We start from the raw sequence: 72,089 nt of genomic DNA on the forward strand, positions 1-72,089 counted from the left end.
GATGCATTTCATATGCAGCCAACGTATTTACCATTATAGATTCAGTCTTCGTTCTGGCTCACGTAATTTTTTTCTCAGAGTGTTTCCTGGTGATCGCAGCAGTTCAGTCGATTAAACTGAAGGAATAGCTATGTTTCGTTGTAGGAATAGTTAGCAAAATTCCTTTCTGCAAGACGCTTTCCTTCATCATTTGCAATGGCGTTAATCTCGCGTTTTGTCTTAAAAGACGTCATACTTTGTGACAAAGTCTATTGTTTGAGTATGACCACATTTTTCCTCCATCAAGTTAGTCTACATGTTACTCAAAAACTTGCTACATCCAAATATACTGGATAGTTAATGAAAAATTGTACGGATGTATTTCGTCAGGACAACCGGATACTTAAAGTAAATAAGAGACAATCCCATAAAATACGGGAGGTCTTGCCACCCCACCATGCGACATACGTTAACTGATAAAGCAAACAGTCCGTGTTTATTATTAAGCACTCAGGGAGACTTCAGGTATCCTAGATTTAGTTATAGACGTCATCGTTTATTATGAAGTAAGCATTGCAAGATAATTTGTGCTGGTTATTCAGAAGCAGGTATGGCTATTTTCTGTTAGCACAAAATATTCCTAGCTCTTTGGAGGATGTCCATAGTCCATGTCTGAGACTCTTTGTCAATATGCTGACATGCCTAGTGCAGTTGTGTTTTGTGTACTAGTGTGTTAGGTCCAACTCCTCCTCCCTAAAAATGCGGAAATTAAGCAGGGTCACAGTCGGAATTTTTTTTTCAGTCATCACTCCGCTGAAGGGTTTGATGCGGTCCATCATAGATTCCTCAATTATTTGGCTTACGTACTCCAATCGCTGTCTTACTCTACAGTTTTTACTCTCCATAGCTTCCTCCAGTACCATGGAAGTTATTCCCTGATGTCTTAACATATGTTCTATCATCCTGTCCCTCCTTCTTGTCAGTGTCTTCACATTTTCCTTCCCTCTCCAATTCTGCGCAGAACCCCCATTCCATACATTTTCAGTCCACCTAATTTTCAATATTCATCTGTAGCACCACGTCTCAAATGCATCGATTTCTTCTCTTTCGGTTTTCCAAGAGTCCATGCTTCACTGCCATTCATTACTATGCTCCAAACACACATTTTCAGAAATTTCATCCACCAATTGAGGCCTATGTTTTATACCAGTAATTTTCTATTGGCCAGGAGTGTCCTTTTTGCCACTACTAGTCTGATTTTTAGGTCCTCCTTATTTCGTCCTACATGGGTTATTTTGCTGCCTAGGTAGTGCAATTCCTATTCATCTATATCGTGAGCATCAATCCTGATGTTAAGTTTCTCGCTGTTTCCATTTCCGATACTTCCCATTGCATTCGTATTTCTTTGATTTACTCTCTATCCACTGTTTATTCTGTTCAACACATCATGCAATTCTTCTTCAGAACTGCCTCTTTGGTGCCTTTAATTTTGCTGAAGCCAAACTGATCGTCATCTAATACACCCTCAATTTTCTTTTCCATTCTTCTGTATATTATTCTTGTCAGCAACTTGGATCCGTGACCTCTTAAGCTAATTGTGCGATAATTCTCGCACTTTTCAGCTCTTGCAGTCTTCGGAACTGTGTGAATGATATTTTTCCGAAAGTCAGGTGGTGTGTCGCCAGACTCATACATTCTACACACCAACGCGAATAGTCGTTTTGCCGGCCGGAGTGGCCGCGCGGTTCTAGTTGCTACAGTCTGGAGCCGAGCGACCGCTACGGTCGCAGGTTCGAATCCTGCCTCGGGCATGGATGTGTGTGATGTCCTTAGGTTAGTTAGGTTTAATTAGTTCTAAGTTCTAGGCGACCAGTGACCTCAGAATTTAAGTCGCATAGTGCTCAGAACCATTTGAATAGTCATTTTGCTGCCACGTCGCCCCCCCCCCCCCCCACCCACCCAATGACTGTAGAAATTCTAATGGAATGTCATCTGACCCTTCTGCCCCATGTTAAGTTTTCCAAAGCTCTTATATTCTGATTCTAATACTGGATCGCATATCTCTTCTAAATCGTCTCCTGTTTCTTCTTCTATCTTATCAAAAAATGTTCCCCACATAACTGCCTTCAGTGTACCCTTTCCACTAATTCACTCTCTCCTCTGCAGTTAGCAATGGAATTCCCGTCACAGTCTTAACCTTACCCACCTTGCTTTTAAATTTACTGAAGATTGTTTTGACTTTCGTATGTGCCGAGTCAGTCTTTCCTACAATCATTTCTTTTTAAATTTCTTCATCATTTTGATGCAACCATTTGTTCCTAGCTTCCATGCACTATATATTTATTTCATTCCTCAGTGACTTCTATTTTACTGAATAAATTATAAGTCAAATACTTTGATTTAACCCAGACAACAAATACTGTCCGCAGTTGAGAAGAATGCGCGGGGCAAGAATGTAGCTGTCAGTCTAGCGATGATATGTGCATGGGATATAACGCGATGTTATAAAAACATATTCATGAATGAACCTGTATTGACCGACGTAAGAGTGAATATAATGACGGGGAAAAATCACAGCACAATGAAGAAGCTCTATGATGCAAACGAAAGGTAATCTGCTGTTTCTACATATGAACGATGATGTCCACTCAGACTTCGTGCTGGTCGCGTAGGAGTGGGCTAATAGCTGTACTATGAGGACGCCAGTCAGGTTTGCTTTAAATACGTGCTGTAACCGTCTTGAGCGTTAATCAGCTTTAAGAATGGAAGAGGTGAGTTGATGTTTGCCAAGAACGTTCTGAAGGCGGCAAAAAGACCTTAGTGAGTTTGAGCGAGGTAGTGTGAAAGGACTACGAGAAGCTGAATGCTCGTTCTATGATATTGCAGAAGACTCTTGGCAAGAATGTAGTCAGTGCACATGATTGCTGGCAAAGGTGGTCACGGGAAGTACGAACGCAAGAAGACTCTGATCCTGACGCTCACGTGGCACTACCGAGAGGGAAGACAGTCGCGTTCGGCGTATGGCTCTGGCACATTGTTCTGCATCTGGAGCAGCAATTTCAGCAGCATTTGGCACCACAGTGACACAACGAATTGTTACAAATGCACTACTTCAATGACATTGCCGAGCCACATTGCCTATAGCGTTTATTGCACTGGACCACAAGCCACCGCCATTTGCGATTAATGATGTCCTGCGATAGCGCATTGGAGGGCGTGGTGTTGTGTTTTCTGATGAAAGCTGGTTCTGCCTCGGTATCAGCGATGACCGTGTGCTGGTTAGAAGTCGACCAGTTCATGGCCTGCTACCAAACTGTCTACGTGCTACGCACACTGGACATTCACCTTGAGTTATGATCCGCAGAGCGATTTCATATGGGAGTACAAGCACTTTCGTAGTTATTTTACGCCCCAAGACTACAAACTTGTTCGTCGGTCTGCTGAATCGACCTGTTGTGCTCCCAGTCATGAACAGCATTGCAGGAGGTCTTTCCAACAGTATAACCCTAGCCAGTATAAGGCTGTTGTAAAACAACGAGCTGTACGGAGTGTCGACATTTTGCCTTGGCCTGCTGGGTCACCAACGCATCATCTACAAACAGCATTAACCATCCCTGTGTTGAGCCATCAAGTACAAGAAGCTGGATCTTCATACCAGAAGCTGACATCCGGCACATGTACAACACATTGCATGCGCGTTTGCATACTCGCATCCAACTTTCTGGCGGTTGCACCAGTTATTAATGTATCACCATTTTACATTTGCGATGGCTTACCTCGCGCTTACATTAACCTGTGATCATGAAATGTTAACCACTTAAATATGTTACACAAACAAATGTATTCCCGTGGTTTCATTGCTCGATGTTAATTTTTTTTGGTGTTCCGAATTTTTTCCGCCTAAGTATATTAAATCTCCTCACGTCTTCACTGCAATTATACTTCGGAAAAATGTCTGTGAAATTATCGATTTGCGTATACGGTACAAGTAACTGCTACATCAATGATTTATTAATAGTAATACTGTTTATGCAACTACTCGATAGGGTTTTTTCCTTCCGACACGCGTTTCCTTCCATTCAGTTAAAACATAGCTAAAGACAGGATTTTCTCGACATTTTCTTTTAATGTAAATGTGATGTCGTTTCATTAGAATTTTCCCATTGGCACTGATGCTGTACATACTAATGAAAGAAACTGTGAGACTATTATCGGCGAACAACGAAACATAACAGGGCTGACATTAAAGTCAACTAGTACGGCAATATTTTTCAGACGACCAATAGCACAGTCCATGGGCAGCAGCGGGGCAGAAGAGAGTCAGTGGAAGGACTGCTTTCCTGCTCCCCTCCTCACCCCTCTCAAGCACTATCTAAGATGCCTAACTTGTAACTGTCACAAATTGGCGCCCAACACGTGGCATTAGGCAAGTGCTGTTACAAAGCATGTTTTGGCTATTGATATGACTCTAAAACAAAAGGTTCACAATTTTTGCAACAACTACCTGCGAAATCATGCGATAACACTGAGGTTTCCGAGGCTGCAGTATCCATTATTAGTAGGTATTGCTATCTTCGAAGCACTGTAATGTGTCTGTGTAAATAAATGAAAAGCTGTTCCTTTTAATCGCATACGTGTTTGCTTCCTTTTGTCTATATATCTTCCTACGTGGCCTCCAACGCATCTTTTCTTTGTGTTTACAACACACGTATCCATTTTCCGAGGTACCTTGCTATATTACAATTTTTCGTTATTTTCTGGTTGTTAGATAAGAGACAACGTCTTGGAGCAAAAGCTTCGTAAGATAAAATTACTGTTTGGTTCCACTCAATGTACATTCACTTACAGTAGAGTGTTTAAGTGAACTCGAAAACGCCGAAAATCAGATCTGTTGGAGATCGTAGGGTGACATATACGTACTAATAAAATCTCAAAATCTCGTAAGTAGAACCTAACAGCACTTTATCCTTGCTAAACTTGCTGTTCAAACAATAAGACAATAACGAAAAACTGTAACATTCCTAGAAACATTCAACTCATATTTTATATGTAACCAATAAACATTTATTACAGGCCACTGAAGATATTTTGTAAAAAAAAGAAAAATAAATAAATAAATAAAAACCAAGCGAAACGCATATGGCATAAAAGCAAACTGAACTTTATGATCTTAAACGTCGCTGCATATCAGCAACTGCGCATGCAAGTGCTTCGATGGACTGGAAATAACAGCCAACCCAATTGTAAAACACAAGTTTACGAAACATTGTCTATGATTTCGACAGTTTTTAAATGTTTTCTTCAGAAAATATTGTGGTATTGTACATAGAATCACATATTATCTTTATCCGATGTGGGAATCGTTGACTGTGTATGCTACATGTGCTTGTCATCCACATAATCACCATCTAAAAAACATTATTTAAACGGTTATTAAGTGAATGGGAAGCACGGTTAAGACAAAGTTCTACTGTAGAGAGCTACTATTTTTAAATTATGTGTTTTAAATCGTTATTAAGTGCATGAAAAGCACATGTACTAGACAGTCAACGACTCACACATCGGATAGAGGTGATATGTGGTTCCACGTACAATACATACTGAAGAAGAAGACAGTTAGTTGTAAGGCTGTCGAAACCATGATCAAGGTTTAATAAACTTGTATGCTGGAAGTGGTTAGCTGTTACCTATCGATTGAAACAGTCTTTTATTTACTTGTAAATACAATCCATATCTCAAGGATGATACTAACAGTAACGTAGAACCAAGGATCGACGGGAAACCTAAAAATGACGATTATCGGAATTATCTAGTGTATAGCCCGCACGAACCGATAAAGACATTAGGCTGATTGCGTCCATAATTAACGGCGACAAAGGCATCTCCAGCAGCCATAGGGAGGGGCGCGCCGAAGTTTGTTCCCCTTCTCCCGCCCACCCTTTCCTCCAAATCACCGATAATACAAGGTTCATTAAATCCGGACAGAAGAATCTAGCCCCACAGAAGAAAGTCGCCCGCCGAGCGCGAGGTGTGGTATTTTTATCGCAGCATGTTTCAACGAGACCTCATCGGGCCAAAAGTATACAGGCACCCCTACCTAACGTAGAACTTATATCTGGATCCCACGTGATTCCGACCCGTTAGTATAAATGGTGACGAGGGAGACTGTGTTGGTAGTAAAGAGACAGTAACAGCATAATTGGTCGATCAGGAGATTTCTGAGACTTCGTGGACTAGACACAGGACCTCAGCTGAGTGACAAATCCGTGAAAGACATTTCATCCCTTCTAAAACAGTCCAAGTTGACGGTTGGAGATGTGACTGAGGTGTGGTAACAACCACAGCTATACGAAGACAGACAGGCTTTATGTAACGAAGGACAGGGACCACCGAGCGGGTGGTTGCAAAAATAGTAAGCTATCAGCGGAAGCAATCGCTCTGGTGTTCCAAGTGCTTCTAGCAGCCAGGTTAGCACATTGACCGTGCGTAACGAATTAAAGCCACACATTTCCGTTGTCAATGCTAAGCGGCGCTTGCTGTGGTGAAGAAACGACGCCAACACACACTGGATGCGTGGAAATCAATGATTTGGAGTGGAGAATGAGGCTGTATCTTGTGGCAATCCGATGGGAGGAACTGAGATAGGCGAATACCTGGAGAATCGTACCTGCTGTCTTGTGGAGTGCCGTCAGTGAAGTACAGAGGAGGTAATGTTACGGTATGAGGTTGTGTTTCGTGGTTAGTGTGTGGTACCCTAAACGCGTTTAAGAATACACTAATCGCGGAAGGGTCTGAACACATTTTACAGCACTCTGCACTGAATGCAGTAGAATATCAGTTCAAGAAGATGATTCTTTGCATCAGCATTACAGTGCCCCAACCCTCCGCCCTCATAAAGCAGCAGGTGTGACGCAATGGTTTGTGAAAAATAGCATTCCTGAATTGGAGTGCTCTTCCCCGAGCCCGGACCTGAACCTAGCACAACACCTTTGGAAAGTGTTAGAACGTCGACTTTGCTACAGTCTTCAGCATCCAACATCACTACCATCTCTGGTTCCGGATATCGAGAAAGGATGGGTTGTCATTCCTCCACAGACATTCAGGCACCTCGTTGGACATGACCACAGCAGAGTGGCGAACGGCGAAAACATGACATATTTATGTTTATTACGAGGTGTCTCTATACTATAAGACAGTGTGCTTTACTTATTAGGTGGGATAAATTTGTCATGGTACTTTCTCCCAAGGAACAGATTACTGTGAGCAAATGCTGTCCGCTCTAGGTGCTTTTTTTAGTTATGTTTTTTCCAAACTGTTCCAGATTCATCTCTCATTAGCATTTCTCCCATCTCATCCTCACTTACTATCTATCTCATTCCAGTAGTATTGTCCTCAATTACATTTCCTTTTTGTAGCTCTTGTTTGCATTCGTCTCACTTTTCAAGTTTCAATCTTTACGTCATGGTGACTTGCAGTTTGAGCTCTTAATATTCAGAAAAGTGCTTCTCTTTTCTCCAAAAGTTTCTGCATCTACCTTTCTTATATTCTTACATAGTTATACAGATATTCAGCGTTTTCGTTCATGAATGTTAAGCAGTTGTTTGCAATGATTATATTATATTGTGTGGGAAGTTACACAAGGCTGCACATCATTTCATTCCTTTCTCGTAGTTCGTGATCTACAATTATTTTATCCTTCCACTTCATCATCATGGTAAAGTTTTGATTTGTCTTACCGACGTGAATAGTTTGTTTTTTGTCAGCGCACTTCGTTTCATTAATTTGCGGAAGTAATAGGTATACAAGCAAGTGCTACTGTGATGGGAGCTTGGTTTCTATCCTGCCCAAGATGAAGCTTTCACTGCGCTGTTATTAATAGAGTATTCACATCTCTACTTATGTTTTCGTTATTATACGTACTTCTTAAATGACAATTTTGATTTTTTGTTGATTATTCTGTACTTACCTGAACACAATTTCTGTTCCTTTTGTCACCACAATTCACTAGTTAGTGCTTTGTTTAGCTTTAACCTATTCACTTCTCTTTTGAAACTTATAACCTACCTACCTGATCAAAGAGTCTGAGGTTCTATACTCCGATCCGTACACTGCAGGTTTCGCATTTCCTAATAACGACTTCCTCCACAGTAGTCCACGCTGGACGCTCAGAGCGGTGGCTTGTTTTATTTCCTGATTATTTTTGCACGTATGACGGCATCATGATTAAGCAGTATTGTCGAGTTAGATGTCCTTGAAAAACATAACGGCTGTGGTTTTCATTCGCTTTCAGCCGTTTACAGTTTAGTGAAAGGTCTTTTTTGTCAATTTTACAATGTCATATCATCCTATCATCCAACCATTATTACTGCCTTGCTGAAAAGGTTGATGCCTGTTTTCAAGTACCCTATATGTTTATGTGGCCTCTCCACAGATGCCCCTTTAATGTGGTTATGCCGACGTGTATAGCTGAGCATGTAAGACAACCTTCCTTGGTGAGATCCACGATTACAGAGGAATTTGAAGATTACTCACTCAGTACTAGTTCTAATTTTAAGCAGCCTTCTACTGTGTGGTTTGCGTGTTCAAGCGTCTAATATGGAAGTTTACGTTGCTCACCATACAGGCGACGCACTCTCGAGGACCAGGAAAACATCTGAACATTCGTGTCACCATTCTTTATACACGTTCAGTATCCCCTGTTAGCTCTATCTGATATTGACTCCACACATTTGGGTAATATTCTAGGGCGCATCCCTAGTACATTCCTCTGTCTGCTTTGTAGACCGATTTCGTTTTCGTAGCAGCATTTCAATGAAACGAAGTCTCTAATCTGATTACCTACAATTGAACCTAAGTCAACACTCCATTAGATATCCCCACGAATTGTTACATTTAAATACTCGTTTTTGTAAGAGCTGCTTGATATCAGCTGCGATTCATTGATATTGTTGTTTCTGGATTAAATGTTTCTGAATTTTATGAATTGCGTGGCTTTAAGTTTCAGAACACATAAGGCAAGTTACGAGCCATTGTGTCACTTTAAAACATTTTCGTGGTCTCCTGAAAACAGATATCTAAGCCTCCTCGAGACAAATGTGATGGCGTTGTCCCCATCTGTCGATACACGTCTCCATCCAGCCAACTCCCTATGTCCTTCTCCCGCTACTGAAGATATCACCCATTTCATTGTCACCGTCCTTCTAATTCTCTATCGGTTCGGGCGTTCCCACGTCGCCATAAAGTTAATCTGGCTGCGGGTTCCGTGTTCCATTTAGATGCCTTTGGTATTATTTTCAAATGATATCTTCCGTCTTCACAGCCCTCACAAACAACACATAATAAGCATTTCAGCACATCTATGTCCATCCTCATCCTCCATCCTCTTTCCACATTGATTTCATCACACTGAGGTGTTCTGACCCATTACATTGCTTTAAGGTGCCCAATGTTGTTTAACATTAACGATAGATTCGTCACCTTCACTTTTGATAAATATTAGGGGATGGCCCAAGTATTTATTTAATCAATTAATTTGATAAATCTTTAATTGAAAAACTTATCATAACGCTAATACAGATTGAGGGGGAAAGCAACCAAACTGAATGAAAGCACTTGCACCATTGTCTGACACGATCAGTAACCACATATGTTTACGATTTAGAGATCAGCTCATTCAATATTTCTTTTATGCTTGTGGAACTCTTCAGGAACAGTAGGATTGGATGTTTTATTGTTTTGTATATCGGGTGTATTTGCATTTTTACTAGCCAATTCTGTTATGAGCATTGTGCAAACATGTATGCCATGTGTTGTGTAGATGGAAGCTAGGTGAGCGAACGGACAGAAGCAAGTGTGTACCTTGTAACGCGGGGCAAGGGCTGCTTTGCCAAGGGAGACATAGCAAATATGGCCATGGATAGCTGGGATAATGAATCGGTCCCAGCTGACCCAGAAAGAGCACTGTTAGGTGAACAGCCTTGCACAGAAGACGACGTGGTCTCTGCCCTAGCCGCATGGCCTGCACGCGTTGACACAGAACAAATAACTGTTGTCTCAAAGCTCAAACAATCGGATGTACTCACCCTATTTTTGCAATGTATGGATATGAAACAAAAGGAGACTGAAGTAACAGAAATCATTTAGTAAACAGATTGCTGATCAGTTTCAGATATTAGGAAATCAGAAAAAAATCATTTAATAAATGATTTGACGATAAAGAGAAACGTTTTCATGATCAGGATAACAAGTTAGATAAGAAATTTGATGATCAAAGGAAGGTTCTCAATAAGAGATTTGGTGACCGAAATAAGAGATTAGTTGAGATCAATAATAGAGTCTATTCTGTAATTCGGGAGATCTCCTGAACATGAAAACAACGCAGACTGGCATAAATGAAACTAGGCCAAGCGTAAGTGGTGTGAGTCGGCCAGTTGAAGATCGGTTTTCTGTCAGTGATACAGTTTGTTGGTTCGTGGCAGTGTTATACCGGGCATTGATTTTGCCGGAGAAGCAATGGCAGATTGGATTTTAATAGATTCAGTTTTCGTTCCATGTATCCAAAAATGAGATGATTTTCGTGGGTGTGCAGCAAGTCAGAAAGTATAACACAAAAAACGTAAAACATTTGTCTATAATAGTCATTACAACGATCATTTTTCAGGAGATTATCAAAACATGTGAGTACATTCCAGTAAACTGTAAATATTAATAACTTTTTTCATAATGCGGGGCCACAGTCATAAAATATTTTTTAAAGTCAGTACCGCCATTAGACAGTGGTTTATTTCCAGTGTCACATTTACACCTACACAATCATGATTTCGGCTTCAAAGTGCCATTATCAAGTGTTTTAAGTGTTATACAGTGCCTAAGATGGCATACTGTCTTATTTAAAATACACAATTAGTAACATTGTCTAAGGGTCAATATTTCTGGTAAAGTCCACTGCATTGTTTTATCACTGAGTATACCATCTTGACTGAATAGCAGTTGGCTAAGTGTAAGTGTTACTTTGTTTTAGGAAACCACCCTTTTGGCTGATTGTTTCATTGGCAGCATTCATTCGAGCATTGCATCCATAACTCCAGAATCACCATGTAAGAGAACCACTCTTGAGTGTCGATGACATACTTATTGCCGAGAAATTCTGGGTGGAACGTAATCATGTGTAGGAACAGATTCTCCAAACGTTTGATTAGCCGCAGCAAATGTAATCATGGGAAGAATATAAATAAAATTTTTTGTGTATGTTTTGACCCCATGTGGAATTCGAAATGATCCCGAGAAGTTATAGGCAGTTAGTGAGTATCCAGTATCCAAAAAAAAAGACGTTTGTGGATATATCTTTGGCTTGTAAATTTTTACAAACGATTGAATTAGATGTTAGTTTAACTACACCTGTGTTATGCACATTGACAGAAAAGCAGACATTGAGGAACTGGTACGAGGATGTGCAAGGGGAATTTGAAGCACTGACAGATGCACTTTTGCTCGTGCCACTACTCACATATCCACATCTTAGTTCAGAGTTTTGTGTGCCTGGGGCAGTTCATGAGATGTTTGTGTGTTGCACTTTTTCAAGAGTCTGAAGAGGTTGAAGAGGTTGTAGCCAAGCCAATAGCATTTGCGAATCGTGTTCTCAATGAGGCCGACAACAGTAAGCTCTCACCAAACTGGAATTGTTGGCGATTACATGGCGTTTCTCTATATTTCATTACTATCTTTTTGGATGTAAGAAAAAAATTACAACTAGCACAAGGCATTACTATTCCTCACGTACGCGTAAATGGCCCATTATCGCTTAACGACATGGGCACTGTACCTTCAAGCGTTCAAATTTAAAATTATTTCGACACTGGGTCCACAACATGTTGTAACAGATGCACTTTTCTGTCGTCGGTTTAGGCTGATATGAGGTAATGATGCAGATATAAATGAGAATATATACGATTTGATGGACATGAAAGCAGATGCGTTTGAAAATTTTATTGGGGCAGATCTTACGTACATGGGATATAATTAAAGCCAAGTTGAGAAACGAAGAGAAAGTCAGAATATGGATTTTCTGTTTAGTAAGAGGTGATATCCTATTTCATCGATGGCACACAGATAAGCCTAATTGTGTAGTGTGTGTTCCCGAGGAAGAGGTTAATAAATTAATTTGGTACTACCATCTGGGCTATGGAAGTTTTCGATATAGAAAGTGTCTTCAAACTAGCCAAGTCTGTGTATTTCATAAGTATGGAGCAACGAGTGAGGCGGATACTTCGTGCATGGAAAGTTTACCAGAAGGCTATATCCTTCACCACCACCTGTAAAGCACCTTTGTATCCATGTGTACGAGGTCGTTTTAAAGAATTCACGGCGACTGAATTGTTTGGACCCCTACCCATAACGATAAATGGATATCAAAATGTGTGACTTTCATTACACTGAGGAAAGCAACAGCGAGGAGAGTGACAGCCGCTGTTGTGAAACGGTTCCTCAAGGATGCAGGTCATGTTGAAAAAGTTATTGCTGATAATGGATTGCAATACAGACTGAAGTTGTGACAAACCATATCGAGATGAAACTTAGTTAAAACAGTGTTTACTTCGAAATTTCACCTTGCCTCAAACCCTACAGGACATGTAATTAAGGAACTGTGTACGTTATGTCGTATTTACTGCAATTGGAATCATCATAGTTGGATTTGTTCGTGCATGATGTGAATAATGAGATGCCATATGGGGTAACGATATGAGTCCAATAGCAGAGCAGAAGAATCGAGCACTACTTGATAGAATGAGGGACTAGTAGGAACTCCACCAAGCGGTACACAGCGACATTCAGAGACAGTCAATATGGCAATAAAAAAAATTAAGAAAGAAAATTTAATTTGGCAGAGAAGACAGAAGGGAAGATTACTGGTGTTAAAGGAAGAAGACAAAATGTTGGTCAAACGGCATAGGTTATCTAAGAAACAAAGATTTTTGGCCAGTAAATTCTTTAATATCTATGTAGGACCTTTCCATGTATGAAGTGTGCTACACGAAAATGCAATAGAAGTAGAAACGCTTAGAGGTAATAAATCAGGCAGACTGCAGCACACCTTGAACGTGGAACCATTCAGAGAGCTAGCTTTTTTTTCTCTTCTCGGCGTTTTGAAAGTATTCGTATGATATGTGATACTCCAGTGAAGTTGTATTGGTTTCGGTGTGAAGATATGTATTGGCTGGATGTTTTGATTGTGTAGTGATGTACTTGAGAATATTTGGCATGGGGTTCAGGGAGTAATCTATTGAAGGGGATGATGATTTAGTCACGCCAATGGAGCATAGGAATCTTTTCTGTGTGTTTTTGGCCCATATATTTATACCCAAGAAAGAGCGGTGCCAATGCAACTCGTTCTGTTGTGCCGACGGAGCGCTGGAACCTGGTCAGGGCACCCTCAGAAGAGCAGATGCAGAATAGAGGCCTGGACGTGAGTTGGGTCGAATGAACCCTGAGGATAGAGGATGCTGTAGACGCTAGTTTCAGAGAAGTTAGAGTACATCACAGCTGCTGTAGTAAGAAGGAATGAATGGTGGCCAAAGGAAGAAGATATGATGACTGAACAGTTGTGACCAAAACATCGAACAGCAGGAAGTGTAAGCACGTGGAATCAACTTAAGTGTACTGGTTAATAAGAAAGCACTGCAGCTATGATTTACCTTTGTGGGATAGTAATTTTCCTACGTTTCTGTAATTTTGAAAGAGTGAGTTATGATTAATGATGTGTTTTCATTAGCAGGAGGAAATCCTTATTCAGATGGCGTATATAAGACGTGGTTGATGCATAGATGTTACAAAGATGAGACTGTGATGTGAGAACCCCAATGTTCACACTTAGCCATAGCAAGTGAATGTAGAAAGAAAGTGAGGATTCCAAACGATGGAGGTCAAGTTATGTAATGTATCGTTACCGAGGGTTTGTCAGTAGATTTTCAATGGAATGAGTGTACGTGGACAAATACGAGTCGCTTTGTATTATTGATGTGTTGTCCGGTGTTCATGGGGAATTCTAAGTGGATATATGCATATGAGGAAGTTGGGTGTGTTTGTCCACGCTCCTGGATTATTCCTTTATGATCGATAATAGCTTTCATGGCCCCAGTGCTAATGATTTGGTAAGCTCTAAATGTGCGATTTATTCCTGAGCTGAACAACATATTTGTGTTTGTTACTACGATGCAAAAATTAAAATAATTTCTAACGTTTTGAATTATTGATGTGTTGTCCGATGTTCATGTGGAATTCTAAGTGGATAAATCCATATACGGAAGTCGGGTGCGTTTGTCCACACTCCTGGATTATTTCTTTATGTTCGGTAATAGCTTTCACGGCCCCAGTACCAATCATTTGGTAAGCTCTAAATGTGCCATTTGTCCGTGTGCTGAGCAACATTTTTGTGTTTGTTTTTATGATGCAAAAATAAAAATTATTTCTAACGTTTAAATAGAGCTAACCAAGGGTTACTTAACTCAACCGAGAAAGAAGATTTTGTCGATAACATGAGTATATTACTAATGGGATGGTGGTAGTAACTTCTAAGATTGTAAACATGTTGCTAACATCCGTTAGCCATCATATGTCTACTGTCAACAACAAAAAACCCAAGAGAGAGAGAGTGAGTGATCACAAAACGTTTCCCTTTCCACTTCATTATAGTGTGAACTATATTCCACAACAGGGACTTTAATGATACTGGATTTGTAAATTAATGCTATTAAGTAAGTAAAGTGCGTACTCTGCCACACTTGTTATGGTAGGACATAAGTACTTTGCAAGTAAAAAATGGGCTTTCTTTTCTGAAAGTTCTGATTTCGGAGGCTAGGCGTTCCAGTGTTGTATAGTTAGGTTTTTCTGGCACATCTGCTGTATGTAATTAAGGTGGCCTCTGCTTTGTAAAGTATCTATGAGGGAGGCGTTTTGGAGACTAAGCGAAATGATTAAAAGATTAATGTGGGTGATAAGTACATACGTTAGAGTTTTTTAATTAGAATCACTAAACTATTATTTGCACATTTTGTGTATTTTGAGGATCTTGTCGCTCACGATTGTATTTTGTCATAGTAATGTAAAATGGTAATATTTGTAAGAGTTAAGTGAAAATCAAACAAGTAACTGCCAAGCACAGAGAATAGTGGAGTTTCAAGTCAGAAGAGAATATAACTGTGGGGCAGGAGTTACTGATTCGATGCTTATCCCCATGTATGTTAATGTTGCAAGTGACAGAAGGCATTTGTTGGTTGGCAGGGAGACTCACCGGATGCGGTCGCAGGCAGACTCATAATGGAGCGGTGAGTGGCGTGTCTACCTGCTTGAATGGCTCCATCCGCGCTCGCATACCTACTAGGAAACTCGCCTGTGGATTTCCCGCTACCCTTGTCCTTTTGAGCAGTGTGGAATATGTAGGGAAGGACGAGTAATATGCAGTATGTACAAGAGCGAATACGTAGCAATAAGACTGGAAGACCAAGAACGATACATTATGATTAATAAAGGCTGAGGACAAGTAAGTAGCCTTTCGCTCCTGCTGTTCAAGTTCTAAATCGAAGAAACACAAACAAACACCGTCCGAACAGGCCGTAAAGGCTCAACGGGACCAACCGACCGCCATGTCATCTTCAGCCCTTAGGCGTCACCGGATGTGGATACAGAGGAGCCTGTGGTCAGCACACCGCTCTCCAGCTTATCCTCAATGAGAGAGCTCCTTAATTGGTCTCACAATGGGTGAGCGCACTCCGCTTGCCAACAGCACTCGACAGCCCAGACAGTGACCCATCGAAGTGTTAGCTAAGCTGCACAGCACTTGACATAGAGGATCAGCTGGGAAATGGTGTTACCACTGCAGCAAGGCCGTTGGCCCTACTTCGAAGGCGCAATGACGGAAGTGAAAGAAAGATTTAAAAATGGAATTAAATTCAAGGCGAAAGTATATCAATGAAAAAATCGCCGATGGCACTGTTATCCTCAGTGTGAGTGAAGAAAGTTACCAGATCTCCTCAGTGAAAATGAAGAACTATTACAAGATCAGCTGGATGGAATGAACAGTCTAATGAGTGGAGTATATAATACCAAGAATGACAAAAACAATGAGAAGTAGCCAAAATGAGAACAGCGTTAAAATTAAATTCAGGATTGTTGGCTGCACATTTCTTCCTTCCTTACTGCTGCCCCTTTGACAGGTAGGTGATTCTTACCACGACAGAGATGATTTCCGGACCGTAGGTGATATGTGTACCATGTTTGGTTGAAATCGGTCCAGAGGTTTAGGACGGGATGTGGGACATACATACATACTTACATATATACATATGTAATAATGTACATCAGTTTTCATCATATGTATGGATTACCTTGAAAGAAAGGTTCCAGTTTCATGTAGTGGTCGGGGGTGAATGACATCTACGGCGGGTGGTGGAGCCAAACTAGAGCACATGATGGCGTTAGCCGCTCGCCTGCTCGATGTGGTTGCAGCAGGGCAAGGGCCTGAAGCAAATAGAATCTACATCTACATGACTACTCTGCAATTCACATTTAAGTGCTTGGCAGAGGGTTCATCGAACCACAATCATACTATCTGTCTGCCATTCCACTCCCGAACAGCGCGCGGGAAAAACGAACACCTAAACCTTTCTGTTCGAGCTCTGATTTCTCTTATTTTATTTTCATGATCTTTCCTACCTATGTAGGTTGGGCGCAACAAAATATTTTCGCATTCGGAAGAGAAAGTTGGCGACTGAAATTTCGTAAATAGATCTCGCCGCGACGAAAAACGTCTTTCCTTTAATGACTTCCATCCCAACTCGCGTATCATATCTGCCAGACTCTCTCCCCTATTACGTGATAATGCAAAACGAGCTGCCCTTTTTTGCACCCTTTCGATGTCCTCCGTCAGTCCCACCTGGTAAGGATCCCACACCGCGCAGCAATATTCTAACAGAGGACGAACGAGTGTAGTGTAAGCTGTCTCTTTAGTGGACTTGTTGCATCTTCTAAGTGTCCTGCCAATGAAACGCAACCTTTGGCTCGCCTTCCAAAATGGTTCAAATGGCTCTGAGCACTATGGGACTTAACATCTGAGGTCATAAGTCCCCTAGAACTTAGAACTACTTAAACCTAACTAACCTGAGGACATCACACACATCCATGCCCGAGGCAGGATTCGAACCTGCGACCGTAGCGATCGCGCGGTTCCAGACTGAAGCGCCTAGAACCGCTCGGCCACACTGGCCGGCGGCTCGCTCTCCCCCATAATATAATCTATGTGGTCTTTCCAACTGAAGTTGTTCGTAATTTTAACACCCAGGTACTTAGTTGAATTGACAGCCTTGAGAATTGTACTATTTATCGAGTAATCGAATTCTAACGGATTTCTTTTGGAACTCATGTGGACCACCTCACACTTTTCGTTATTTAGCGTCAACTGCCACCTGCCACACCATACAGCAATCTTTTCTAAATCGCTTTGCAACTGATACTGGTCTTCGGATGACCTTACTAGACGGTAAATTACAGCATCATCTGCGAACAACCTAAGAGAACAGCTCAGATTGTCACCCAGGTCATCTACATAGATCATGAACAGCAGAGGTCCCATGACGCTTCCCTGGGGAAAACCTGCTATCACTTCAGTTTTGCTAGATGATTTGCCGTCTATTACTACGAACTGTGTTCTGATAAATCAAGAGCAAAACGTCGGCAAAAGTGTACTTAAAAATTTACAACAATAAAGGTGTGTCTTGGAGTCATATTCGTGTGTCAGAGTCGTGTGTCAGCTCTGATGGGCATCATGGTTGCTAATCTCAGCGAGCAGCCTGGAGGGCATGGGCAAGCCGTAGGGACAGTATCGTTCCTCAGCACTCAGCAAGGTGGTGGAGAGAAATGTCCAAGCAAGTGCTCAGGCCCTGGGGGCGTGGAGTAGTAGTGGCCTCCGGGAGAATACGTGCTCCGACTGCCATCGCAGTGCAGGGTACACCAGTGCAGACATAGTCGAACTGTGGACCCAGTAGTGGTGAGAGCGTCAGTGCTGGCTGCCTAGGAGTGTGCCTACCCAGGGCCATTAGCAGCAGCAGGGTGATGACGGTCAGCACCTTGGTGGCGCATACGTGAGCTGCAGACCTCGATGTAAGCTGCCTGCAGTGTTGGGAAGTCAGCTGGCAGGTAGCCCTGCACTTGATGGCAAAAATCAACAGCATTCAGACTTAGGCACAGTTATTCACCCAACAGCTAGTGAAAATAGTATCTAGCGATGACAGCCCGGTGAACAATTTCAAGGTGATGACCACTAGACATCCACTCATAGCTGGTCGTATGCAGTTACTAATACCACTTGTCTCAAATGGGAAGTATGTATGCAAGCTCAGTCCACCACTTTCAGAAATGTGTAAATCACAACACAACCAATGCGGGAAAAGTGATTTTTAGGAAATCATGACTTCACCACTTCAGTGTCCGTCCCCAGTAGCTGAGTGGCCAGCACGACTGAATGTCAGTCCTAAGGGCCCGGGTTCGATTCCCTGCTGGGTCGGAGATTTTCCCCGCTCAGGAACTGGGTGTTGTGTTGTACTAATCATCATTTCATCCCCATAGACGCTCAAGTCTACGAAGTGGCGTCAAATCGAACGACTTGTACCGGGCAAACGGTCTAGCCTACGGGAGGCCCTAGTCACACGACATTTACAGTTTTTTATTTACCACTTCAGTGTCAAATCTTTACTCTGTGGCAGCGGTATCACAGCTGTGGTTGTGCTATGTTGTGTAGCAACATACCCTTTCAGGGGAACTAGGTGCTGACTTTTGCGTTGGCAGCACGTTTGACTTCTTCTTCAAGATCACGCTCCTGCCCTTGAGGTCTCTTGCGAAAACCTGCCACGCTGTTTTTCTCCTAAGACGGTCATACAAGGCCTCCAACAGGATTTTTCAAGCTGTGACGCACCTCGCCCCCCCCCCCCCCCCCCCACCCTTTCAGAAAATCCGGTCCATCGGACCGCAAACTGCCTATGTTTCTGCACAAGATATCTGCACGTACCTTACAGTTAACATAACTGGCGGGAAAAAAATGACGGTACTAACAAGGAGTGGTCTGGTATAAAGGAAAGGTGCTAGGGAAGTTTATAAATCTGAATGATGATGTCTTATCAAATTTTGCACCAGCCGCGTAAGCGCGGGGATGAGGATGCAAATCAGCTTTGCTTTAAATAAGCTTTGTAGTTAGCCAATTTTGATACTGGACATGGTGAGTTGATGTTAGTTAAAATGCCATTAATGTGACAGAGATGCCATTATCAACACCTTACTGAGTTAGAACCAGGTGGCGTAATAAGGCGACAAAAAGGTGGTGGTAATGAGAAAGTACAGTCAGAAGATGACCGGACTCCAGAGGGCCACGTGGCACTGCCGTGTTCGGCGCATTGTATTGCATCTGTAGCGGCAATTTCAGCTGCAGCTGGCACCAAAGTGGCACATCAAACTCTTTCGAATCAGTTACTTCAAGGACAGACCCGAACCATACGCCCTGTAGCATTCATTCTATTGATATCTGCGACTTCAGTGGTGTCTAGCGAGAGCCCACGAGGCCTGCTTTTTTTGTGATGAAATCTGTTTCCGCCTCTGTGCCAGTGATGGTCGTGTGTTGGTTATCAGAACGCCAGTTGTGGGCCTGCCACGAACCTGTCTACATGCTAGACACATTAGACCTACACCTGGACTTATGGTCTGCGGTGCGATTTCTTATGATAGCAGGGGCACTCTGTGGCTATACCAGTCACCATGACTGCAAATTTGTACACCAATCTGGTGACTTGACCTGTTGTGCTGCCATTCATGAACACTAAACCAAGGATGTCTTCTAAGTGGGTAACGCTTACCAACATAACGCTGTTGTAACCCTACAGTCTCTACAGTGCGTCGAATGTTACCTTAGTATGCTTGATCACCAGATCTGTATCCAATACGGGGCATACGGGACATCATTCGACGACCAACATATTCATAAGCAGCATTAACCATCCCTGCATTGACTGGCCAAGTCCAATAGGCATGGAACTCCATCCCACAAATTTACATCCAGGACCTCTTCGACACAATACATTCGCGTATGCATGCTTAAATACAACATCCGGGGGGCTACACCGTTTATTAAGGGACCAGCAATTTACATTTTCAGTGGCACCTGTTGCGCTAACATTAACCTGTGATCTTGTAAATGTTAATCGCTCAGCTATTTACCTAGACAATTGTAAACACAAAATTTCATTACTCCATATAAACTACTTCTTTGGCGATTTTTCCCGTCTGTGTAAATATGCGTAACTTTTCCATTTTCATTATACTAATTCGACCTTATCTATGATGTTCATGGTCAAATTATTTAACTAACTCTCGCTTTCTTTTGATCTTGTTGACAAGTATGTCGTTCAAAGGGAACTAAGGCATGTGGACACTATTTTGGCTGATATAGATTCAGGATGTACAAAGAAGTGTGAAAAGTACAATGGTGCCCGAAATCGAAACACTCATTACCATGACCTTCGGTGGCGGCTGCTAATGTTGCTGTACATGTTGGTTGATCAGCTCTGCAGTAATGTGTCTTTTCTAAATTGTGGTTAAGTCATCCAGTGAGGGAAGCTTCTCGAATTCCAAGTTATCGTTGAGGTAGGCTTGTTGCGGCGCTAGAAGCACATTCAGTTGTTTTTCTGGCCATTACAACAAGGATTCGTGACTTTTACAATGGTAACTCCAGTTACGGTATCTGGGAGATGAAGAGTTGGTCTTGAGACGTCGCAAACTATGCAGCCGATTAGCAAACAATCGCTCAGTGTTTACAGTTTTGTCGTACTCCCATGTCGACCTTGCTAGCAACATATCACAACAACTATGGAATATATGAACATTGGTGGAGAGGGAGGATCTCATAACAGGAAATTCAAGGGTATATTGTTTATTTATAAAAAATTCAGTTTGTGTGGTTGGATTTCTCTTGCTCATCTTTCTCTGCTGTTTGGAAGCATGTAAGTCTTGTAAGAACTAATAACATGGAGCCAACATGTTGCATAACCTAATGTTTGGCACAGTATTCTGGGTGTCTTAATCTAATATTCAGCCCTTTGTCGGCACTTATCCTATTGTTCTGTTAAGTGGTCTTCCACGTCACCCCCCATTTCCTTAAACTACTGTGCTACCTTTGATACCAAGATAAGTAATTAAGTAATTACTTATGTCCTCCCACCATTTTCTGGTACACTTTTCGTATTTCACATACTTTTGAACGCCATTTCTCGCGCATTCTTATTTGTCACCCATCCCCTTAACCTACTGTCAGCGTTTTACATAAAAATTATTAAATTAACTTAGTGTTCTGCACTTAATTTACTGTTCTGCACCATGACACCCACTCACACACACCATCCCCTTAACTATTGTACCGCTAACACCACGTTGATATAAAAAGACTATGCAAATTAATAAATCGATATACTTCACATGTATAGGGTAGCGTTTTTTTTTTTTTTAATTTGCAGCATCCTACTGGTCAGTGAAATCGATGGAATATGGTTTAAACACATCCTGCTACCTGACGCCTGACGCCAACGCTGGAGTCGGGGAGCACCAGGTGCTGAGCCATGCACAGCTGTGTGTTTGGGCCCTGCAAGCATGAGGCGGTGGCTTCCCTTCCATACTTGACACCTGAGAAATTCCTGTCGATGTACGTATTCACCTAAACACTGTTGCTGGGGTGATGTAGCAGAGTTGCGGGTTGAGCGCTTTAGATAACTGTTTGACAGCCTTCTCTCCATTGCAGTCCTAACAGGACATGTGAGAAGTGTCGGCCACGAGATTATGTTTACCTGCCCAGCGAGGCTGATGCATCGACACGAGATGTGTGTGTAGCTTGGCTGGAATTTTCGGTGTCCTACAGCTACTGGTCTGGAGAGATCCTAATACCTCAATGTCAGATAAGGGACTGCATCACGCCAGAGATGGACAGTCTGCTTCAACTTGTTTTTGAACACATGAACAAAGAATACATGATCTTACACTCAGAACCTTCCGTAAATAAGCCCCACAAAAGTTGTCTACAAATCATCAAATACATACAAGACTCACAAGAATATTGGGAACGAGGAACATATTTACCAGAGTAACTACAATTAAATGTTACGATGGCTGCTGCAGTCTGACACCGATCGATGTGGAGGTAATGTCAGTGAAATGGCCCTTGATGGCTGTGGTTCAGGAATGAATCTCAGTACCAATAGTGCACATAATATTCCACATAAAAATCTCTCTCATACCCTCGTGGTTATCAATAAGTTGAATCTATACGTCCCTCACGATAGTACATACACTCATTTTCTCTGGTCATGCCCCAATATAAGCCACAGTAACATTCCACTGTAATATACAGACATTTTACACAAACAGTGCAGTGATCTTTTATACCTGTACAGCAACCAAAAAATTATGGTATGCCTACATTCACACCGGCTATATGTGTCGATCCTCCTCAGTCCTAGGAAATTATCTGACAAAGTCTTTGAATCAGCGCTTCTGGAAAGTGCTGTATCCTGCCAAGATTCAGTCAAACAACTGTTACGAAGGACATGCGTCCGGCACTATGTGATAATGAATACCGCACCAGCGGACGTAATGCTTGGAAAGACAGCTACAGCACGGGTTGGTGGACTGTAATCAACATCCCTATCGATAGAACAACAAGGAAAACGCGAGGGTACGCTTCGGGGTGCTGATGAGGGGACATATTGTTACAGCCGTATTGCCCGCCCTGTTTGACACTGTAGCAGGTCCAGCTGAACACTTGAATTACTATATTGTACAGCTCTTTACGAAATGAATCTATCACCTTTTACGTTCGTATATACTCCTGAGTGCGTTGAAATCACAATTCACCATGTCCAATCTATCCCTCTATTATGACTGGACGTCAGTAAATTTTTTTGGTCTTTACGTGAATAGTAGTTTGATTATTTCCCACAAACGTATGTCCAAACATAAGCCACAGCCCCTTTACGTACAAGCAGTAGCATAATATTTCACACTATCAGTTATAAGTGCATAAAAAATTATGATACGTCCACACCTGCACCAGCTGTGTGTCGTTTTCGAACTGCAAAAAGATCTCCCACCATCGCATACTTGTCGATAAATAAAGGATGTAATTAAAATTTCAAAAAAGTCCTAGTCTTTTCGGTTTATCGATTTCACCACTTCCACGAAACCGTTTGGTATTTTCGATACTTGAAAATCTAGGCCAACACCAGTGACATCTTTTATATCCATATATTCAGATCGCCAGGTCGGGGTTTGTGTCAGTGAATTCCACGCATATCTTGAATGGCGAAGATCACACAATTTTCCCTGACTAAGAAATTATTGTGCGGGCAAAATATACTCGAGCACTTTCGTTCGGAATGAATTTTCACGGGCAGAGTAGGTGGGTGGAGAAACCGCAAAACTGTTGTAGTCTAAGCAAATATTTAAGTTCATGTTGCTAAGCACCGTACGTACCTGTTTAACACTTTGGATCAGGAGTAGGATCCCCGCGAGACAGATCTGTTGTTTCAGTTGGCAAAATTGAGCTTCTTACGAAAAAAAAAAACAGCATGTCAGAGTGTCATACGAAGATTTTGCTTGTTACATGTGCGAGAAACGGATACTCAGTGATACAGACCTGTTTAGATACTATAACGTGTGTGTGTGCGGGAGATGAATTTTCAGAAATGAATATGAAGTTATGTAGAATCCTCCTATAGGCCTGAAAGCAGAGAATGCTTTATTACAAGCGTGAAATAGACTTTGCTTGTTTCATTCAGTGCACTAGCTTTATGTAACCGAATAATCACTATAAATCCATCGTAATTCACTTATTCAACTTCAAGCGTATGCTGGATGTCTGTTAATAAGGTAATGCCGTTGTTCTGAGGAGCGTTGGTGAGTGTAGTGTGCAAAGTACGGTCATACTTCAGTTATCGCTATTAAAGGGGGACAGTGAGTGCGCGACTCTGCTTGTTCAACAACAGAGCTGTAGCCACACATTAGAAAAGAATATTCCATAGCTCTTACTTCTTCAATATGTTACGACAATTAATCTTGAGAAATACGGATTCAAGGGCAAAGTGAATGTTACTGCTTAAAGTGTGTTTGAGCTGTTGAAACCGAGAAATGAATGTAATGTCCTCTTGGACATTTATATGAAACTGATGTAGAGTCATCGCCACGTGAACGCTTTTGATTATTACGTGCTCTCTACACAACTTGTACCACTAATACGTGATACATATTTTATTTGCCTCCTGACATATTTTCAAAGTATGAGCCACGCTTTAAGTACCATGACTCGATTATGCAGTGCCACACTGATGAGCCACCAGCAATTAAAATGAATTGTATCGGGTGTGCAGCTGAAAACTTCAATATTGGTAATAATAATAATGTCCGTTCTGTAGCCATAAAAGATGCTTTTACTTTTTTAGTGATAAATTTCGTTACTTCATGGTTTCTATGATAATGAGCATAGATAGATAATATTTAAAGATATGGCGTACACAGAAGGTGCAGGTATGAAGAGAAGTTCTAAGCACCGAGGTCTTTCAAGTATGTGAAGTCTGTTGAGACACGGAAGAGCGCAAAGTGGTTAACACATTTCTACCATGGAATTCACTGAGATGATCCTGGCATATCCTATAAAGAAATAGTCACGGCGCTTAAATTATTCGATCACACGTATACCATCATCCACGTGAACGGGAAGGAGAAGATCTCATGGATCCGTCGAATCCTTAAGTTTGTTGTTTTTCAAGACCTGGAATTCTACGGGTGTCCTCTCCATCGACTCAAGAAGAAGAAGAAGAAGATGTTTGAAAATAGTGTTGCTGTGTCTGCTTATGATAATGTAAAATTACTTTGAGGAATGAATGAATTTTTACCTCACACCCTCTGTGTTGTTTTTTCTTTCAACCCTGTTACCGTTTTGACAGTGTAGAGTTTTTTAACAAAATGCTTTCCATCTTGAACTTCGCCTCCTTAATAGCACTCATCTTCAGCAGAACTAAAGTCAGTTGAGACATGAACAGCATTTATATAAATATACATATATAATGCACTAGGGGACAAGGTTTTCTGTAAATAACAATGACAAAAAAGTCATATCGTGACAAGTATTTTTCTTGGTTGATTCAGTACACACAAATACAGTATAGTTCTTGAGGTACAATATAATTCTTGAGGTACAATGTAGTTTGTGAGGTCCAGTATAGTATTATTGAGATATAAATTGCCTCTGTTATTCCCTCTTGGAATTAGCTATCCACGTGATCAGAAAGAAAACAACACATAACAAAGTTAAGGCTGCGATGACTCTTGGCACAGAGGCGCTCAAAATGATCGTTATTTGCCGTTGCCTTTCCCTATACTGAGCGATATGTTGCACAAGCTGTTCTGCTGATATGCGCCCCTCTTGCTCTAAAATGAACTGGTTTACGGATCTCGACATACCTGGATCCAGAGTTTGATTTAGCAAGGTCACATTTTGCCTTGGCAAAAACTCTAAAGTTGCTTCTGGCCAGTACAGCTGTGGCTGCGCAACATTCAATTGCGTGACTCCTGAAATTGACTCTGGCAGGTGGAAGGTTGGACCTATTCTGTTACACGCAGTTCCATTGATTAAAATTCCGCTCCCGTCGAGCTCTATACGTTTCGTTTCTGCTCCTAACAACTTGCTACTACTACCAAATTCTCGTAGGTGGAGAAGATCCAATGCATCCCGACCCGTTGTTAGCTTAATTTTGGCTCCACGATGGTCCTTGGACAGTCTGATCCTTTCCCCCTGGCTAAAAATAACTGCACCGTGCACGTGTCCCATATTTGTAGCTTCACAGATTTTCCCCCAACATTCACTATATTTTATTCAGACTCAACACCGATTGTGTGACTACTTTTACCCTTAAATTACATTATGTGAACTGTTGCAATAAACACGACTTTCCTGACCCAGCACTGTCGATAGTTAAAAATTGAAACAGGAAATTGAACAACTCTGACGTAGATCAACACAAATTTATTACGGCTTTGCCACCAAGTATACTCCAACGCTTTTATTTCTCCAGAATTGCGTTCGATTTCTCCTCCAACAACACTCCACATACGTCAGAGGCTATATTTCCCTTTTCCGTGACCTGAGGACAGGGACCATATGGGAAAATAAAATGTCTAATTACCAAATGATACATGACACGAAAACCAGAAAAACTACAAATGCTCTACTACTTTCTGAGTCGTAAAGCATACGGTACTTCATGCTGTACTGTATCTTCCTGGTTTTCTCTGTGCTTAGCATCTCTCTTCACTCTCTCTTTATTCCTCTTTCCTTCTTATGGCACGCCTGGAATCACATCCGGGCAACTCTTAAATGGCCGTAACCGCCCAATGTGTACTCTCGTAGTTCTACACTCCTGGAAATGGAAAAACGAACACATTGACACCGGTGTGTCAGACCCACCATACTTGCTCCGGACACTGCGAGAGGGCTGTACAAGCAATGATCACACGCACGGCACAGCGGACACACCAGGAACAGCGGTGTTGGCCGTCGAATGGCGCTAGCTGCGCAGCATTTGTGCACCGCCGCCGTCAGTGTCAGCCAGTTTGCAGTGGCATACGGAGCTCCATCGCAGTCTTTAACACTGGTAGCATGCCGCGACAGCGTGGACGTGAACCGTATGTGCAGTTGACGGACTTTGAGCGAGGGCGTATAGTGGGCATGCGGGAGGCCGGGTGGACGTACCGCCGAATTGCTCAACACGTGGGGCGTGAGGTCTCCACAGTACATCGATGTTGTCGCCAGTGGTCGGCGGAAGGTGCACGTGCCCGTCGACCTGGGACCGGACCGCAGCGACGCACGGATGCACGCCAAGACCGTAGGATCCTACGCAGTGCCGTAGGGGACCGCACCGCCACTTCCCAGCAAATTAGGGACACTGTGGCTCCTGGGGTATCGGCGAGGACCATTCGCAACCGTCTCCATGAAGCTGGGCTACGGTCCCGCACACCGTTAGGCCGTCTTCCGCTCACGCCCCAACATCGTGCAGCCCGCCTCCAGTGGCGTCGCGACAGGCGTGAATGGAGAGACGAATGGAGACGTGTCGTCTTCAGCGATGAGAGTCGCTTCTGCCTTGGTGCCAATGATGGTCGTATGCGTGTTTGGCGCCGTGCAGGTAAGCGCCACAATCAGGACTGCATACGGCCGAGGCACACAGGGCCAACACCCGGCATCATGGTGTGGGGAGCGATCTCCTACACTGGCCGTACACCACTGGTGATCGTCGAGGGGACACTGAATAGTGCACGGTACATCCAAACCGTCATCGAACCCATCGTTCTACCATTCCTAGACCGGCAAGGGAACTTGCTGTTCCAACAGGACAATGCACGTCCGCATGTATCCCGTGCCACCCAACGTGCTCTAGAAGGTGTAAGTCAACTACCCTGGCCAGCAAGATCTCCGGATCTGTCCCCCATTGAGCATGTTTGGGACTGGATGAAGCGTCGTCTCACACGGTCTGCACGTCCAGTACGAACGCTGGTCCAACTGAGGCGCCAGGTGGAAATGGCATGGCAAGCCGTTCCACAGGACTACATCCAGCATCTCTACGATCGTCTCCATGGGAGAATAGCAGCCTGCATTGCTTCGAAAGGTGGATATACACTGTACTAGTGCCGACATTGTACATGCTCTGTTGCCTGTGTCTATGTGCCTGTGGTTCTGTCAGTGTGATCATGTGATGTATCTGACCCCAGGAATGTGTCAATAAAGTTTCCCCTTCCTGGGACAATGAATTCACGGTGTTCTCATTTCAATTTCCAGGAGTGTAGTTGGAGGCTGATGCTCAACATTAACGGGGGATATGGTTTCAACAACTTGGTATGGCCCTTGATACCTAGTGAGGTAGATCTTAGTTTTCCATTTTTGTGTATAGAGGCTGGACATTATTACCCATTGTCCCACTCTATACTGCGGTAAGCCGGCCAGAGTGGCCGAGCGGTTCTAGGCGCTACAGTCTGGAACCGCGAGACCGCTACGGTTGCAGTTTCGAATCCTGCCTCGGGCATGGATGTGTTTGATGTCCTTAGGTTAGTTAGGTTTAAGTAGTTCTAAGTTCTAGGGGACTGATGACCACAGATGTTAAGTCGCATAGTGCTCAGAGCCATTTGAACCATTTTTATACAGCGGTAAACTTTCTTTCCGCTTTGCTGCGTCTTCCTACATTTGCAAAGCCTTTGTATTCGCATTTGGAACCCGTTTCCAAACATCCCGGATTGTCCTTGCGAATTGAGGTACAGATTCACCGGTCCTTCCTTTCTGTAGCTTCACTAAATCAAATTGTTACGGCATTTTACGCCTGTACACTACCTCATATGGAGGCAAACCGGTATTTGTACGGACTTCTGGATTGCATGCTCATACAATATGCTTCAAATACTCGTCCCACTGATGGTAATGAGAATCCACATAAAAATTCAGCATCTTTCCGATTATTCTGTGTACTCGTTCTGTCCTTCTGTTGGCCTGTGGAAGCAACGCACTCGTCCTCAACTTTTTTACGTTCAACATTTTACAGATTTCCTTCATTAAATCCGACATGAAGTTGGTGTCTCGGTCAGTAATTGTCTCCGGTACACCAAACTTCAAAATCCAGTTGTTTGCTAATGCTTGCGCGACCATTTCTGCCTGTTGATTTGGCATTTCCACCATCTCCACATACCACGAGAAATGATGTGTCAGAACGAATCTGTTCCCCGATGGTGTTCGCCTGAAAGGTCGTAAGACATCGATCCCCAACAAAGAGAATGGACACGTGTGCTTCCTTTGAAACCTCATCCCTCAGCTTCGCTGGCGCTACTACCCTTGGCCCTAACTTCGTTTCCCTGCACAGAATCCCGTCATACAGGGCACTGATGACCTCGATGTTGAGCGCCCATAAGCCCCAACACACCACCACACACACCCGTCATACATATTAAATTGTTGCTGTGTCTGATGCAATTTTCAATCGTTGTCAGCGTCCTGTAATTCTTGCCATACCGCTAGGTCATAACCTGTGACTTCTACTATTGCCACCTTCCTACTTAGTGCATCCGCATTACCGTACTTCTTGCCAGGCTTGTGCATCACGTTGTAGTCGAATTCACTAAGCCTCACAGCCCATCTACCGAGTCTAGTGGACGGATCTTTCAACCCTAACAACCACCTCAATACAGCATGATCTGTAACTAACCAAAATCTTCTCCCATATAAATAACATTTAAAACATGTGATGCCATAGATTACGCTAAGCATCTCCCTCTCAGTTGTTGAGTAATTCCTCTCTGCTGCATTCAGTTGCCTAGACGCATAAGCTACATGATGTTCTTTCCCATCACTTTCCTAAGAACACAAAATAATGCTTGATTCGATGCATCGCATGCTAGTACAAACTCCTTTTATAAATCTGGAAACACAAGAACCGGACTTGATGTTAACACTTCCCTTAGTTAGTCAAACGCTTTCTGACGCTCTTCTGTCCACTCAAATTTCACACCCTTCCGTAACAATCCCGTCAACGGCTGTGCTAAATCTGCAAAACCCTTCACGAACATTCGATAGAAATAGCAAATTCCGATGAATGACTGCACTTCCTTAACTGTTTTCGGTTCCCAAAAATCCCTTACAGCCTGTACCAACCTCGGATGCGACGGACGGCGCTCACTGATGCACTGGTGTCGCGTTGTCGGAATTGCTTGTCTGTGTTACGACGTCTGCTGGCTTGAGGTGCACTTGACAATACGATTCTCACTGCGTTTGTTCCTTGGAGAGCTCTAGCACGGACTTCTCTCTCTCTGTTGATGCCTGAGAGACATGCGGGCGGCCGGAGTGGTGGAGCGGTTCTAGGCGCTTCATTCTGGAACCACGCGAGCGCTGCGGTTGCAGGTTCGAATTCTGCCTCGGGCATGTATGTGTGTGATGTCCTTAGGTTAGTTAGGTTTAAGTAGTTCTACGTTCTAGGGGACTGATGACCTCAGATGTTAAGTCCTATAGTGCTGACAGCCATTGGAACCAATTTGAGAGACATGCGAAGAATGGAGAGAATCACACAGAAAGCCACGATAATCAGATACTCGTAATTCGCGGTACGTGTAAATCAAAGCACATAATTTTGTGTTCTCCTAGTTATATCTGCGCCCAAAGGATCAAAATGTAGGCAGCCGCAAAACGCGCGGTTATTTGTGCGCTGCGTCGCTCTTTCCATAGTCTAAACGAATGCATATCATTCGTTGGGAAGGAAAGGCGGTTGAAATGAAAGTACATGACTGAGAAAAGTGGACTGCATTTGGACGTTACATTGCGAGACACAACTACAGATGCGTGCGCGCAGCTTGGCGTTCACGGCCCGTCTCCCTTGTCCCCGTCAGTTCGTCCGTGAATTGTGTGAACGGGCGGGCAGAAAAAATTCTCACCTGCTACCAGCGTCCGGTCGCTGCGACGCCCTTGTGGCACATTGCACCAATACTGAACAAAGTCGTAATGTGTAATAGGCAGACATCTGCTTAGACCATCACACAGGAATTTCAAACTGCATCAGGATCCACTGCAAGTACTGTAACAGTTAGGCGGGAGGTGAGAAAACTTGCATTTCATTGTCGAGCGGCTGCTCATAAGCGCCGGTAAATGCCAAACGACAGCCTCGCTTGATGTAAGGAGCGTAAACATTGGACGACTCACAAGTAAAAAAACTTTGTGTGGAGTGGCGAATCACGGTACACAATGTGGCGATCCGATAGCAGGGTCTGCGTCATCTGCCAGCGTGTGTAGTGCCAACAGTAAGTTTCGGAGGCGATGGTGTTATGGTGTGGTTGTGGTTTTGATGGAGGGAGCTTGCGCCCTTGTTGTTTTGCGTGGCACTATCACTCCAGAGGCCTACATTGATGTTTGAAGCACCGTCTTGCTTCCCACTGTTGACGAGCAATTCAGGGATGGCGAATGCATCTTTCAACACAATCAAGCAGCTGCTCATTATGCACGACCGTGGCGGAGTGGTTACACGACAGTAACATCCCTGTAAAGGATTGGCCTGCACAGAGTCCTGACCTGAATCCTATAGAACACCTTTGGGAAGTTTTTGAACGCCGACTTCGAGCCAGGCCTCACCGACCGACATCGATACCTCTCCTCAGTGCAGCACTCCATGAAGAATGCACTGTCCAAACCTTCCAGCATCTGATTGAACGTACGCCTGCGAGAGTGTAAGCTGTCATGAAGGTTAAGGGTGGGCCAACACTATACTGAATTCCAGCATCACCGACGAAGGGCGCCACGAAGTTGTAAGTCGTTTTCAGCCAGGTGTCCGGATACTTTTGATCACATATGTACCTTGCAGCTTACTTCCGCTCACCCTGCGGGGTCGAATCCGTCCGCATGTATAGGTATCACTCCTCTCGGCGTTCTAGCATAGTAGTAACTCAGTTAGATATAAGATTTGCTAACTGTAGTTTGTAGCTGAGTTGCTTAATCGGCTGTAATTCGTAGTAAACTTAGCATGAGGCATTCATACATTAGGTACGCGTAGCTAGTTTAACGTGAAGTGTATTTCGTTTTAGTAAAACCCGTTCTTTTGTTCGCTTAATAATCTCGTTATATATAGTCTTTCCAAAATCTGTGTGTCTCTGTGTTTTTAATTGTTCGTGTGTGTGTGTGTGTGTGTGTGTGTGTGTGTGTGTGTGTATTTCCTTTCCAATTGTATATATTTCTTCACTCCCTTAATCTACTTTCTATTTTATCTACAAGTTCATGATGAATAGCAACACTGGCTCTACATTTTGTCATGGAAATATTCAGAATGTTAGCTCGTTCCTGAAGATGCTCAGTGTCATATTCTTTACGATAAATATGTGCATAACTTTGTCCTGAATATTTAGACTACTTATTGCTACTTTATACTACACATGAATGTGTTAGCGCTAACCAATGAAGTTCTGTTTAGAATATTTACTCTCCGGTAAAATAAGAAATCTTTATCTGATTGGTCAAATTAATTACTCTTTTAGTTGCGCAGGGTAGGGCTTGTCAATTTGTAGGAAGCTGGACAAGATATTGATAGCATTTTGCAGTCCTCCCCATGCGCGAGATGATTACCTTGTTCTCATGTAATTAAGAAGAACGAGAGTGTGTGTGTGTGTGTGGGGGGGGGGGGGGTGATAACCTTCCAAATTGTCTCCTTTCCTGCCGCACCGTAATACAAGTGAAATTGCTCTTAGAAACTAATTCCTTTGAAGTTATTTTTCTTACCTCAATTTACATTATATTTACGCCTCAATCTGTACACAAGTGCATGTTCGCTTGGTTCCTTCATCTTCATTTGATACACGAACCCCCTTATTATACCGGGTGTTCCTTCAAAAACATGTGAGAATAGTTTCAATAGGGCACGTAACTCATGCTTTTGTTCTTGGCTAAGTTTGGTTGACTCTTCAACGTTTTGGTGTATATGTTATGGAGTGGTCACGTTCTCCAAATTTACGTCGTTAAATGTTTCGTGTACGTACACAATGACACAATACATCAACTGAATATTAACCTTGTCTGTCAAATGACTGTTTACCCTTACCTTCGTTTTCAACAAATCAACTGAAATAGGCACTTAGCCTTGCCTAGATCAATCTTTATCTGATACATCCTGAAAAATTTCATGCCTGACACACTTAACTATTAATTTTTCGACTACTAGAAATATGCAAGTAAATGTATTTTCATTTATATTAATAGCCTTACAATGTTAGATTTAATACCGAGTGCAGTTAAAATGTGACATTTTTGTACTAGTAAAGTAGGCAAGTAGAGTTTGTTCCGCGGCTCGTCAAACAAACTTTGCAAAATTAAATTCGCCACTATACCAATGTCTAATATAACCTATACGTCTGCGTCGCAAATTTATGGGGTTTATAATAGATTGTACTTCATCCTCTAATCTCTTAATATTACCATGTCTTCATCTACATAAAAATCGTCCCTCATGTCATTATCCTGATCGTATCTTATAAAATAGTTATTCAGAAGACTTATGCCCCCACTTACGTTCACGATTGCTGGCAAGGGACCTACCGAACGCTGTTACCCTGTGGCGGACGTGGGGGCTTAAGACTTCCATAAGTCACATTAACTATGTGCATCGTAAGTTCAGAATTGTACCACGTAAGGCAATGTAATTACTTCCATAAGTCACATTAACTATGTGTATCGTAAGTTCAGAATTGTAGTACGTACGGCATTGTAATTGACCGGAGCCTGCATGACACTGTTCTGGGTTCCTGCCGCTCTCGTAACCACTGTTACTATTGCAGCTACTCTGTGGCTGGTTATAATTGTCACCGAAAGTTTGTTGTATGTTGCCATTCGGGCCATACGCATTATTCCATCCATTCTGTTTATTACGGTGTTGAGAACCGCGATTTCCTTGATTGTATTCCCAGCCGTTACGGCCACTCTTACCGATTTTTCGGTTGTTTGCGAAACTATGGTTCACATCATGCTTCTGGCGTGATGCGTAAGAATAATACGGTTTTTGCACTGTACCATATTGGTTGCAGTGGTTGCTACTATTATTGTTGTTATACCTGCCCGCACTGGTAATATTTCCATTATTGTTGTAGTTAAAATTTCCATTTCCGGGCGCCTGACGGAATAAGATTTCATCGTTTGTCTTAGTGCTGCTTTCACATATGAAATCAATGGAATCGACTAATGATAAAAATTATTCTAAGTCAAAAGTCTGAGCTGTGAAAAGTTTCTCACGTAACTGTGTGGCTAACCGTCCTTTTAATATTCTTAAGACGGCAACATGTGACATCGGATTACTCCAATAGCTAGGCTTCTTTAAATACTTTTCGAAGTATTTTCGCAATCCACCGTGTTTTGCAGTGAAACGTTGCAGGTCACAGACTTCTATTCGAAGATTCTCTTATATTCCCTGCTACCAGTATTTCTCTAAAATGGCTTGTTCAAATTCCTCGAACGTGTGACAATTGCCGGCTTCTCCCACTAACCATAAACAGGCGTCGCCCTGAATCCGTCTCACAACAAATTGGATTTTTTGTAGTCCCCACCAATGTCGAGGTAATAGGTTCCTAAATGCTCGCACGAATACTATTGGTTTGTATTTTTTGATTCTTGCGGGAAGATCGGAAACTTTTTGTTTTCGAGCAGGCCTTCCTCAATAAGCACTGACGATATTGTTTGTGCTATTTCATCTGACTGTGATGTCGTTCTCCCCCTCTTTGTTGACGGCGTGGCGGTGTTTGACAACGCTGGCACAGTCGCGAAATTATTTTCAAATTGTTCCGGCTCGCCTGTCTCGTATTCGGGTAGCAGCGAAACCGTGTTCGCGCGATTGTTTTCTGTACCTCATCGATTTCTATTTGTAGCCACAGACTCACACGTGGTCTAGAATGTCGCCTTGCGCGTCGAGCGAGCAGGTCGTAGCTAACTTCTGCCTGTGCAGCAGCGCCACTGGTGTCGAAATTACTCAGTCTTGTTGGTGCATCGGCCGGAGTCACATCGTAGTTGGGTAGCGGAGTTTGTTGTCGTTTTCCTCTTGGCGGCGGTGTTTTCTGCCCGCGCCATGGTGTCTGTCGAGTCTCCTAAATCTGTTCCTCGTCGAGCTACTGTTCGTTTCAGTTTTGACAAGAGTACGCGTCGTTTTCAACCTGGCCCTTCAGAAATTCACGATTGGTTGGCTGATGTTATCCCTGTTACACCTGACCAAGTAGATACTGCTTACTTTGATTATGATTTGTATGCATTCTTGGTGAAGTTTGATGATCCCGTTCAAGTATAATGACTTCTATCTAGGGTTGGTTCTGAAGTGTTGTTTACACATCGAGATGGTACCGTTAGTCATGTCCTCCTTTAAAATGTGGGACTCGAGTTTACTCCGGTTTAGAATTTATAACCTTCCTCCTGAAGTGGACGATTCATTTCTTAAAACAGCGTTGCTTCCGTTTGGAGTAATACGCCATATCCGATGGGAACGCTGGTCAGCACAACATCGCTTCCAGTGTTATAATGGTATCCGGACTATGGACTTGTGCGTTAAAAAGAATATTCCTTCCCACTTAAATGTTTGTGGTCACCGAATTCATAATACGTATGTAGGGCAAGAAGGAACATGTTTTCTCTGTAACTAAAGCCGGCATCTGAGATATTACTGTCCGCGCCGTACTACTGTTCTGACGTCGTCTTATCAAGAACGTCTTCCTTTAACGTTAGCAGACACAGTGCCATCGCAGTCAGCTGTCTGTCAGTCTCCAGCTTTAAGCGGTGTAGGGGCTACATTACTCCCTACTCCTCGCGAATTTCTACCGTTACCGACGTGTCCCAGTGCGGCCTCTGTCCAGGAGAGGGCGACGGCTCCTGCAGCGCAAGTTAAACGTCAGCGGACTGAAGACGGTACAGATTTCGAGGACGCCCCACCCCAGTCTCGTTCTTCTGATACGGCGCTGGCAGACGGTGCACCTTCTGGCGGTAATTAGTTGTCTACTGACGTTTATTGTGATTACAGTATTACCAGAGATGATGTAGCTGCTTCTGTTGATGTTTAAATGTGTGAATCTGCGACCCCCACTTCACTCGTAGACGTGACGGTTCCCGTGTGCTCAGACGTTCCCGCAGAGATATTTCCTGCTGGCCAGTCTTTACAGTGTTCCAGTGCAATACCACCCCTCCTCCACGATGAGACGGTGCAGCAACAGGATTCTACGGGTTCTCTTCCTGATGATCAGGTGATGCCATCCGACACCGGCACTGCATTACCTGTCTCTTCTGTACCTAATGTTGCTGCTATTCGTTCTGAGTTGTGCTCCCCGATTTCCGATGAGTGCAGTAGCGATGGCTCCTCTATCAAAACGGAGCTTGACGTGCCCCCAACCATTCCACATCAATAGTGTATGTTTTCACGCAGTAGTGTGAAACAGTGTTTTTAACCTGCACGTGCAGCGGCGCATCGTAAAAAGAAAAACGAGGCTCCTCGGCTTACAGTGGGGAGGATTAGAATTATACCTTGTTTCCCCCGCCTCCGGACGCTCAAGAGAGAAGGACATGATGAGTGGATTTTCCTTAGCGTTGTTTCATTGACCTCACATGTGCTAACGGTTGCAGGTATATACATTTCTAAGCCCTCAATGATAATAGGAAATGTTCCCAATTACGGCTTGCTACGTTACACCAATTTATTTACAATTCCCTAGTTATATCGTGTGTTTACAAGAGGTATTATTTGATGTGTTTTGTCGCCGTGGACACTCTATGCTTTTCAATGTCGAGCCTGAAAATTCTTCCGGTATGATTTTGCTTTATCGAGATGGAATCCCGATGACGGAGCCGGCCGCTGTGGCCAACCGGTTCTAGGCGCTTCAGTCCGGAACCGCGTTCCTGCTACGGTCGCTGGTTCGAATCCTGCCTCGGACATGGGTGTGTGTGACATCCTTAGGTTAGTTAGGTTTAAGTAGTTCTAAGTTCTAGGGGAATGATGACCTCAGATGTTCAGTCCCATAGTGCTTAGAGGCATTTGAACCACTGACGGACTTCGAAACTCTGGATGATGGTCCCGGTATAGGCTTTAGTTTTTATGACCTCACCTTAATTTTTCTTTACGCTCCGTCTGGATCCGGTCGTTCATCCGATCGCGCGTGGTTTTATACGGAAGAAGTTGTTTCTTTACTCCGACGGAACCCGTGCAATGTTTTGTAGGGAGGGGTGGGGGAGGGGGGGGGAGGCGATTTTAACTGTGTCTTACATCGTGCAGGTCAGACCCCCATTTTGTCGCGAACTTAATGATTTGGTGACGTCTTTGCTTCTCCAAGATGCTTGGGTTTTCATTGGTGCGGTTTGCGTTTTTTACAGCTACTTCAAGTAGCCGATTAGGCCGCTTTTATTTATCGGCCCCATATGTAGTCAGCTTCTATCGATTGATGTAATTCCTAAGAGTGTCACTGATCACTGCGCTGTTTCAACGACTTTTAACAACGTCCCGCACCGGATCCATCTTTCCCGCCCTTTATGGAAGCTAAACACTCTACATCTCACGGACCTCACTTTGAAAGGCATCATCGAAGACGTATGGCGGCGGACAACCCAGACCCAGGCGTGTTATTCCTCACTTTTAGAATGGTGGGTCACCTTTGCTATACCGCGGATTCGAAATACGCTCAAGCATTTTAGCGCTAAAAAAGCGGCTGGAATAAGGCGAACTAGAGAATTTTATTATGTTATTCTTCGCGATCTTTACGATAATGCTCATGATGCCCCCCAGATAGTCGTCGACGTCCAAAGTGTGAAGGCGAAACATCTACAACTCATACTTAGGCAAATGGATGGTGTCCGATTGTGTTCCCAGCCTCGTTCAATCGTACACGATGAGTTGACCACTCCCTATCATCTTCTTCGGCTTCACAGGCGATATCATAGGACGTGCCTTTCTACCATTCCTTCTCTAGATGGGCGTTAGTTGTCCTTCCAATCTGATATCATGCGTGAACTTTACCGGTACTTTTATGAACTTTATACTGAAGTGGATTCAGACGGTCCACTGGCTGTTGATTTTACTTCCCTCCTTGATAGTGTTGTTACGCCAGCTCTTTAGAAAGAGTTTTTTTCTGTATTCCATTGTGGCTCGTTCCCCCTCCCACATATCGCCTGATCCCGGTGGCCTTTCCAAAGAACTTTGTATTCGATTTTGGCCCCTGTTATGAGATAAGATAACTTCTGTGGTGAATGAAGTATTCCACGGAGGCCTTCTCCTGCCCAGATTTAAGGTTGCTAAAATTGTCCTGATCCCCAAAAAGGCGGGACGTTTGCATGTGGATCAGGCACGCTCCATAACCCTATTCAACTATGATTATAACATAGTGGCGCGAGCGGTCAATAGCCGGCTATCGGTATTCTTGTCTATCATCATCGCGAGTCATCAAAGTTGTCTTCCGGGTCGTGCTCTCCTGACTCCCGTTACTGAATGTCGAGACTTAATTTCGATTGCTTCCACCATCCCCGTGCCAAGCGCTTTGCTTTTCATTGATTTTCACCAAGCGTTCGATCGCGTCAATCATGGATTCCTTATGCGAGTATTGACGACTGTTGGTTTTAACAATGCTGCACGACGGCTGTTTAGCTCTCTAATCACTGGTATTCGGGCGCCCATTGACGTAAATGGCCGTCTTACTTACCCCATCGCGATGTGTCAGGGCGTCCTTCAGTGGAGTCCATTATCAGTGTCGCTCTACGTGTTGTTTCTGGAACCATTATTGCGAACTATAGCTGCTCTAAGTAGGCTGTTTATGTTTTCTCTATGTAAGTAGGCTGTTTATGTTTTCTCTGTGTAAGTAGGCTGTTTATGTTTTCTTATTGGCAACGTTACGTAGCGCTCAATATGAAAATCACTGGCTGTGCTGTGTGCAGTCTGTGGCTAGTTTGCATTGTTGTCTGCCATTGTAGTGTTGGGCAGCGGCAGCTGGATGTGAACAGCGCGTAGCGTTGCGCAGTTGGAGGTGAGCCGCCAGCAGTGGTGGATGTGGGGAGAGAGATGGCGGAGTTTTGAAATTTTGTCATGAACTGCTATATTTATATATGATGATATCAAGGTAAATACACTGTTTGTTCTCTATTAATATCTTTCATTTGCTAACTATCCCTATCAGTAGTTAGTGCCTTCCATAGTTTGAATCTTTTATTTAGCTGGCAGTAGTGGCGCTCGCTGTATTGCAATAGCTTGAGCAGCGAAGATTTTTGTGAGGTAAGTGATTTGTGAAAGGTATAGTTTAATGTTAGTCAGGGCCATTCTTTTGTAGGGAATTTTGAAAGTCAGATTGCGTTGCGCTAACAAAATATTGTGTGTCAGGCTAAGCACAGTCTTGCATAAATTGTTCAAAGGGGACGTTTCATATGTCGACCCTTAGCCGAGGATACCTCACTGGAATCTTCTGATTTTTTCTTGTAGTTTGTGTAATTAGTGTAGCTATTGTTTATTGCTAGCGCATAATTGTAGAGAAAATCTCCTTTGTAGTTGCAGTCTTTCATTGTTGTACAGTAAAACAGTTGTGGCATGCATGTAGATTTGCACCAAGTATTTCGCAGCTGCAATTAACTAGATATTATTTTCAGTGCTATGTTAATGTGTTCTCTTATTTTTGATCTTCAAATTGTGTTTTTCTGTGTTGTCGTGTGAAATACTGTGACAATAATGGCGTGTGAAAAACGTAATACTAGGCTCCAAAGTAAACTGAGAAATGACAGTGAAAATGAAAGCAGTGTGTTAGCGCCACCGAGTAATGAATTAATTGATGTTCAAAGTAGTAATTTGGTAATTGTGCATAGGGAAATGGAGCGGGCTGCAAACAATGGTGTAGACAGTGAAACAGGTAGTGAACAGGGAAGCATTATCGATCAATCGGTCGGCAACAGCTCGCCTCAGGAATCCGAAATGACAGGACACAATTTCGCAAATACTGTAGATTCAGGTTTTGGGTCATCACCGTTTTCTCAAATAAGTCAAGACATATTTTCTGCTTGTCAAAATGTGAATGTTGCCGGTGCAAATGCACTGCCGAAAAGCGTAGAGAAACAGATTCCAGACACTAATACATTATTATTGCAATTAATGCAACAAATGGAACAAAATCAGAGACAAACACAGCAACAGTTAGACACAATGGAACAAAATCAGAGACAAACACAGCAAAAGCTTCAAAAGTTAGACACAATGGAACAAAATCAGAGACTAACACAGAAAAAGCTTCAAAAGTTAGACACAGTGGAACAAAATCTTAAAAAGTTAGACTCATTGGAACAAACACTTGAACAAACACGTGAAGATTTAACTACTGAGTTACATAACATTGAATCGAAATGTCAAAAAGTCTGTAATGACGTAAAAACACAAATTTGTGAGCATTTTCAACCTATTTTTTCGCGGCATGAAAATGCATTACAGAATCACGAAGCAGCCATAAAAGAACTGCAAACCATTGTTCATGAAAATCATGAGACCTTGTGGGCTAAAATTGACTCAGTTGCATCTACCGATTCAGTTACGCAACTTGCAAAAACTCAGGAAAACTTAAAGGACACAGTAGATTCGATTTCAACACAAATGGACACTCTGAAACTTGGTTCAGAAAAACACACTGAGGAAATGTGTTCACTATCGGAGAAAGTAGCCGAACTTTCGGATAAGGTCACTAACTTATCTACAAAGGTAGATCATGATCTGAATGACACAAGACCTGTAGCCTTCACTGACACAGAAGAGTATGAACAAATTAGAAAATTCAAACAGAATCAAAATCAAATCAATACACAGTACAAAAGAGAAATCCGGGAAGTACAAGATCAGCTGACACAGATAATACAAGAATTACGTATTTCAGAGGATACTCGCGCCCCAATACGGGTAGAGGGACACAGAAATACGGAACAGCCACAAAATAATAACACAGGGCATTTCGGAAGTTATGAAAGAAATTGGCAATGTGCACCGAATTTTGAGATGGAACGGCCGACACGACCCAACAATGACCGATATGCGACTCGTCGACATGATGATTTTGACTATAAGCTGTTCATTACTACACGTAAATTCAAAACATTTAAGAATTCTGGCAACGACATTCATCCACAAGCATGGCTCCATCAATTCTCGCATTGTTTTCCTCCCAACTGGTCGTTAGAACACAGATTAGAATTTATGTGTGGCTACTTGGAGAATGAACCAGCTGTAAGAATGCGATCGGTAATTCACGATTGCCACAGTGAAGGAGAGTTTTACCATGCCTTCCTCTCAGCATATTGGTCTCAAGCCACACAAGACCGAGTAAAACATAGCATCATAATGATGAAACGTTTCGAACAATCTGAATTTTCCAGTCTTATGAAATATTTTGAAGACATGTTGCATAAGAATCAGTATCTTTCTAACCCATACAGCCCGTCAGAACTCATCCGCATTTGCTTAATCAAACTGCCTGAACAATTACGACATATTATTTTGGCAAGACGTTGCAAAGACGACATTGAAGCATTTCAGGGACTCTTACAAGAATTAGAAATTGACACTGACAATCGCGGAACGCGAAACCAGGAACACAACAATTACAGGTCACATCCGTCGCAATCCCGCGATGAAAGAAGTAATAACTTGACACGACAAGGCTATTCTCACAACACAGATCATGACCAAAACAGACACCACCCGTATGACAACCGTTGGCAGAGTAGTAATAAATACAGGGAAAGATCACCTCTCCGTGGTAATGACTATCACAGAGACAATAAGAAAAACAGACAATATGGTAACCAGAACTATTATTGTCAAGGGAGACAGAATAACTTTAGACGCAACGGACCAGCGCGCAGTTACGATTCAGGGAGAAATTCTCCACCACGTGGCCGACAAGAAAGAAACTGTGTAAACTACCGACAAAACGACAGACCTGAATTCCATCAGAACTGGCGAGCTTCAGACAGGGCAGGGCCTTCCCGTCAAAGTGAATTTGTAGAAGTTGGGTCTCCTAATCCCAATAACGGCGCGCGCCAACAAAGAGACAGACAATGACTCGCACAGCAGGCAGCCGCGTGCGCCCGCTGGCTCCGAGAAAAATAACATAAGACGCTAGCCTTGAGAAAAATTTTAGCATTCTTTACCGACGTATACCACATGATAATTGCGTTGAAGTTGAAACTCTGCGTACTAGGAAGAGTAAAGGTTTACATCACATTTCACATGTAAAACCGTTTATTGAAAGATAATCTGCTTTTTAACTTTGTCTTTGCCATAAAACTTTTCACTTCACATTTCTAGTATGCTTTGTCAGACTTAAGAAACTGTTAACATCCAACAATGTTTGAAGTTAAATATCCAGTCTAGAACCTAGGGAACATTTTTAAACAGAAATTAGGAATGCATTGTTATTGCGAACAGACGACACAGTGTAATTGTGTGTGTACATTCTCGCTTGTTCGTTGCACGATTAGAACATTTACCAGTAGTGCTAATGAGATTTTAATGCAACATTTTGGTTTACTTGAAAATACATTCTGGGTTTAAAGTACTTTCTGTGAGATACCAGACGACAGAGTGATTAGTTTATGTGACAGATACACGATTTTATCACAACGCTACTAATGAGTGACAATTTACAACGTTGCTTTTGCGCTATATCAGTTTTATATCTGCACAGTTTTTCTGAATTATTCTGGAAAGTAAAACAGGTTTTAGTAGTAACTTTTGTGGTATAGCTACAATGAGACTGCCTTTTCCGTAGCACAACAATACGTTACAGCACAGTACTTTCATCATCACAACAATAAGCGTAATAACTAAGACATTTATACGCAAAGCATTTGACTTTTGTGTATTATGAGGTAAGTACATTGACTTCTGCAGAACTTAGCTTTCGGAGGACGATAACTACGACACTTCCACAGAGATTAAGTTGCGACAAGATGCACAGTTTAGCGCTACAGTACACGCATTTGAGTGATTAATCTTGTACTTAAAATACTTATTTTTAAAGATTTTTGAATTACAAAGAAAGTTTTCCGTGATACATTTCATTCCATTGCTGTAATCTGTAACACCTGAGGGTATAATTACATTAATCCTCAGGGGGGCACACGCTTACTTTGTGTACCATGTGTGTGGCAACCACAAGGAACCCTAGCTAATATGGTATTTGCTTATACAACTTTACACATCGGTGCCATATTTCTCTAACACACAAATTACACAGCTATCTGATCATGTAACTGAGAGATAAACTTTTTTTATTACATCAGTGACAGATGTTTACGCAATTACACAGTTGGATAACTTCACACTTATGAAATTGTATTTTGTCTGTACTTTGTGAAATGCTCATATTTTTTCGGAACCATTGTGATACTATGAGAGCTTTGAATGATATATTTGGTAAGGGAGCATGATTTTAAAGTACGTTTGAGGCAGATGACACTTTTGACATGAGCAGAGAATTTTTTTAATTATTGGAGGAAGCTACGACGATTTTGAGATTTGACTGAGGTGTTATGATGTTATTTTTACGACGACGATGTGTATTATGCTGCTGAGGTATGTTTATGATTAATAGGCTGAGGCTATACGAGTTATTTGATTATGCTTCATATTTATAATGACGAAATATTGACGAGTGTCGATGGATACGTATATGTGTAATAAGGTAAGGAGTAATGAATAGTGGGTAGGGACTCTTGATTTGTGAAACAGGATGTTGGAAACCAAGAATCGTACTTTAAGAGTTATGAAAGGTGTGTAAATGCGTGAATGTATCACAATGTCGGCGAAAATTTTTTTGGACACTTATATTTATAGGATTTTGTTTCTACAGATTTGCAACGCTAATTCTTGACCTGCGAAATATTTTTATGTGAGACTGTCACTGTAGCGGAAACTGCTGTCGTAAATATTTCCGTAAGAAAGTTAAGTGACCACCTGCATGTAATGCGTCGCGGGCACCCACCTGGGCAACAGCCGCCCGAAACAAAAAAAAGGCCATTAGCCTTTCAGCGGCACAGGTAGAAAAAAAAAAGGGAGGCCATTGTCCGTGCTACTGACATTTCCTTGTTGAAAGCATACCGTGGAGCTCGTAATTTATGATATTTACTGAAATGCCTAATAAAATGACAAGAAATATTTTTACATCTGCACATCTGATTAGGACAAGTGTCTTTCTACGAGAGTTGAGAGCTACTGACTTACGAAATGCCACATAGCTATCGAATGATGTTTTTATGCTTTGGTTTGCGTAATTGCTTATTTCATTTGACATCTGTTTTCCAGCTGTGTTGCAGCATTGGTTTCATAAAATAAAATTAAATGCATTTGCTAATGTGAACACTTTCTGTCAACAGATCTATTAAATAATAATTTTGTGATCCACAATCTTTAAAAAAAGGAGCACTTGGAAAGGAAAGAACAATAAGAAGGGACTAGTAACAGTAACTGTATACATAATATTCTTTTCAAGTACATGGTAATATTTCTTTTACAATAAGTTGTTGTGGTGCACCACTTTAATTACTTAGACATTAAGATGTGATTATACATTTCCCTTATCTGCATTGTTATCTTTAGTGTACTATTTTTTTTGCTTGAGCTATGTCATGTTTAGATATAAGCTGCTGTTTGCCAGGCATAGTGCTACTGAACTTTAATTTGTGTTACTCTGCTAAGCCAGATTTATTTTTTTGTTTGCTGCGCATTGCCTCATATTAGTTGTAATGTTGAATTGCTTGGTAATTTAGATTTACTGTAGCTTGCTTTGCGATTTCCCATTTTTTTCATTGCTGTTTATATTAATTGTTTTATGTGCTGCTACATTGCCTCGTCCCTTAGTTTAGCATCTGAGCTCAGTAGATTTAAGTTAGCTTAAGAGGGGATAGACTATATGAGAAACTGACTATGGAGAATAGGTAAAGAATGCATTGCGAAGTTATATAAAAAAGATTTGGGCCCAAATGAGTATTGTACAATCAGAAATAATTATTTTGAAAGAAATATGAACAGAATACAGAAAGCAGGCTTAGATAGGACCTTTTGGGAATAATGATGAATGAAGGGAGATCTCCAAGAAGTAAAGAAAGTTTTGTTCACAAAACACTGCAATAAAACAAACCCTGTCCTTTCCTTGTATTATTCCGCTATATGTTTGTGTACCCTTGGGTATTTATGTTTTTCCTGTATTTATATGTTTATCTGATAAGACTTATGTTGTAGAATTTTTCTAATACTAAGCTACATTCACTATGATGAGGAATACTGTTATCCTCAAACATAATTTGCATTTATAATATGTTATTTACTTTGTAAAGATGTTAGACATTATTCATTCTGTTTAAATGCTCATGTGTGAAGTTGATGTTTCGCAAGTTATTCTGATCTTCTATGTATGTACTCATGTCATAATTCCTGTAACACTGACGTATATGTCTATTTCTATTCTTTTGTAAAGCCTGTACTACATATGTTATCTATAGTGTTATGTTTTTAATGATGTATTTTGTACCTTTATTGTATTCTTATGTTATAAAATTGTAATTGTCACCAGTTCATGATATTATTAACTTGTTAGTTACATTACACTGCACACGTTTCTGTTGGTCATAGTATATGGACAATATGTGAGAAGTTGGGACTGTTAGTGTTTGCACGTGTGTTACTAATTCAGCAAGGGACTGGATAACAGCATTGCTGGTTCTAAGGACAATTCCAAAAACTTTGTGAATGCACAAGTGGTGGTTATGGACTTGCTATATTATTCGCAAGACTCTTCGATGGTGATTGTGCACCTGCACAGTCGCAACAGATTGCAACAGATGGCTGCTGGCCGTCTCTACAAGGACTACAGTGGGTCTGCATCTCTGATGGCCCACCAATACCATACTCTCTACCAGGACTACAGTGGGTCTGCTCTGTGATGACCTACCTACCAATCTTCTTCAAACTGTCGAATGACTCTGCTGTGGGTTTGCTCTGTTGTGGCCCATTACCTGTATGCATGTCAAGAGTCAGCACTGTCTTTCCGTTGGAAGGACAACACTACTTCTTCAAGACTGCATGGAAATCCACTACTTCCGTGTGCATTTTCTTCTACTGCTCAGACTTTGAGCAAAACACTACTATTTTACCGTAATGAACGATCAGGACTGTCTTTATGGACTGTGAGAAAATTTGAGCTTTTGACCAACATTGTATGAATAAGTGTGTGCATTTGATTTCTTTGTTATAGTAATTATGAAAATTTTTATCAAATCATTATTGGCCACTGCCCAAAAAAAATTTGTAAAATTTTTTGTGGGGAGCATGGGGGCTATGTAAGTAGGCTGTTTATGTTTTCTCTATGTAAGTAGGCTGTTTATGTTTTCTCTGTGTAAGTAGGCTGTTTATGTTTTCTTATTGGCAACGTTACATAGCGCTCAATATGAAAATCACTGGCTGTGCTGTGTGCAGTCTGTGGCTAGTTTGCATTGTTGTCTGCCATTGTAGTGTTGGGCAGCGGCAGCTGGATGTGAACAGCGCGTAGCGTTGCGCAGTTGGAGGTGAGCCGCCAGCAGTGGTGGATGTGGGGAGAGAGATGGCGGAGTTTTGAAATTTGTCATGAACTGCTATATTTATATATGATGATATCAAGGTAAATACACTGTTTGTTCTCTATTAATATCTTTCATTTGCTAACTATCCCTATCAGTAGTTAGTGCCTTCCATAGTTTGAATCTTTTATTTAGCTGGCAGTAGTGGCGCTCGCTGTATTGCGATAGCTTGAGCAGCGAAGATTTTTGTGAGGTAAGTGATTTGTGAAAGGTATAGTTTAATGTTAGTCAGGGCCATTCTTTTGTAGGGAATTTTGAAACTCAGATTGCGTTGCGCTAACAAAATATTGTGTGTCAGGTTAAGCACAGTCTTGTATAAATTGTTCAAAGGGGACGTTTCACTGCTCGTTTAAGTGGCTGGTCGCTGCTGGGAGAAAGGTTTACCGTTGGTGCATATGCCGATGACGTTACGGTTCTTCTTCATACCTTTGATCATATACCACTGCTGAAGAAAGTTTTGGATGCCTTTTGTCGTCTTATGAAGCGCGGGCTAATGACCAGGAATGTCGCTTACTCAGTTTGCGAGCATTTGACGCTGTTGAAATTCCATGGGCTTTGAAGGTGACCCGATATCGATCGTTAGGTGATATAATTGACAGTTGTCCGCTAAAGATGGTTACTATAAACTGGAAGTCTCCTTTAATTTAATTTAACTAAGGGAAACTTATTACATACACGGGTCACTGTTTCATCGCGATGATGTCGCAGCTTCTGAAACTGGAAGTCTGTTAGGGATAAGATTCAGGGACCAACCATTTAAAAACGAGCGTCGCACCCTCTCACTTCTTCATAAGGTCCGGGCCATGGAAATCTACGTGTTAAGTAAGGCTTATTTTATTCCACAAATCTTTCCACTTCCTGCGATTATGTACCGCAAGTGGCAAAGTTTAGCTGGCAGGTTTATCTGGCGCAACTCTATATTTCGCGTGTGTTATGGGGTTGTGGCGCGCCGCCGTCTGCTTGGAGGTCTCGGCCTCCCTGACATTCGGGTTAAGGCTTTTGCCTTATTCCTCCGTCGCACCGCTTTAACATGTCAACGCCGCTCTGGATTGGCCGAGTGATCTAGGGCGTTGCAGTCATGGACTGTGCGGCTGGTCCCGGCGGAGGTTCGAGTCCTCCCTCGGTCATGGGTGTGTGTGTGATTGTCCTTAGGGTAATCAAGGTTAAGTAGTGTGTAAGCTTAGGGACTGATGACCTTGGCAGTTAAGTCCCATCAGATTTCATACACATTTGAACATTTTTGAACATGTCATCAACGTGCACCGCCACCCCCTCCCCCCCCCCCCCCCCACCCCCCAGGTCACTCACAGCTCGCCTTCATGAATGTATCCGACCGGCGAGCTTAACACCTCCTTTAGATGTTGGTAGGACTGTTGTAAACTAGGACACCTTAATGAATTTTTCCTGGACGTCAGTTTTATAGGAGTAAAATATCCTTTCCCTAAAAATGCTGTTAAGCCGTTGACCAATTACTCATAGTATTCCCTCTGTGGAAGTCCTGTCGCCAGTAGCAATTTGGTCAAACGTTAGCCTCCCGATTTGCACGATGGAAGTGGCGTCCTCGTGGTACCAAGTTGTTCATGATATTGTGTCTACCAACGTGCGACTTTTTCGTATTGGTCTCAATGTGACGGATCGTTGCAATCGTTGCCACGAAACTGATACATTATATCATCGATTGATCTCCTGCGGTCGTGGCCACTGGAGATGGCTTCGCCGACATCTGGCTTCTCTCCTCAGGACGTCGGAGGCAGCTCATCCGTGTGCCTTTTCCCAATATATGGCCACAGCCAATTGGATGTGGCTCAGGATGCCCCATTATCGTGAGCTTTTTTCTAATATGCTGTACCTGGTTTTTCATCGACAAAGAGTAGGATGAGTTGACATCCCCCCCCCCCCCCCCCTCCCCGGCCTTGTTTTGTGGACGCTCTTGTTTGGATTTAGATGTGCCACAATGTAGAAGTGACGGAGGAAATAGGGTGTGGGCACGTTAAAATTAACGCCATATTCCTTCACGTACTTTTTCTGGTGTAACCCTTTTATTTTTGTCGATATGACTTCTTTTGTTTTATTTTAATTGATTGCCTTAAATAAGTGCTTTGTAGGGGGAGAAAAGTGGCTATCGTTGCTGCTAGTGGATCACGGGTTCCCAGGTATTAAAAGTAAGATAGCGTCTTTAATTAAGGAACAAAACGTCCCCGATCCAGGGTTCGAAATACGCCACCGCTTAAATTTTGAATAATAATCAGAACTGGCGGCCGAAAAACTTACTCTCATTCCGTCAACGGCTTGCCACAGTGTTCGGAGGAGCGGACGGAGGTTCAGAGGTGAGAAACTACCCCTAAAGGCGGAAAAATCAGCAATTACCAACAGCGTGAGGATGCAGAAGGCACTGGTAACCACTGTATTAAAGACACGTAACGTTTACCCACAGGACATGTGGCCTGTAATTGAGAAAAGTGTCATGATGAGTTTCCCATTGTCAAAAGATTATGGAACAGACCCCCACTCGGACTGCAAAGGGGCAGGTGAGCATGAGAAAACGATTGAATAATCAGCGAAGGGGTAAAGTTCTACGAGTCAGGGTGTGGAATGTCAGAATCTTGAATGTGGTAGGGAAGCCAGAAAATTTTAAAAGGGAAGTGCAAAGGCTGAATCCAGACATAGTAGGGGACAGTGAAGTGAAATGGATTTCTGGCCAGATGGGTATAGGGTAGTATCAACATCAGCAGAAAATGATGTAACAGGAGCAGGACCCTCTATGAATAGGAAGGTAGGGCAAACGATTTGTTACTGTGAACATTTCTGTGATAGGGTTGTTCTTATCAGAATCGACAGCTAACTAACATCGACAATGATAGATCAAGTATACGTGACGACATCGCAAGCTGCCGATGAAGAGACAGAGAAAGTACATGAGGATCTCTAAAGTTGCGTAAAGTGAGATGAAAATCTAATAGTCATGGAAGTCTGGAATGCAGTTGTAGGGGAAGGAACAGAATAAAATTTTGCAGGATAATATGGGCCTGGGACAAGGAATGACAGATGAGAAAGATTAATTGAGTTCTATAATAAATTTCAGCTATTGATAGCGAATAATTTAATCGAGCATCACAAGTGGAGGAGGTATACTTGTAAAAGGCCGGGGGATACGGAAAGATTTCACTTACATTATATCATGGTTAGATAGAGATTATGAAATCGGATACTGGGTTGTAAGGCCTACACAGGAGCAGATATAGACACAGATCACTATTTAGTAGTGACGAAGAATAGGCTGAAGTTTAAGAGATCAGTCATGAAGAATCAGTACGCAAAGAACTCTGATACGGAAGAACTAATGGATGATGTGAGACGCTAGAAGTTCTCTAAGGCTGTTCTTACATTAATAAGGAAGAGATCAGTAGGCAGTACAGCTGAAGAGGAACGGACATATCTAAGAAGGGTAATCACAGAAGTTGGAAAGAAAAACGTAGGTACGAAGAAGGTAACGGTGAAGAAACCATGGGCACAGTTGATCGATGAAAAAAGAAAGTGCAAAAATTTTCATGGAAATTCAGGAATAAAGGAATACAATTCGCTGGGAAATGAAATAAGTAGAAGTTTAGGGAAGCTAAAACAAAATGGCAGCGTGAAAAATGCGAAGAAATCTAAAAAAGAAATGACTCTCGGAAGGATTGGCTCAGCATACAGGAAAGTCAGAACAACCTTCTGTTACATTAAAAGCATGGGTGGTTAACATTAAGAGTGCAGCCGAAGTTCCATTGCTAAATGCAGAGGAGAGAGCAGATATGTGGAAAGAGTACATTGGAGGCCTGTATCAGAGGGAAGATTTGTCTGATGTGATAGAAAAAGAAACAAGTGTCGATATAGAAGAGATAGGGGATCAAATAGTAGTATAAGAATTTAAGACAGCGTTTTAGGACAATATCAGATAAGTCAGAAGGGATAGACAACATTCCATCAGAATTTCTAAAATCATTAGGGGAAGTGGCAACAAAACGACTATTCACGTTGGTGTGTTAAATGTATGAGCCCGGCAACATAAAATCTGACTTTTGGATAAATATCATCCACACAGTTCTGAAGACTGTAAGAGCTGACAAGTGCGAGAATTATCGTACAGTCAGGCTAACAGCTTATGCAGCAAGGTTACTTACTAGAATAATATATAGAAGAATGAGAAAGAAAACTGAGGATGTGCTAAGTGACGATCAGTTTGGCTTTAAGAAATGTGAAGGCACCAGACAGGCAATTCTGACACTGCGGTTGATAATGGAAGCAACTCTAAAGAAAAATCAAGGCAAGTTCACAGGATTTGTCGACCTGAAAAAAGCGTTCGACAACGTAAAATGGTGCAAGATGTTCGAAATTCTGAGAAATACAGGGGTAAGCTACAGGGAGGGACAGGTAATATACAATATTTAGAAGACCCTAGAGGGAATAATAACAGCGGACGACAAAGCACGAAGTGCTCGGTTTAAAAAGGGTGTAAGACAGGGATGTAATCTTTCGCCCCTTCTGTTGATTCTCTACATCGAAGAAGTAATGATGGAAAAAAGAAGAAACGTTCAGCAGTGGAGTTACAATTCAAGGTGAAAGTATATCAACGATACGATCCGCTGATGAGACTGCTACCCTGAGTGAAAGTGAAGAAGAATTACATGATGTGCTGAATGGACTGAACAATCTAATTAGTAGAGAATATGGACTGAGAATGAATCGAAGTTAGACAAAAGCAATGAGTAGTTGCCGAAATCAGGACTGCTAGAAACTTAACATGAAACTTAACATCAGGATTGAAAGTTACGACGTAGATGAAGTTAAGGAATACTGCTACTTAGGCAGCAAAATAACCAATGACGGACGGAGTAAGCAGGACATCAAAGGTAGACTAGCACTATCAAGGAGGGCATTCCTCGCCAAGAGAAGTCTACTAGTATCAAATATAGGCCTTAGTTTGAGTAAGAAATTTCTGAGAATGTACGTCTGGAGTACAGCATTGTATGGTAATGAAACATAGACTGTGGGAACAGAAGAGAATCAAAGCATTTCAGATGTGGTGCTACGAATGTTGAAAATCGGGTGGACTGATAAGGAAGGAATTGAGGAGATTCTGCGCAGAATCGGAGAGGTTAGAAATACGTAGGAAACACTGAGGAGGAGGTGGGTCAGGATGACAGGATCTGTTAAGACATCAAGGAATCACTTCTGTGGTACGAGAGAGAGAGCTTTAGAGGGCAAAAACTCTTGATATAGAGAGAAATTGGAATACATCCGTTAAGTAATTCTGGACGTAGGTTGTAAGTGCTACTCTGATGTGAAGAGATTGGCACATGAGTGGAATTCGTAGCTGGTCGCATCAAAACAGTCACTAAACTGATGACCCCAAAAAAAAGCTACAGATGTGCCGCTTGAACTGTCCTTTTCGGTTATTAGCTCAGGTCGAATTTCATCTTCGAGCGTTTTCATGTCACTGTCAATTTTAGCAAGGTTTTCTTTTTTTTTTTTTCACGTTTGCTAATTATTTCCTCGACATTCGTCCTGTGTTCCCGGGTACACTTTCCTGCGAGCGTGAGGTCACCGTCGAATATTCCGCTTCGGCTATTTCGTTTAATTTCTTTGCATTATTCTTAAGAGCTTCGCATTTGGTTGTTAGAAATGTATGACTCAGTTTTAAAAGATACACATCGTGTGTGAGTTTGCGTACGTCCTCTAGCACTTGTCCGCAAGTCGATTCAAATTCGGCTACTGTTGTCTGGATAGTCGTGACCTATTCGGTCAGATCTTTTTACCCATTTTGCAAGGCTTCTTGCGCTTTTATTATCTTTCATACTTGGTCTACAGCTTTTATTTGCTCCTATCTGATAACTTTTGGCTGAACTGTGTAGTCATGCTGGAACTAGAAAAGTTCGTGTCATGTTCGTTAGTGTTCCCCGTTAGAGCTGTAGTCCGGTTATTACGCGAAGTTTCAAGATCACCAGCTACCGTATTAACTTTTTATTCTACCACGATTAGGACGTTTTTGATCTATATTGCTGATTTCTGTAGCAACACTCTCGAATTTGGATATTAATCGTTTGTATAAACTATTGATGTTGCTACTTATTTTCGTGTTATCTGAACGTATACCATAAATTTCTGTGCGTATGCTGGACATTTCTGAACTCATTTTTGATATTACCTGCCATATCTGGTTACTCTCTGTCTCGTCCATCCCATTACATGCTGATCTATCCACATTACTCATTCTTGCGAACTCGCTTCGTTTGTTCAAAATTGAGCAGCAAAAATTTTCGTTGTCGGTTTCATTACATCTTTCTCCATTACTATCAAGAATTTCACCTTCCAACAGTGATTGAGGACGCGTCTTATCAAGCGTGGCCCCCGTAATATTGACAAAATGGATGTGTGGTTCTCTAGTAAAAGTCAAGTTTCACTGAATATTCTCATAATTTGGAAAATTACAGCCTTGTTGCGATTCATTGTTCTCCTCTCTATGTTACTTGGTAAATTTACGCTATTCATATTTTCCACTATTTCGCACATATTTTCCGCTTCTGACTTATGAAATTCGTAACCTAACACCAGACCTTTTCGTGACAGGAATTTGCATTTCATCCCATGCAAAAGAACATATAATTCATGTGTTAAGACAAATTACACCTGCATCGTGTACAGAATAAAATACAGAAAATCGTGACTGAAACCGTTTTTTAATTCATACCTCAAAACACTTTTGAAAACTGTCCTGAATATATTTGCCCACTCTACAGTTATGTAGTACATTCATCAGGTTAATCGTACTTCACGTGCGTACAAATGCGTTCCGCCTCTTTGAGATCTGAATACAGAGAGACACGCAGCTACAAATTAATTAGTGCGCTCTGAACAGCTCCTGAACAATCATCTCTGGCCTTTCTATCATTCATTGCTCTCGCAGTTGGTATTCCATTACAGTGGTCAGAGAAAGCATTCTCTCATCAACTTAAAAATTACCTCCACGTCGAGTTATCCATTACTTGATGGAGAAATACATCCGTCAAACTGAGTGTGGCGATTGATCTATCAAAGAAGTAAACGGAGGCAGTAGGTGGCGCTAGCTTTAATTGCAGAAAGCAAGCCAGAGAGTTACTTTACTGATTTCTATTCATCGTGCTTAAGTACATGTTAGAAAGTCATGAGCAATTTGACAAAAATACATTAATGCTATTTTTATGGGAGAGAAACTCACACTAACAGCATGAAATGTGGGTGCGTTAGGTAATACCGTGAACAAAGTTATAGAGAGTTCAAATTATTGCCATTTATCTAAGCTGACCTAAATGGTCATACTGCATCTCCTCTATTTTTTTGATCGACTGCTGTAATGTTGACAGTTCGCCATACTCATGTAACATTTCCTTCTGTGAAGTTTGTAAACTGCTAGCAGCCGGGGTATATGAGCTAACACTGAATTACAAATTATAAACAGTCCTTTTTATTGTATTAAAATCCCTTATACTGTATAACAGTTCTTCTTTATCATAAGTTGTATTTACTAATCTGGGCTCATCTAAGTGATTCGTCACATCATTTACTACATTTTCGTCTACTGTAGTGTGACTACATTTGGTGATACTTAAGTAACATTTTATTTAGTGATGGTTGGGAACTTATTACTTCACAACTTATATTTGACTTATTATCTATACTGCTTTCATGTTTATATCGTAAGACAGTAATTATTGTTTGACGATATCTTCTGTTTCGATTATTGACTATAGACTACCTACGTAATGTTGTTCGCTGTGTTACCCAACGCCGCACTTTCGGCATTGTTAGTACATGAGTTTATCGTCCATAAAAGTAGCATAAATGTAAATGTGTGAAATTGTTAACGAAGTTCTAATATGAAATCACAAAACTTGGAAGTCTATAAAATTTCGCTAGTGCTACCTATTGGCCTTCGTTTACTTTTTTGATACCTTAATCGTTCCACTCAGCTTGGCACTGGTGATATTCGAATAGACAACGGCACTGTCAAATATGCCTACATGAGATGAGATCTGTATTGTATCAGTCTCTGTGCTCACTTTCGTGAGCTTTGCACTAAAGCTTAATTTTAATGTAAATACAACACAAACTGAAATTTATATATGGTGGAATACTTAGATATGTACTTATTTGCAATCATTAATCTTCTTTTACATTTCATTCCACACCTTGAGTCTGATGATAACATTTTGAAACACATTGCGCTTAATAAAGTGCAATCAAGGCCTTTCTATATTTTAAAGTTGGCGTAACGAAGTTAGAGATTAGACTAGGTTAGATTCAGTTTCTGTCCCATAGACCCAAAAATGAGATGATTCTCGTTGGTGTGGAACATGTCAGAAAGTATAACATAAAAACATAAAACATTTGAATATAATACTTACTACCCTGATCATTTGTCATACTATTGTCGAAAGAGGAGTATACAATGCGAAAATTAGAACAGAATTAAAATGCTGTCTGAATGAAACATTGTTATGCACTTTTAATAAATTTATCATACACAAAATACCTATTCTTGACTGTTGTGACCGAGTGCTGTAAAAACTGAAATCTAACAGATATTTTTCCTTATGCTGGCTTAAAAGTCTCTCATAGATATTCATCTATGGGGCAGAAGGAGTTGTCCATCAAAAAGTCTTTCGAACTCTGTTTAAACTGTGCTTTATCTGAAAACAAGATTTTAGTGCTTACTGGCTATTTACTGAAAATGTGTGTTCCTGATACAATGTATTGAGCTATTGGTTGGAAACAGAGATGTATTACTTGCAAAAAATTTCATTAAGGTGTAAATATACTGAGAAGCAGTGGTTAGAATACTAAGTTCCTTGAACAGGTTTCTTCATGATGTTCTAGGATTTACACCACAAATGACTCTTACCACACACATCTGTACCCTAAAAGCTTTTGCTCAGTTTGATGAGTTGCCCCAGAATATGCTCCCATATGATTTAGTAGACTGAAAGTCAGATGAATAAACAAGTTATTCTATATTTATATCTCCTGCATCTGACATCATTCTCATGGCAAATACGAACTTCGTTAGGCGCTTAAGCAATTCTGTGGTATGCCCTTCCCAACTGAATCTATTATCAAGATGTAGTCCTAGAAATTTAGCACTGTCAACCTCTTCGATCTGCATGTCTTTATATCTTACACACATGCTAAAAGGAAATACCTTACAGTTTGTGAACTGCATATAGTGGTTCTTCTCAAAGTTTAATGACGATGAATTAGCTTTAAACCACATATACTTGCAGCTATTTGTATATCTGTACTTGACTTTCTGCTTATTGTAGTCCTTTATCATCTGCAAACAAAACAAACTTAGAATCTGGCAATGTAACAGATGAGAGGTCATTATTGTACACAAGATAAAGCAGTGGGCCCAAGATGGAACCTTGAGGAACATCACATGTAATTAATTCCCAGTCAGATGAAGACTGACTGCTTACTGCTCAGGTATTTCGCAACGACACCCTTTCATTACTATTACACAGGTTGGACTCAAACCATTCTGCAGCATTTCTGGTGACACCATAATATTCTAATATATTTTATAGAATGCTATGGATCACACAAAAATGGTTGAAATGGCTCTGAGCACTATGGGACTTAACATCTATGGACATCAGTCCCGTAGAACTTAGAACTACTTAAACCTAATCAACCTCAGGACATCACACAACACCCAGTCATCACGAGGCAAAGAAAATCACTGACCCCACTGGGAATCAAACCCGGGAAACCGGGTATGGGTCACACAGTCAAAGACGTTTGACAGGTCACAGAAAATGCCAGTAGACTCTCATTTATTATCTAATTAATTATGTACATTCTCACTGCAAGTGTAAATAGCTTTCTCTGTATCAGAACCCTTGTTGTTGTTGTGGTCTTCAGTCCAGAGACTGGTTTGATGCAGCTCTCCATGCTACTCAATGCTGTGCAAGGTGCTTCATTTCCCAGTACCTACTGCCACCTACATCCTTCTGAATCTGTTTAGTGTATTCATCTCTTGGTCTCCCTCTACGATTTTTACCCTCCACACTGCCCTCCAATACTAAACTGGTGATCTCTTGATGGCTCAGAATATGCCTTACCAACCGATCCCTTCTTCTAGTGAAGTTGTGCCACAAATTTCTCTTCTCTCCAGTTCCATTCAATACCTCCTCATTAGTTACGTGATCTACCCATCTAATCTTCAGCATCCTTCTGTAGCAGTACATTTCGAAGGCTTCTATTCTCTTCTTGTCCAAACTATTTATCGTCCACGTTTCACTTCCATCCATGGCTACACCCCATACAAATACTTTCAGAAACGACTTCCTGACACTTAAATCTATACTCGATGTTAACAAATTTCTCTTCTTCAGAAACGCTTTCCTTGCCATTGCCAGTCTGCATTTTATATCTTCTCTACTTCGACCATCATCAGTTAGTTTGCTCCCCAAACAGCAAAACTCCTATACTACTTTAAGTGCCTCATTTCCTAATCTAATTGTCTCAGCATCATCCGATTTAATTCAACTACATTCCATTATCCTCGTTTTGCTTTTGTTGGTATACATCTTATATCCTCCTTTCAAGACACTGTCCATTCCGTTCAGCTGTTCTTCCAGGTGGTTAGCTGTCTCTGACAGAATTACAGTGTCTTCGGCGAACCTCAAAGTTTTTATTTCTTCTCCATGGATTTTAATTCATACTCCGAATTTTTCTTTTGTTTCCTTTACTGCTTGCACAATATAAAGATTGAATAACATCGGGGATAGGCTACAATCCTGTCTCACTCCCTTCGAAACCACTGCTTCCCTTCATGCCCCTCGGCTCTTATAACTGCCATCTGGCTTCTGTAGAAACTGTAAATAGCCTTTGGCTCCCTTTGTTTTACTCCTGTCACCTTCAGAAGTAACATTTTCAAAAGCATTCTCTAAGTCTACAAATGCTACATAAGTAGGTTTGCCTTTCCTTAATCTACTTTCTAAGGTAAATCGTAGTGTCAGAACCCGTAAGAAATCCAAACTGTCACTTGGAAAATACATTATTTGCAGTCAGAAGCTTAAGGAAACGCTTGGACACAACCTTTCCAAATATTTTTGAGTAAGCCGAAAAAGAGCAATTGGTTGATGGTTTAATGGTATCCCATTATCTCCCTTCTTGTAAAGCGGGTTAACTTTAGCATATTTTAGCCAGTCTGGAAATTTTCCGATGATAAGAGACTGATTACAGAAATAACTAAGATAGAAGCTATGCTACTAGCAGTTTGCATACGGCTAAGTCTGAAGTCTCAGTCTTCCAGGTCTAGAATATATAATTTCTCATCTAACAACATCTGTGGCAAATTACGAATTTTTGGGCACTGATGTGAACTACTCTCCTGAATTTCATTGTACTTGTGCCACACTTGTACATAGAAAAGGTCACCCGTTTTCTTGATAATTATTCTCTTCCGCATATTACGTTGACCGGTAGTTCCGTTCCCATGATCGCCCAAAGTAATTTTGCTGTGCTTTATGGAACTCTATAATGCGAACAGAATATTAATGTCTTCGCACGCAGTTTAACGGGCTTGTCTCTAATGACAGACGAACAATGCGACAGTGCATTCACTGCCAGCGAATAAGAACATTCAGGGATATAACTGCGTTGTTTATTAAAGCAAGAACTACGATGTTCGACTCATTACAGATGTTCGTCATACCATAATTAATGAAAGTAAGTTTGTTGCTGAACCAACACGAGCAAAATTACGATAAACCTTTGCAGCAAAGAAGTGAGTGGTGAAGACTGTGAAGTCTCTATATTTATAAGTTTTTCCTGTAATTAACGTGGTGAAAGAGATAGTATACTTAGGAGAATGTCAGAAGTAAACAAAAGTAAATCAGAGATTCTGGATAACGGAACTACTGAACGCAAGGTAAGCTAAGTTTAGATGTTCCTCTGACTCACATACAGTATACTATTTGAACAGAGGTGTTAGTCTCGGTAGTGAGAAATTTTATTTTGTAAATCAATAAATACACTTTCTTATGCCAATTTATTGACTTGAAATCTTAATTTCTATCATTTCATACCGATCAAGGTTTTCCGCTGTTCTTCATTTTCAGCAAATGTACTGGAACTGCAAAGTCCCTCTAAACTGGCTCGATTTCGAGAGCTATTCATCCCACTCTGTGCCTGATAACGAACCAGATAACAATCAGACCTCCGTATCCATAAGGACAAGGAGTCAAATGTGTGAAAATATACAAAGAACTAAATTAGTCCGAGAATTGCATACTGGTTGTTCCATTTACCTGGATGCAATTAAACTACGTTTTAATTACAGCGCATCTGTTTCAACTGCATACGAAACGCATTCACGTAGGTAAATGTCAGCCAGTCCGCTCAGTGTTGCCACGTTGTGGGAAATGCAAGTTCAACTGCAGTACTCTATCCCAGTGTTTACCTCTAAAACTACTGAACTACAAGTGTGTCTATGGGTGTTCGGTTTTCTCTCTCTCTCTCTCTCTCTCTCTCTCTCTCTCTCTCTCTCTCTCTGTGTGTGTGTGTGTGTGTGTGTGTGTGTGTGTATGTATGTGTGTGTGTTTGAGAGAGAGAGAGAGAGAGACAGACAGGAAGGAAGGGAGAGAAGGAGAAAATGAGGGGAGGGAGACAAGAGAAGGAAGGGAGAAGATGAGAGAATGAGGGGACGGACAGGGATGGTGAGGGGAAAACAGAGAATTCGGGAGGAAAAAAGGAATATACCCATCCTGCAGGGGCTGCTTCGTTATAAACTCATCAGAAACTGGCCTAAGAGTTATTTATTATTTGTGTATACTTCTGTGCACAGTTCCTCAGTGTTTTAGAAAATACTGGCAGAAAATACCATTTTTAAACTGTTCAGGCAGTTTTAAGATACAAAATTATAGCAGCGTGAATGTTTGTAAAGACATTAAGCAAATGGAATCTCGTAGATTGCATTACAAATAACTACGTAAGAAAGAAACAAATGTGAAGATGCCACGTTGCCAATAGTATGTACAAAGTGTTGTCTGAATTAATGAAATGCCGATCGGAAGAGAATGCGAAAAGGAAAACAGTCTGTCGACGTACGTCATGAGGGTGATCTTTTAAACTGGAAGACCTAAAAAGGCTAATTCTGGACAGTAGATAATGAAACTTACCTCTGAAAAGGAGGCTAAATACAGCGGGACAGAGGATATTTTTGAAATTGGAAGTACGAAGCATCTGGGAATATAGAAACGAGCAACCAGCGGGCACTAGTCTCGGTATACAATCTCATTTTAGTAGGTACAGAACAGGGTACGATGAAACTGCATTAATGGATACGACAGGTACCCTCGGAATGGGGGATCCGTCGCAGCAGCTCCGTAGATTTATAGCGTCAGTATCAGGCTTGGGAGCCTATTTGCCTTTCATATCCGCAGCACTATCCTCAGCAGTTCTAGGCGTTTGAGAATCACTGTAGATAAAGAGTAAGTTTCCTCTTCTGAGAAGGACTGTAAGGTGTCTTGAAACCGTCGAGTGGTAAGACAAGTGCGAATCAGGAGCCCAACGCGATCTACATGGAAAATAGAAGTGAATTTAGATTACTTCGTGAATCGGTGTACGTAATTTAGTGAGAGGATGTGAAGTTACATCCACATAAGGTGTGTGTTATTCAAAAGACTTTGCGTAAGGGGAAGCCTTTGGTATTGAAATACAAGTAGTGCTTGAAGGAAATAAACGTACATTGCGCGTAATATGTGTTAAGCAGATATTCCTTCGAATGTGAATAATGAGCCAGATATTTTAGCAGGGAAGGCTGGGCGTTAGAGTTTAGCAATGGCTTTTCAGAATCTACAGTGCAGATAGCAGAGAAAACATGGAAAATATTGTCTTACCTCGCACAAGCGAGGTGCCTGAGTCGTACATGATGACCTCAGTGAAGACATAACGTCATTATGACAGCACAGCTTAACCTCGGTCGAGAGAGCAGAAGTTTCACAAAACACCCGTCAGCCTGCCGACATTGTGGGAAGGTAACTGACTGAAGCCCTGAAACACATTATTGTGAAAGAAAGGAATCGTGAAGACTGCTGATAGGCTTGGAAATGTGGGCCACATTTGGTCATCGCTGGCCGGGCATAAGGTCATTTCCCCACACAAACAATGACTATGCGGCCCCCTGAGTTTTCATAGGAACACGTTGCAGTGCACAGGCTATGAGCTGTGATGTGCTGCTACCATCCGCCAAGATGGCTACCGCTTTCGAAACTGGTAGCTGTCCAGTGTGCTGTACTTGCTCGCGGTGAAATGCCGACCTCTCAACCACTATCCAGAGCGACCTCAAGTGTAAAGTCACAAAGCGAAGTTAGTGGGAAAAGCAGATACCAGACTCAGATTCATCGGACGAATCTTAAGGAAATGTAACTCATCCACGAAAGAAGTGGCTAATAAGGCACTTGTTCACCCGATTCTTGAGTATTGTTCACCTATCTGCGATCCCTATGAGGTACGACTGATAGAGGAGATAGCGAATATCCAAGGAAGAGCGGCGCGTTTCGTCACGGTATCGTTTAGCTGGTGAGAGAGCGATACGGAGATGCTAAACAAACTCCACTGGCAGACGTTACAAGAGATGCATTGTACGTCACAGAAAGATTTACTATTGAAATTTCGGGACACCACTTTTCACGTCTCGCTACTGACCACGTGGAGAAAATTCGAGAAATTAGAGCCAATACAGAGGCTTACTGACAATCATTCTTCCCACGCACTATTCGCTGATGGGACAGGGTTGGAGGGATCAGATAGTGGTGCCGACAGCATCCTCCGCCACAAACCATTAGGGGGCTTGCGGAGTATGATGTGTAGATGACAAAACCTGCAGCCATCTTGCTGAGCTGAATTTATGGTGCCTGGCACACTGTCAATCAGTAGCAGTATTGAGCACTCGCACTAACCACTCCTGCCTCTGTCTAGTTCTGTAAGCAGTCGTCTATATCCCGGGCTTTCTTGGTTGAAGCACTGTGCTATTGTTCATTTCCACACCGTTCACAGCTGCTGAGAGATTAAGCACATCCATTCGACGTCCACAAGAGTGGTAACATGCGGTCACTGTTACGATTTTGCAAGAGGCATCGACAACCGGACAAAAAATGCACAGGAAGGCGGAATCACGAGACGCGTATAAGATGCTAGGAAGAAGCCGTGCCACTCGTAGTTCCGAAGCGCTAGCGCGTCTGCCTAGAAACAGCGTCCCCAGGAGACCGGAGTAACGTCGTTGTGCTGTCTACTCGCCGTGACACAGCCAGTGTCAACCATCGGAGACTCAAGAGATATCCGTCTACTGTGAAGTGTGCGTACGCGCAAACGCTATCAGAACTGTAAGTGTCTACGAATTTGTGTTTGCTAGTGACTGTATCGAAGCGACAGAAAGACTATTCTGAACTTGTGTCAATTGGCCATTCAGTGACTGTCGCTCATGTAGTGTGTTCTGAGCCGCAAGCCTACGTGTACAGTTTCATAGCTAGAGCTGAGAATTGCGAACAAAGACATGTTTTGTTGCAATTAATAATGCATTATTTATCCTGAGTGTACTGCTTAACTGTATTACTACTAGCTATCTCAGTGTCCAAGAAGTCGTACACAACAAGTAACATGACGCCGAGGATGCTAGCAATTAGCTCACTGTGGTATACTGTATACCTAACCCTGTCTTGAAGCAGTGTTTTTTTCTGATTGTTTGTGATATTGTGTTTTCACGACGTCTTTTCCAGTTGTGACTTTAATGCAAGCTATACAGTGACAGGGACAAAGCACTGAACAATTATTAAAAGCACTGATAGGATTTGTGCCAGAACCATGACTGCCTCCTGTAATGGTACTTGAATTACGTAACCATTACGGCAGCTCACCTGAACCTCTCGATACCAGCAATATTCTACTGTGTTTCTGTAAAGTAGTTAACATGTTTCTGAGACAATATTCAGATTTGATTTCATTAATGTAGGGGTACTTTGATACATCGATATGTTTATGTTGCAATGATATTATTCTTGTGTGTATTCTTTCTTTTGTCACTATGATCATTAACGTACTTGTAACTCTTGATTTTTGGGCGCGTAAGTAGTTAGTTGTTAGAGAGTCGGACCTTGAGAAAGTCAAGTCTTGGACGTCATGTTGGAAAGACGCATATTGTCGTCAGCTTATAAAATGTGAACTTTAACAGTGAGGAAGATGTTTTCAAGTATGTTTTGTATTGCGAAGTGATGTTTTGTATGTTACGTGATATTGCAATAAAAGCAATTAAAAGGAAGTGTAACTTAAATTCGGAGTGCTGATTATTTTTTTTACATCACCATTGTCCTGCCAAAGTGTAATCTTCAATAATGGTTTGTGAAATACATCTATAAAACTTTTGAATATCGCAGAATAAAAACCTAGGCCTCTTTGCATCCGAGCTTGGAATCTACACCACCTAGATTTTCGACGATTGAGCCATGATTTTACGACGAGACCAGCGTGGGAAACACGAAAAGATGAGTGCCTAGTTTATTTATTATTACATGAAATGACTTTATTAATTGTGCTCTAATGACACCTGCCACATAAGAACTTTGTTGTTGCCCGAAAATGCAGTATTTAGCAGCGTGAGCAACTCCACAATCACTATTAAATTTTGACCTTTGTTGTGGTAGTGTTGTTAGACTCCTCAACCTGTTCAATTGGAAACAATCTCAACAAACGGTTCAACTGCCTAAATTCAGACAGTTTATGGGGTAAAGCGAAGACTGGTCTGATTATGTTGCGCTGTTGACGACTCATTTCAACGCGTAAGGCATGACAGGTAATCAGCGTATTTGCCTTTTCCTCTCCACCGTAGGCTCAGATGTATTGCGGTTGGTGGGAATACCGTTTCCAGATCAGCACCCCTACCACGACTTGGTTGACAAACTGTCAAATCTGGAGGAACTGTTTGCTACGCTCCTCAACCGCGCTACGTATGAATGTTTAAGTAGCCCACAGTTTCAGCGGCCACGTAACTCGTTGTCAGCATCCAATGGATCACCTGGCCACAGCGCTATTTCATGTGGTGTGGTGGGGCATTTTGGCACTGACAGCTTTGACACAAATTAATGCAACTGGATTTCTTGCCAATATTAATGCATTATGTGACGAGTACAACCCTCTGTTCTACAGTATTTTAGGCAAGGCCCAAGTGATCCAGGCCCATGTGACATGGAAAGACAATGCGCAACCCAAGATTTCCTTGCTCGTCCTGTCCCTCATGGAATACGGACCAGAGGTGGCCGCACAGTTGCAGCGGTTACAGAACACCGACATGATCAAACCAGTGTCGGCTAGTCAATGGGCGTCACCCCTGGTGATCCTTACTAAAATGTCGGGCGGATTGAGACTCTGTGCACACTTTAGAACAACAGGCAGCCAACAAACTGTTGTTGATTCTTTCCCTTTGCCCCACCCCGAGAATACGATAAATAATTAGGGAAGGATAATTTCCTTTCAGAAACAGATTTCTTGGAGGCCTACCTGCATCTGCCTTTAAATGATGATATTTGTGGCCAAGACACACAAGGGTTATTCCAGTTTCAGTGGTTAACATTTTATAGTGCTTCCACCCCAGCTATTTTCCAGGGGTACCTTGAGCAACTGACGTCGCAAGTACCTTATTGTTCTATTTAGACGATATAATTGTCTCGTACAGTACGCCAGCAGAACACTTAAAAATTTAGACTCATTGTTTCAAGTATTGTGCAAAGGGGAGCTGACGTGCAACCGTTCTAAGTGTTTCTTCATTCTCATTGAAATGAAGTATCTTGGCATGTGATTAAAGCGCATGGCATCCATTCGTCACCACATTTAGTGGCCATCCGCAACTTGGATGTGCCAGCCAGTGTATCAGAATTGCAAGCTGTAATGGGGAAGTTATCATATAACATCCTGTAAAGGATGAGCCAGACAATAAGAGATTTTACTTTATTTTAAGTGCTTCCAAACGGTAACTTCATTTTTCCATAGCGGCCAAGCCGCGGCCGGCAGTGTTAGGCGCCTGTAAATTCTTTCATCCCACGGTCTAGGAATAGGAAGTCAGCACCGACGAAGGGCACACGCCTCTCTCAGTTGCTGACGAGGTAACGCCGCCCCAGGCGTAGCTTAACCGGCAACGCTCTGGAAAGTTCCATGCCGCCCGCACGGTTTGCTCGGTCCTGACCAATCAGGGCGGAGGAAGTCGCGTGGTGCGTCGAATATACCCGGCCGCCCGTGGCCGGGCTCGCCTTCTAGTATTCTTGCTCACCAGCGAGTCGGATGCGCGCTCTGTAGCATTGAACATCTCCCGCTTCTCCCAGTGCTGCGGCACTGTGGACTTAGTTTTGGCAGACAACAACTTTCAGTAGCTTCGCGAACAATGTTTCGCCAAACTCTAAGCTCTGGCTCACCCTCACCTCCCTAGGCCTATGTAACCCCTTTCAACATGATTTCGCCAATAAAGGGCCTTTCTCTAAAAATAACCCTAATCATTCCACAACGTCCACCGCAAGCCCATACGCCCGTCCTGTACAATCCGTTTTAACCCCAATGCCGCTTAGATCACCGCGCCTCTTAATCAGTTGCGCCACAAGGGCACTCCGTTCGTATGGACGACCGAGTTTCGGACCGCTCCTGTCACTACAGTGACTCAGGAGAAATTCGGCTTTAGGAAGATTTTCCAGTCCTCTTACGCTATATGACGCAAGAGATGGCATCGGACCCGGTGTTGCCGATGGTATTCCAGTTTGTTTGTCGTGGGTGATCACGGAATCTGAAGCAGATTCGCCACCCGGTGGTTCGCCTCTACTTGGCTCTTCACAGTGCCATCTCTGTACCGATGGGCGTCCTCCTGAGGAGCACCAAAAGTGCCGATGCAAAGTGATGGTCCCTCGACTCCAGCTCAAAGTTCTTTACTTACTGCATGAAATACATTAGAGTATTGCCCGTACACCAAGCACTTGACAAGGCGCTATTGTACATGGCCGGGAGTGGATACACAAGCACAGGCCATGATTTCACAGTCTGAAATGTGTGCAGAGCATCAACCCGCTCTCCCAAAGTAGTACTTTGAGAGGCCTCGTCCTGATGGACCTTTGTTGGACCATATTGGAACATTCACTGGCTAGTGGCTGTCAACGCGTACAGTAAGTTTCCCTTCGTCGTTCCGATTCAGTCTTCCACAGCAGTCAGCACAGTATCAGGTCTTACGTCGGTCTTCTGCACTGAAGGCTTACCTGAGGTGATAGGGTCGGATAATGATATGTAGTTCACGTCTTGGGAGTTCGAACAGTTCTGTGCAGACAATGGTACGAAGCGTGTCCTTACAGCGTCCTTTCATCCGCAATAGAACCGTGAAACCGAACGCTTCGTAAGGACCTTCACATCACACATCAACAAGCTGCTAGCCACCGACTCACGGGACAAGGCTTTAAAAGTTTCTCTGTTGTCATATCGCTTCGTACCCAAAGATGGAACTTCTTCAGCGGGGATCCGGCAATGTGGACTCCACTCCGTTTGCTATGCCAGCCACAAAGACGTTATGTTCATCCTTCCGAGTCACAGTTTTGGACTCAGCAACCAGTGTTCTTTCGTTTGTTTGGCAGGAGTTGCAGGTGGGAATCGGGTACGGCGTCTAAGGTGTTATCACGTTCCACCTACATCACCCACGATCCGACGGGGTTGCACAGACGGCATCGGAATTATCTTCGGCCAATCAACTCGAGAGACACTGCTGCCCCCTTTTCGTTCACTGATCCAGCACGCAACCAGTACATGCAGCAGCCACCGTCACAGTCAGAGACGTCACCTTCTTCAGTATGGCGAGAGGGAGAGTTTTAGTTTTAACGAATCAAAATTTACGATGTAAATTTTTTTTTATCCCTAACTATTTTCCACGGAAAAATTGGATCATAGATTTTGGTTCTGAACACTATGGGACTTACCTTCTGAGGTCACCAGTCCCCTAGAACTTAGAACTACTTAAACATAACTCACCTAAGTACATCGCACACATCCATGCCCGAGGCAGGATTCGAACCTGCCACCGTAGCGGTCGCGCGGTTCCAGACTGTAGCGCCTAGACCCGCTCGGTCACTCCGGCCGGCGAACATGGATTTTCTTGAATTACATCGCCAACTACTAACAATGAAAACAAATGTTTAAACAAAATGTGCATAGTTTATTATGTAGGATCTGATTCTGCAATAAAATATGGGGGTTCCCATTTCCGATTTTAAAGTTTCCTAATACCCTACCCCCAGGGGTCTGGGGTGGCGGGCTAATTTTAGCACCAGCAGATGTCCCCCACGAAAATAATCAAATTTGCATTCTACTAATTTTTTCGCATGAAGCTTATTTTTCGAATTATTGTGGTTTGTTAACTTAAAATTTAGACCCTGGATATTAGCCTTGCTCCATTTTCACTAATGCTTCCCTTTGATGGCCATCGACTCTTATAACTGCCGTCTGGTTTCTGTATAAGTTGGAAGTAGCCTTCCGCTCCATGTATTCTATCCCGCTACCTTCAATATTTCGAAAAGAGTACTCCAGTGAACATTTTCATAAGCTTTCTCTAAGTCTACCATTCGTGTAAATGTATGTTTTCCATTCCTTAGCCTATCTTCTACGACAAATCGTGGCTTAAGTATTGCCTCGAGTATTCCTAGATTTCTCCGCAATTCGAAGTGATCTTGCCCGAGGTCGGTTTCTGTCAGCTTTCCATTCTTCTGTAGGCAATCCGTGTTTGTGGTTTGAAGCCACGATTTATTAAACTGATAGTTCATTAATATTCACACCTGACAGCACGTGCTTTCACTGGATTTGGAATTATTACATCCTTCTAGAAATCTAGGGTGTTTCGTATTTCATATACGTCCTGCTGACGTGATGGAATAGTTATGTCATCGCTGTCTCTCCAAAGGATAGCAGGAATTCTGACGTAGTTTCGTCACTCCATAGGCCTTGTTTCAGTGCGCTGTCAAAATCTCCACACTGTATCATATACTCCATCTCATTTTCATATACGTCCTCTTCCGTATCTATAATATTGCCATCAAGTTCTTTGCCCTTGTATAGCGCTTATATACAATCCTTCTACCTTTCAGCTTTCCCTTCTTTATTTAGTACTGATTTCCATGCGTCCTCTTGATATCCGTACAGCTACTTCTCTTTTCCTCAAAGGCCTGTATTACATTCTTATGGGCTGTACCTATCTTTCCCTGCGTTAAATATTCATTTATATCCTTAAAGTTCGTATGTTATTCCTATCTACCAATTTTGATCGTCGTGTCACTCTCATTTATTAGATGTTTTCAGTCCCTTTCGCTTCCTTTATTTGCTGCAATTTTATAATTTCCCTTTTCATCAGTGAAATTCAACATCACCTGTGATTTGCAAGGATTTCTACAGGACCTTGTATGTTTACCTATATGAACATCTGCTGCCTTCACTATTTCATCTCTCAAAACCACCCAGTTCTCTTCTACTATTTTACTTTTCCCTATTTTCGCCAACTGTTGCCTAGTGCTGCCTCTGTACAATGTCTCGTTCTTTCAACTTATCCAGGTCCAATCTTCTTTATTTCCTACCTTTTTGCCATTTCTTCTGTTTTAACCTACAGTTAATAACCAATAATCTATGTTCAGAGTCCACGTCTGTCCCTGGAAATGTGTTACAGTTTAAAATCTGGTTCCTAAATCTCTGTCTTACTATTAAAAAATCTGTGTGGAACCCTCCCGTGTCTCCAGGTCTCTTTCACGTATACAGCATGCTTTTATCATTCGTAAACCTAATGTTGACGAGGATTAAATTGTTCTCAGTGTAAAATAGTTCCAACTTGCTTCCTCTTCCATTCCTTTTCCCGAGTCCACGTTTTCTTACTGTTATTCCTTCTCTTCGTTTTCGTACTACCAAATTCCAGTCCCCAATACAACTAAATTTTCCCTTGCCTTAACTTCCGGATTAATTTCTTTTGTTCCATCATAATTTTTTGTTCAGTCTCTACTACTAACTACTCCTGCTACAATAACATGTGAGTATTTGACACTTGTTGTCACCTCTGCATCTCCTACTGCGCCACTGAAGAAACGCACATAGGGAAGAAGCACTATTTCAAAAGTGTACGACAAGTGTACCACAATAACGTTGACCTATGAGTTTACCGTGTTCAGAAATATGGACGTCACGCAAAGGCTGCCAATTCAACGAAGTACCTCGGTGTTAAAATTACGAACAACTTCAGTTGGAAAGACCACATAGATGATATTGTGGGGAAGGCGAGCCAAAGGTTGCGTTTCATTGGCAGGACACTTAGAAGATCCAACAAGTCAACTAAAGTGACAGCTTACACTACACTCGTTCGTGTTCTGTTACAATATTGCTGCGCGGTGTGGGATCCTTACCAGGTGAGACTGACGGAGGACATCGAAAGGGTGCAAAAAAGGGCAGCTCGTTTTGTATTATCACGTAATAGGGGAGAGAGTGTGGCAGATATGATACGCGAGTTGGGATGGAAGTCATTAAAGCAAAGACGTTTTTCGTCGCGGCGAGATCTATTTACGAAATTTCAGTCACCAACTTTCTCTTCCAAATGCGAAAATATTTTGTTGAGGCCAACGTACATAGGTAGGAATGATCATCAAAATAAAATAAGAGAAGTCAGAGCTCGAACACAAAGGTTTAGTTGTTCGCTTTTCCGCCGCGCTGTTCGGGAGTGGAATGGTAGAGAGATAGTGTGATTGTGGTACGATGAACCCTCTGCCAGGCACGTAAATGTGAATTGCAGAGTAATCATGTAGATGTAGATGGTACTCAAGATGTTATGGTGTGGTGAGACATAATGTTCCATGGCCTCCGCATATTTGAAAGCGGCACAGTCACCGGTAAACGTTATTGTGACAGTGTACTACACAACCTCTTCATGGGTGGGTTCGACGCTGACTTCGCTTTTATGGATCACAGGGAGTAACCTCATTGAACAGACGGGGTGGAGGCGCTCTTCAGAGGGATGGTTTTCGGTGAATTGACTGACCTGCATGTTGCCGCCGTCTTCAGTCTCATCGAGCACGTGTCGGATGCGTTGTGGAGACATATCGCTGTACGTTTAGATGGCATCAACGGCCATCCACGAGTTACCAACTGCGCTGGTGGAGAAATGGAATGCTCTGCCACAAGAACTACTTACCAACTTTGACGAGCGGTTCTAGGCGCTACAGTCTGGAACCGCGCGATCGCTACGGTCGCAGGTTCGAATCGTGCCTCACGCATGGATGTGTGTGATGTCCTTAGGTTAGTTTGGTTTAAGTAGTTCTAAGTTGTAGGGGACTGATGACCTCAGAAGTTAAGTCCCATAGTGCTCAGAGCCATTTGAAACAACCCACTTTGATGTTCTTGTCCGTGGTGATCACACACTCCGTTAAGAACCATGAACCCTGTTTTGTAATCTCCATCTACATCCATACTCCGCAAGCCAACCGGCGGTGTATGGCGGAGGGCACTGTGAGTACCTCTACCGGTTCTCTCTTCTGTTCCAGTCTCGTATTGTTCGTGGAAAGAAAGATTGTCGGTATGCCTCTGTGTGGGATCTAATCTCTCTGATTTTATCCTCATGGTCTCTTCGCGAGATATACGTAGGAGGGAGCAATATACTGCTTGACTCCTCGGTGAAGGTATGTTCTAGAAACTTCAACAAAAGCCCGTACCGACATAATGAGCGTCTCTCTTGCAGAGTCTTCCACTGGAGTTTATCTATCATCTCCGTAACGCTTTCGCCATTATCAAATGATCCTGTAACGAAGCGCGCTGCACTCCGCTGGATCTTCTCTGTCTCTTTTATCAACCCTATCTAGGACGGATCCCACACCTGTCAGCAGTATTCAAGCAGTGGGTGAACATGCGTACTGTAACCTACTTCCTTTATTTTCGGATTGCATTTCCTTACGATTCTTCCAATCAATCTCAGTCTGGAATCTGCTTTACCGACGACTAATTTTATATGGTGATTCCATTTTAAATCACTCCTAATGCCTACTCTCAGATAAATTATGGAATTAACTGCTTCCAGTTGCTGACCTGCTATATCATAACTAAATGATAAAGGATCTTTCTTTCTTTGTCTTCGCAGCACATTACACTTGTCTACATTGAAATTCAATTGCCATTCCCTGCACCATGCGTCAATTCGTTGCAGATCCTCCTGCATTTCGGTACAATTTTCCATTGTTACAAATTCCCGATATACTACAGCATCTTCCGCTAAATGCCTCAGTGAACTTCCGATGTTATCCACAAGGTCATTTATATATATATATATATATATATATATATATATATATATATATATATATATATATATATATATATATATATATTGTGAATAGCAAGGGTCCTACGACACTCCCCTGTGCCAAACCTGAAATCACTCTTACTTCGGAAGACTTCTCTCCATTGAGAATGACATGCTGCTTTCTGTTATCTAGGAACTCTTCAATCCAATTACACAATTCGTCTGATAGTCCATATGCTCTTACTTTGTTCATTAAACGACTGTGGGGAACTGTATCGAACGCCTTGCGGAAGTCATGAAACACGTCATCTACCTGGGAACCCGTGGCTATGGCCCCCTTTGAGTCTCGTGGACGAATAGCGCGAGCTGGGTTTCACAGGACCGTCTTTTTCGAAACCCATGCTGATTCCTACAGTGCAGATTTCTAGTCCCCAGAAAAGTCATTATACTCGAACATAATATGTGTTCCAAACTTCTATAACTGATCGACGTTGGAGATATAGGTCTATAGTTTTGCACATCTGTTCGACGTCCCTTCTTGAAAACGGGGACGACCCGTGCCCTTCTCCAATCCTGTGGAACGCTACGCTCTTCTAGAGACCTACGGTACAGTGCTGCAAGAAGGGGGGCAAGTTCCGTACTCTGTGTAAAATCGAACTGGTATCACATCAGGTCCAGCGGCCTTTGCTCTTTTGAGCGATTTTAACTGTTTCTCTATACCACAATCGTCTATTTCGACATCTACCATTTTGTCATCTGTACTACAATCTAGAGAAGGAACTACAGTGCAGTCTTCCTCTGTGAAACAGCTTCGGAAAAAGATATTTAGTATTTCGGCCTTTAGTGTGTCATCCTCTGTTTCAGTACCATTTTGGTCACAGAGTGTCTGGACATTTTGTTTTGATCCACCTACCGCTTTGACATAAGACCAAAATTTTTAAGGTTTTTCTGACAAGTCCGTACATAGAACTTTACTTTCGAATTCATTGAACACCTCTCGCATAGCCCTCCTCACACTACATTTCGCTTCGTGTAATTTTTGTTTGTCTACAAGACTTTGGCTATGTTTATGTTTGCTGTGAAGTTCCCTTTGCTTCCGCAGCAGTTTTTTAGCTCGGTTATTGCACCACGGTGACTCTTTTCCATCTCTTACGACCTTGCTTGGCACATACTCATCTAATGCATATTGTACGATGGGTTCTGAACTTTGTCCACTGATCCTCAACACTGTACTTGAGCCGTCATGGGGACCATCATAAATCGCTATGATTACAGTGTTATTGGCTTTGAATAAAAATGTCATTTATATTCGTCTAACTGTGTATTTCTTTCAGTTCCCTTCTGCACTTTACTATAGCAGTTCTCTTACGTGTGGTCCAAGTTTCATCGAGGTACATTAGTTGGCAGAGACGATACTTACGTCCTTAAGTTTTCCTACGAGTGTTTATAACATTACATCATACATGGATAAAATAACATAGTAGCTATTCAGGTAATGAAACTGATTTTCACTTACTGTATTGATTACTG

Source organism: Schistocerca serialis, chromosome 5 (genome assembly GCF_023864345.2).
Source record: "Schistocerca serialis cubense isolate TAMUIC-IGC-003099 chromosome 5, iqSchSeri2.2, whole genome shotgun sequence".
Lineage (NCBI taxonomy): Eukaryota > Metazoa > Arthropoda > Insecta > Orthoptera > Acrididae > Schistocerca > Schistocerca serialis.